General features: G+C 44.1%; 1 protein-coding gene and 1 pseudogene across 1 annotated transcript; one reads left to right on the top strand and one right to left on the bottom strand.

Moving 5' to 3' along the window:
• Positions 1-15,052: 15,052 nt before the first annotated feature.
• LOC119179730 (uncharacterized) lies at positions 15,053-39,711 on the top strand. The gene is made up of 3 exons (XM_037430851.2): positions 15,053-15,632; positions 23,665-24,210; positions 38,047-39,711. The coding sequence occupies exons 2-3, from the start codon at positions 23,687-23,689 to the stop codon at positions 39,524-39,526; spliced, it is 2,004 nt and encodes a 667-aa protein (XP_037286748.2). The 5' UTR covers positions 15,053-15,632; positions 23,665-23,686; the 3' UTR covers positions 39,527-39,711.
• An 18,533-nt stretch (positions 39,712-58,244) lies between these two features.
• On the bottom strand, positions 58,245-59,402 carry LOC142767910 (uncharacterized; annotated as a pseudogene).
• Positions 59,403-72,089: the final 12,687 nt, after the last annotated feature.

The raw sequence follows: 72,089 nt of genomic DNA, 5'->3' as shown, positions 1-72,089 counted from the left end.
CTCGGATGTGCACAGAGAGCAGCAGCACGTCTAACGAGTGCGATTGCCGCGGAAGAAGACATTGTGCGGGTTAATGGCACAACAACACGTTGACGGTGAGCACACCGTGCATAAATCGAAGTGGGGTATATGCGACTGTGAAAACGCTCAAGCTGGGTGATCGTGACTTGCCGGTTTCGGCGTTCGTGGCGCCGTTGGAGAACTCCGTGCGGGGAGTGATTTACGATGCTTATGATGGATGCCCGTTGGAAGAAGTTCGGGCGGGATTCCTGAAGAAGAATGAGGGCATAGACATTCTGGACGCGAGACCTCTGAGAAAGTCAAAGGCGATTCAGATTACGTTGGGGGAAAACGCATACCTCGGCAGATTACTTACTGGAACTGTCTGTGCGTTGTGATCCCGTACAGAAATTTAGTCGAGACCTGTTACAACTGCAGACGAAATGGACATTGAGCGGACGTTTGCTATCGTCTAAAGAACAACCTATGTCACCGTTGCGGGAAAGACCATCCTGCCCCGCCAGAAGGAGAGCCATCTACGTGCACGCCGGACTGCATCGTGTGCCATGGTGCGCATCACACACGGAGCCGGAACTGCAAGTTTCACCCGGCTTGCAAGCCACCGACAGGCCGGCAGCAGAGCATCGAAAGAGAGAGCGAAGCTGGCAACGATAAGCGGTCCTCGAGGTCCACGGAGCGGTCACCGAGGGGTAAAGAAGGCACAAGCGAAAGCAGGGACCGGTCGAGTTCCTTCCCGCCATTGCCAGGGCGCGGGGGCGGCCAAGATGGTGGACGAGCATCCAGTACCAACAGCTGCGCGCGCGACACCAACAAAAAGGTGAGCTTGTCAAGCATAGCCTCCCAGAACGAAACCGCTCGAGAGAGGGAGTTAGCAGCGCTGGTTCAGCGACAGGGAGACTTGATTAAAAGAATGGAAAACAGAATTGCAGAGATGGAACGCGCACTTAGAAACGACCAGCGGCTGGGGACACAGGCACTAGCAGTGCAAGGCCTACAGAAAGCGACGCAAGAGGCGTCTGCGCACGTAGAGGAGAGTGCAGCTATGGAAGTGGTGAATCGGGAGACAGTGAAGAGACCACTGCCGGGGGATGAGGTAGCTAACGCAAAACGATTACCCGAAACGTCCCCAGTAGACATGCCACAGCCTGTTTTTAAGGTCATTAGTCTTAAATCAGATGTAACAACACTTGCGGATAAATTAGGCAAACAAGGGAAAAGACAGGATAGGTTGGAGGCTCGAGTCGAAAAGATCGAAGCCAGATTAGACACAATAGAGAAGCGTCCCGGCATGCTTTCCACTGAATTTAGGGATTCCCAAACCCAGTCAAGGGCATGTTTCAGCAGATTCATACTCAATTGAAGGCAAGACTGCCTCCCGTGGGTGGCCAAGTGCCATTAGTCAATTTGTTGCCTCATCATGGCGCCTCGACAGCAAATTGAGGTTTGGCAGTGGAACTGCAGGGGCTTTCGCCAAAAGCAGGGTAACCTGCAGTTACACGTACAAATTCTGGACAGTAAACCAGACATAATAGCCTTACAGGAGGCTAGTGGTTCCGTAAAATTACCTGGATTTAAGGCATTTACAGCGCCAGGAATTGATTCAAGGCGCGTATCACGCGTCTTCACAGCCGTGCTAGTCCATCGCAACATCACTGCCATTCAGCATTCCATAGATAGCAGCAGGGAAGACTATGTCCTGCTAGAGATTTTGCCTAAACAGAAGTATGAGAAGAGTCTGTTTTTACCTAATGTGTATAGTTCTCCAAAAGATAAAGAATTGGGCTTGCCACAACTCCCGGGATCTGCGATGGACGCTGTTAAAGAATCCACAAGATCATACAAGGATAGGCAAAAGCATAGCATGGATACCTCCCCAGACCTTATGTTTTTTAGAGGCATCAGTAATGCAAAGTGGATTAACACGGGACAAGCCCTAGGAAGTTATCACTTTATTCTTTCCACGACGTTTAGCGCTGCGAAGCATAAAGACAAAGTGAGGGGGCATAGAATTACAGATTAGGACAGATTTAGGAAAAACAGAGCAGACACTGTGAACGGGAAAGTTAATGACCTGGATGCATGGGTACAGACGCTCAAGGAGGATGTAAATATTACCACGGTAGAAGTGCCAGTCGAGCAGGAGGAGTTTACCGCTGACTCGAGACTATTACACATGTGAGAAGCGCACGTGAGTCTCTTGAGAAGGTGGTAGAAGCAAAAACATAATGGCATCCTTCGCAGAAGGACTGCCAAGTTAGAACGCAAAATCGAAAATTATACAATTGAGTTGCAAGCCAAGCAGTGGGGCCAGATTTGTGTTCGCGTGAATGGACAGTTAGAATGCAAAAAGACATGGCAGCTGTTAAGGGATATTTTGGATCCGGCAGCAACGAAATCGGCGCAACGGGCACAAATGACTCGGTTAATGCATCAATATGAAGGCACAATTGGAGAGTTTATTCAGGAACTCCGGAATCGGTACATAACTGATGGAGTAGACGGTTGCTTACCACACTACTTAGGGTTGTAAAACTCAGACCTAGATGAAGAGTTCACAATTGCGGAGGTGGAGTTTGCCATGGGGCGGCTGCGTACTACGTCGGCCGCAGGTCCGGATGGAGTTACTAATAAAATGCTGAGAAACCTAGATTTCAAATCGGTCGGGGCGATCACTGACTTGATAAATGAGTATTGGGTGGCAAGGGAGATCCCAGCACAATGGAAGCATGCTAGGATTATATTTATTCTGAAGCCAGGCAAGAAACTCTGCTTGGAAAGCCTGCGCCCCATATCGCTGACATCATGCGTGGGCAAATTGATGAAGCACGTGGTTCTCAACAGGCTTCAGAATTATGCAGAGGACAAGGCCATCTTTCCCCCAACTATGATAGGTTTCAGGGCCAATTTGTCCACACAGGATGTCATGATACAGTTAAAACATGATGTAGTCGATGCCGGGCATGGCACGGGCACCAAAGCTGTATTGGGGCTTGACCTGAATAAAGTTTTCGACAATGTTTCGCATGAGGCAATATTGAATAACCTATCGGAAATCGGCCCAGGGGTCAGGACATTTCGCTACATCAGATCATTCTTGGAGGACCGAACTGCAGAAATTTCAATAGGAGATATCAAATTGGACTCATTCGCGTTGGGAGGCAAAGAGACGCCGCAGGGTTAAGTTTTGTCACCGTTCCTGTTTAACATCGCCTTAATCAAAATACCGCCGAGGCTGGAGGAGATACCGGGACTCAAACACACATTTTATGCAGATGATATTACTGTATGAGTAACCAGGGGTAGTGACGCGCATCTGGAAGAAACACTACAACAGGCAGTTAATATTGTCGAAGAGTTGGCAGGGGAGGCGGGACTTTCATGCTCTCAGCCCAAGTCCGAGCACTTTGTGGTTCGGGACAAAGCCAGAGGGCTACATGCAAGACACTATATTCCGCCACCGCCGTTAGAGGTAAAGGTAGGGGGTAGGCCGGTAGCTGAAGCTCAAATGATTAGAATTCTTGGCCTATATCTGCAAACTAACAGGAAGAATAGGGTGGCCCTTGATAAACTTTAGACCACGGTCAATGCTACTGTCAGGCTAATCAGAAGAATCGCTAACCGCAAGAGCGGGGTTGAGAAAAAAGAACTCTGTAAGCTGGTACAGGCGTTTTTGCTCAGCAGGATTACCTTAGCGACACCTTATATAAAGTTGGATGCCGCAGAAAAAGGTAAGGTCGAGGCTATAATCCGGCAAGCTTACAAGGCAGCGTTTGGGTTGCCTAACAACGCGCCTACAGAAAGGCTGTTAAAACTAGGGGTACACAACACCCTGGATGAATTATGGGAGGCGCATATGGTGATGCAGCACGCTAGGCTTTCGACAACTGAAGCGGGCAGGATCATATTGGAAAGGATTGGCATTGGAGCAGAGGCTTCCACTGGGGACACTAAATTTCAGGTGCGGCGAGAGTTACATAAGGCCCTGTACATAAAACATTTGCCCAAAAATATGCATCTGATTCACCATACGCAGCGTAGGCAGGCAAGAGCCAGAGCTTTACACGTTGAGTACGGCGAGTACAAAGCGGCAGTCTATACAGATGTTGCGGAATACAAGGACAAAGACGCTTTTGTGATTGTGGTGGTGAACAGGCGGGGGCGCTTGGTCACCTCTGGATCGGTCAAAACCCGCTCCTCGGAAACTGTAGAGGAAGCGGCAATAGCGCTAGCTATACCTAATTCGCAGTCAAATTTGATTTTCAGTGATTCAAAGACAGCCATCCGAAATCTGGGGAGGGGCAGAATATCAGCGACCGCCGCACGATTTCTGCATGGGGCCACGGGACGAGAATTTAGAGAAATAGAAATTGTCTGGGTACCAGCACACTCTGGGAACCCTGGGAACGAGGTGGCTCACCTGAATGCTCGAAGTTTCGTCTGCCGGGTAGGTGAGCCGCCAGTTCCGGGGAGGTCCGCGAGAGATGGGCTGGTGTCCTTTCATGACATAACGAATCATTATAAACTAGAGCGGAGGTTTTATCCGCTCCCGCACAAGCGGTTGACTAAGGCGCAGGAATGCGTCTGGAGAAAACTGCAGACGCGATCTTTTCCCAACCCTCACGTGTTGAACAAAATGTACCCGGAGGAGATTAAGCCGCAATGCAAATGGTGTCAGGCTGTGGCAACATATGATCACATACTTTGGGAATGTAGCATAGTGCCGCCGCCGGTGGATGTTATGCGTGATCCCTCTCTTGAGCACTGGGAGGCCGTGTTGACCAGCTCAGACCAAGTCGTCCAGTTAAGGGTCGTGGAGTGGGCCACACAGGTCGCCGCCAACCTTGGGTTGATGGCCATCTAACACGGAATCATCCTCTGTTGCTTTCTGACGAAATAACTTTTTCCATCCATCGAGCACAGTGTGAATGGCGAAATTGTCCGCATTGAAATGGGTAGGCCCATAGGTGTGCATGCCGTTAGGAGGGGGTGGTGCAAAGATTTATTGCAGGGCGCCTCCTTCTTATTAAATCAGTGTATAAGGCTGATTTTACGCTCCCGTTTTAGATGACTAAAAGAGTGCCCAGCTGCTTAGTCAATGTATAGAACAGATATAACGCCCCACTTCCAAGTGGCCAGCCCCCTTTTCGCCCCTCAAGCGGGCGCCTATGGTTAGGCCTTTCGGAGAAGGTCTTCGCATTTGTGGACGCCCTTGAAATCACTTCTTCAAAGAGGTTTAGCTACAACGAGTTTCACTGTTACAGCTGGAAGAGCTTGTTTCCTGCCTGAAAAAAAAAGTCACTCTGGACTGCGCACAACATAGTCCGAGCCTCACCAATCAAGTAATCAAGTTTTTTTTTCTGCTCACACATTTGCCTTTTTACACTAAGGTACTCCACAAGGAGCGAGCATCTTCCCATGAAAAGAGGAAGTACCTGAAGGTCAGGCGCATCAATTACGCTTGCAGCCCAATGTTCTGTGGGGCGTTTGTGAACTATGAAGCTTTTTGTTTTCTTGTGGATAAAAAAGAACGCGCGACCAATTATTAAAATTGCACTGTTGTAAACAGATAGTGAGTCACTACTCAGAAATGCGTTGGATGACCTGTGTGCAGAAAATAAAAAAACGTGTTCATCCAGATATCGCTCGCAATTCTCCTCTCTGAGTATGACGTTACGAATGATGGGGCTTTCTTTACAGATTAGTGCGTGAGGAATTCATGGTTCGCCGTGGAAGGTGTTGCAAGCAATGGCTCACAATTGATTTCATTATTCCACTTTTCTACCACTTCACATCGGCAAAATGTTTCAGTGCCTTCACGCGCTCGCTTTCGGCATCCTGTCGACCTGACGATATTTCAGTTCAGTCGTGCACCCGCGTAGGCATCCTGTTTTCTGGAATCTAATTAACATATTTTGTTGGTCACCACTTGGGGCCATGCACGAGCAAAAAATTATATTTTAAAGGTTTACCATTGCCCGCGCGCGTGGTGGATTCCCTTCTCTGCATAGCGCATCGCTGCCTTGGGTGACGCACAAACGAGTGCCAGTACCATCTGGCGGTTTTCTTCCAAGGTGTTACGTGCTTGCCGGTGCGTTCATCACACTTCCCTATTCTAGCTACTGTAGTGCCGCCTTCGGTGTGAATGAGCCATTACTTCAAACGTTTTTCCCAACAATCCGTGGGTGATTCAGCCTGCAAAATATTTGCGGGTGCCACTAAAATTCTATCTTCACAGTGAGCTGTACTTGCGGTGGCAAGCTACTGAAATGCTTGAAAAAGTGGATAAAGCTAGAGGATGAGACTTTTCGATTTTCACGCGGCACACTAGATGCAATGTTTTCTTTGCCTCTAACCTCTGGTACACATTACTTGTTTTGCATTTTTCACATATCAACGTGCAGAAGCGGCGCCGTGTGTTTGCAGTATTTGCAGGAGGATTATTAAGGGAATGTTCAAGTCGCACTAATTTTTTGCTGTGTTTTGTTCAGTGGTCTCAGTATGTCATGTTAGTTTTTAAGACAGGTCGTTAGTCGTTGTATGTTTCTGAGAGACACAAGAGGCTCTTTTCTACGAGCATTCAGCTGAGGCTTCGAAGAGTCCTACCTTCACTTGTTGTCACCTCGGACTATGTGCGTGGGGCGCTTCATGGTTATTTAGAAGTGGTTAGTGAATCCAATTTTTATTGGCACGTTTTTCTTGCGATTATCTAGCAGGAATGAAAAAAATGGTTGTATATCTTCTCAACTTTGTTTTGACGGTACCACTTTACAGGCGTTTCTATTCTGGTGCACGTGGTCAAAATGGGCTGGCCCGAGTGAAAAAAAAAATGTCTGTGCTTTCTAGTTCAAAATCATTTTTATTTAAGCTTCATACAGAGACTCTTGATGTTATAACGTGGTTGCAAGAACGGGGATTGTTTATAACATGGGGAACGCACTTTTTTCTTTGTCGTAAATCTGAAACCATCGAACATGTCTTCCTAAATTAGTGAAAAGGGGTGGTCTTCTGGGACATTCTGCAGAAAACTATAAATATATTTACCGATGGATGCCTACGGGATCTGGTTTTTACCAGTTATTGAAGCAGACGATGTGGCACGTTATAATACTGTTGCGTCGCTCGGCCTTCACAATATTGGAAAAAGTACATGCCAGTCCGCCATACCGACATTAATACACTGCCCATTCGTGAATTTTTGCACCAACTTATCAAGAAGTTTTTTGCAGAGTTAAAAATGAAAGAAATTTATGTAGCACGGGGCAAAAAAACGAACACAGGAAAGAACAGACTGAGAAGACAGAGCGCTACTATCAACAACATGTTTATTTTCGACCTCTAAGCTGCTTTTAAGCCATAATCGTCAGGCGACCAAGCAGATAAGCACGTGTAATTCAAATACATGCACGACAATGCCATCTACCTACAAGAAAAAACGATAAATAGGACAACAAAAACCTCACAGATAAAATCACGTATCACTGCGTACGCAGGAACGCCAGTTCCTTGGGTGACAAGGCAATTGAAGGCTTGCTAATACATACATCTCCAAGAGCATCAATAAGTTCGGCTTCTATGATCAACCGAGTCATCTCATCCTTATGCCGACCAACAATGATTGTATTCTTGTATTCTAGAACAAAGGCCGGCAGCCACACGCGTGAATGTGAAGAGCGAGAAAACCTTTTGGCGGCAGTTTAATTCGCCTTGTATTTGTGTTCTCTCAATCGCTGATTCACACACCTACTGGATTGGCCGACATATTTTTTCCCACATGTGAACAGAATAAGATAAATGACAAACGAAATGCACTCCACAAATTTGTGTGTATGTCTTTTTGTGCACAACACCCTTTCCCCACGTGACGGATTCGTCAGCACACACAATTTCCCAAGCTTATCACGTACTCAAAATAGCACCCTAATATTGTCCCGAAGAGCTACTTTCTTAAGATTATGTGACAGCGGGTGAACATATAGAATTACGGCCGTGCGTCTTGATTTTGCCGGTGAATCGACATGAACATTAAATTGGCTTGACCTTACACAAATCCTTTTCAACTCTTTTTCCGCAACTGAAACTAAAACATGATCTGGATAGCCCGATCCTTGCAAACGTGCGATCTGATTGTGGAAACTGTGCTTCACAAGGTGCGCACATGTCTTTTTCAATGCGTTTTTGAGGCAAGTCGTTGCGATGGCTCTCTTGGTTAGTTTGGAATGACCGGAATGAAATAGGAGTAAAGCTTTCTGAGCACGCGGGTCATAACACCAGCATAGCAGGTTGTCAGAACACTGAACACTTAAATCTAAAAACCTTTACTCCCATTTCACTCCGGTCATTTCGAACTAACCAAGAGAGCCATCGCGACGACTTGCCTCAAAAACGCATTGAACAAGTCATGTGCGCACCTTGTGAAGCAGAGTTTCCACAATCAGATCGCACGTTTGCAAGGATCGGGCTATCCGGATCATGTTTCAGTTTCAGTTGCGGAAAAAGAGATGAAAAGGATTCGTGCAAGGTCAAACCAATCTAATGTTCATGTCGATTCACCGGAAAAATCAAGACGTACGGCCGTAATTTCATATGTTCACCAGCTGTCACATAATCTTAAGAAAGAAGCACTTTGGGACAATATTAGGGTGCTATTTTCATTACGTGATAAACTTGGGAAATTGTGTGTGCTGACGAATCCGTCACGAGGGGAAAAGGTGTTGTGCACAAAAAGGCATACACACAAATTTGTGGAGTGCATTTCGTTCGTCATTTATCTTATTCTGTTCACATGTGGGAAAAAATATGTCAGCCAAACCAGTAGGTGTGTGAATGAGCGATTGGGAGAACACAATTACAAGGCAAACAAACTGCCGCCAGAAGGTTTTCTTGCTCTTCACATTCACGCATGTGGCTGCCGGCCTTTGTTCCAGAATACAATCATTGTTGGTCGGCATAAGGATGAGATGACTCGGTTGATCATAGAAGCCGAACTTATTGATGCTCTTGGAGATGTATGTATTAGCAAGCCTTCAATTGCCTTGTCACCCAAGGAACTGGCGTTCCTGCGTACGCAGTGATACGTGATTTTATCTGCGAGGTTTTTTGTTGTCCTATTTATCGTTTTTTCTTGTAGGTAGATGGCATTGTCGTGCATGTATCTGAATTACACGTGCTTATCTGCTTGGTCGCCTGACGATTATGGCTTAAAAGCAGCTTAGAGGTCGAAAATAAACATGTTGTTGATAGTAGCGCTCTGTCTTCTCAGTCTGTTCTTTCCTGTGTTCCTTTTTTCGCCTCGCGCTACATAAATTTCTTCAAATGTTTCACCAACAAGCCCACATCGCCACTCTTGTTGGTTAAAATGAAAGACCTAATATCAGAGTGGCTCGAGCATCTTGAGCCACTTTTTTGTATAAAAAAATTCTAGTCACTATGTAATCATTCTGCTCGTTACCTCTGTATGTACTGTTTATGCAGCGTATTATTATTGTATGATGTGGGAAAGGAAGTAATAAAGAAAGAAAAAAGCGCCAGCAGCTACCTGTGGTGGGTGTGAGTCTTGTATTATTATGTGAACGTTGTGTGTATATTTGTGTACTGTAACCAATATTGTGTGCTTTGAAGTTACTTGAATTAAAGTTAGGCTTGCGCATGGTAGGGCTGCTGACATGATTTTTTTTGAATGAATGTGAAAGTTTACTCCCATACTGACCTGAAAAAGTTTCCCGATGGGTATGAATAAAAACTCCTCTAAATTCATCGAAAAACTCCTTCCTGTGGGAGAGTAAATTTTTACTCCCTCTGGACAGCCTTTTTAAAACCCTCGTCGGGCCCCAACATGGTGGTCTAGTGGCCAAGGTACTCGGTTGCTGACCCGAATGTCGCAGGACTGAATCCCAGATGTGACGGCTGCATTTCTGATGGAGGCGGATATGTTGTGGACACGTGCGCTCATATATGGCTGCACGTTAAAGAACCCAGCGTGGTTGAAATTTCTGGAGCCCTCCACTACGGCGTCTTTCATAATCATATTGTGATTTTGGGACATTAAACCTCACGTATATATCAATCATTTAAACCCCCATCGGGGCATGTGCTAGAAGACAAGTCCTTTATTATCATGTCAAAATATTTCTGATTGCAGTAAATTTGAACGTTCTAAGTAGAAATTGATGCTCGCGTGCTTGAAGTCACGGCTGCGATGTGATCAAAGATGTCACTCAGAGAGCAGCCAATGGGGTGCGTACTTAGATCCGACGCCGAGAACGACGTAACGGATAGTACAGGCAATGAAGACCACTTGTGACAATGATTCTGAACAGTTTTTTGCTTCTCCTAGCGATGTACAGCTTTCACTGTAAAAAACAATGTTTCGCTTCCTATTAAGATGCTGCAAACTTCATTTGGGTGCAGACATTGCGTGGGACACTCCGCGCCCCAAGGCTAGTCCCGCGTAGGGACAGCCAAGCCGAGCTTGGCAACTCGTTAGCGGGCACTCTGTGCGGCCTTGGTTTGGTCGTCGAGTTCGGGGCTGCGCAAAAGCGCTGCCCTCCTGTCCTCGCTGAAGAAATTTTTAGAGGCTTGAGCTCCATATGGTCTAGAGCAGTCCATCCCTCCGGCGTAGCCAGAACAACATATCCACTGACAGACAGACAGACAGACAGACAGACAGACAGACAGACAGACAGACAGACAGACAGACAGACAGACCAACGGATGGACGGATGGACGCATCGCCCCACTCATCATCGTTCACTCCGTGGATATGCTGTGATTTTTTTAAGTTAATTGACTTGCTACGACTAGTGTTAACAAATAGGTTGATTTCATGAAAGGTGTTCTTTCTTCTCTGTCACGTACTTCAGCAATGAGTTTTATGTAATGAAATCAAGTTAAAACAAATAAGGGGACATAACGGAAGGTTGTCAGGTTGAGATGCTCAAAGGAAAAAAAAAACCTACTGCTGAAATCAAAGTTACCACGAAACTTAATTAGCTGGCTATGGAATGCCGTTTTAATACACACACCGTCGTGTGCAAGTGTACTGACGCGCAGTTGTAATTCTATTTAAAAGAACAATATTTACAATCGAAGCTTGACAAAAGTTTCTATTATTGCATTCGTCACCGCATGAAGTGCACTGCTTTGTTCAGTTGATTCTTGATATCATTTTGTTTCGTCCTGCTCCAGGCAACTGAAACTCTAATCATTGTACCAAAATATTTAAACTTGCAGCATCAGGGTTCATCATATTGACCTTTCACATACGTTAGGAGGTGCATTGACGCAATCAACTTAAACGCGCGAATACTGACGAAACCGCATCCACGTGAAACGAAATAAACGTCTTGTATCATAGTACCTGTTAGTCACGTATTTAAAAATACCTCCTAATATATTGAGCTGTAACTGCTGATTGTTCGAGCGGCTGAATTACTTCACTCTCCCAATGTTTCTCGAGCGACGTCAATAGTTGCGTGCCCGATGCATTCGATAAGGCGCGGCCTACTACGTTGTACGGCTCCGCCTCACGACAATGACGCGCTGGGATGTGTCCAATCGTGTACAAGGAGGATAACGAAACGGACTGAAAACAAGCGCCACAGAAACGCAGCTTCCCTTAACACACGTCACGACCTTCAAAGCTGCGATGGTAGTGGCCGTGGAGAGGATCGTATAATGCATAAACAACACCAAGTAAAGAATAAAAAAAGAAGAATTCTGTATCTGAGCAGGAACTGCAGCGGTAATTGTTGGGACTCCAAACGCTCGAAGTGGGGGTCTAGAATTAAATGAATGAGTTGGCAGCATGGCTTCGCATATGTAGTGAGCGACCGGAAACCGGTTGGCCCACGTCGCGGGAAAAACGTCGACTAGTGTAGATGGGACTGAGGAGCATTGCACGCGGGAAAGCGTTTGTTGCGTGCCGCTGAATCGAGCGTGTCTGGGAAGGCCCCGAGAGTGGCACACGCTGGGACCAACGCCGTTTAAATGTGCGCAGTGGGGAAGTCGTTGGGCGGGTTCACTTTGCGGGCCAAGATTGCGCGTGCTCCAGAAGATAATGCCTTTCCGGTAGCATAGAATAGGCAGCGTTGCTGAGTTACCCTAGTTTCTAGCACGTGTTTGACACAACGGCCGAGTGGACGATGACCTTGTCGTGTGAAAGGTGGTTTGCCCTTGTAGTCGTTCTCGGAGTGCCTAAGAGAAGCGATTTGTAAACAGAGCAAGTGTGTTGTAAGGTGCCACCTAGCAAGGAGTAGACTTGTCGGTCTCTTTCGGACTCCTAGCTTACAGACAAGTGTGCATAGATGAGCAGTTGTGGCTTAATCAGACTTGTACACGCTACAGAAATTGAAGAACCAATCTCAAAACAGTTGCATGTTATTGGATGTTATTGTTTACTTGTGACGCATTACCTAAAATTTTGATATTTGTATGCTGCTTAAAACTGCATTGAGTGTATATGCCGATATGAATGTAAGGCAAAAAAAAAACAACTTGTCATCCACGTACTCTGACAGCACAAAACATGCCTGGTTGACTTTTTCAAGTCCAAGTCTCCCGGTCGACGCATGTTTTGTGATCTAGTGTGCACATTTTAGTGACTCAATCGCTTTTATTTTCGATTTTTTTTAAGATGGTTAATACAAAACTCTTAGAGATGTTCACTCATTCGCGTTGTGGTTCTTTCAGTATTACAGTTATTGCAAGTAAATTCATTTTGAATCTACGTAAAAGTTTCATTATGCCGCTTTTCAAACATTTCGTTTAACACTATTTAACATGATAACCGTGTTATAAGTTTCTACTGCGCTCTGAATATCACTTGTGTAATAAGTTTACATTGTGTGCAAGATGACAGCATCTGTACTGCATGTTATTTTGTGCGAACTGTAGCACTCAGTTATTTAGTGTTACTTATTCTAGTCCGGTAAAAGCCCATTGAGGTTGAAAGCATCACTGCGTAAGTACATGAATAAACGTAGTAAAAGATTCAGAGCAAAATAGCCCACCAGTTTTTTATCGTCAAGTGCACAAGGTGATATTACACAAAATGAGTGACGTGCAATGTCGAGGGAATGGAATGACTTGGAGAAATTATTCGAAAAAAAAATGATTGATTGATATGTTTGGTTTAACGTACCAAAACCACTATATGATCATGAGAGACGCTGTAGTGGAGGCCTCCGAAAATTTTCACTACTTGGGGCTCTTCATTAAAACCTGAATCCAAATCTGAGCACCCAGGCCTACAGCATTTTCGCCTCCATCAAAAATGCAGCCACCGCAGCCGGGATTCTATCCCGTGACCTGCGGGTCAGCAGCAGAGTACCTTATCCGCTAGACCACCGCGGTGGGGCAGCAGAAAAAAAATGTGTTCATTAATATTATTTAAGGTGAGTAGGTTAAAACAAGATAGCTGAAATTTTCGTGAATGTGGAATTGGGAAAAAAGCTGTAAAAGACAACCAGTCTGCACAGAACGCTTCTGCAGCATGTAGGCGAAAAATATTTCAAAAGTCAATAACGCCTACGATAGCTGCTGAACGATTTGAACGTCAGATTTCCTGTTACTGGAAGCTCAACAACAACATTAGCATTGTAAAGTGGTGTTCAATACTTTTGAGGTAATCTTCAGGATCTAGAGAATACATTTTTTGTTTATTTTTAGTCTGGTAGCAGCCACTTTTAGGCATGCCATTTTTTCGAAAATCAAGCCTGTACATTCGATTCCGTCGTAAATTTCAGCACGACTACCGTCGTAGTCGTGTTGAAATCTGAACAACAATTATTTGCACATTTTAGTATTACAATGCAAACACAGCTGGCTCGTGGCTGTTTCAATACTTCATAACTGTAAACGACCTAAGAATAACAATCAGCGTTGGAATTTTACGCGTTGAAATCGTGGTATGAATATTACGAATGCAATAGTGGATGGCTACCACAATTTGGACCACATTGGGTTTCTGAAACATGCACCTACATCTCAGCACACGCGGCTCAAACATTCTCAATTCCATCAATGAATGAATACCACAACCGGCGTTATCCCTATAAAAAGCTAGCCTGTTTGTTTAACATATAAAATGTGCTTCGAAGTGTCGGTAATATTGCGAATGTTGTGTTCGGATCGTTGTTTTATTTATTTATTTATTTATTTATTTATTTTTTTTATTTATTCCTCAAAGGTCCCATAGGGACATTACATGAGGGGTGGGCATAACACGGCACTTGAAAGAAGGGTAACAACAAGGTAACGGCAACAGACTATGTACAGAAGTTATGGCGGCACTTCTATATAAGGGGTGCGGCACAATACTAGAAAGGAGGGTTACAATACCGTAGCGACAGCAACAGAATGGGTACATTAATTATGGGGGCACTACAATGGCGTGCTTGAAACGAGATTGGTCCATGATGGTAGCAACTTACATCTCACATATCTTATACATCTCACATATCTGATGAACAAAACTTTCTACTAGTGCATCACTTGTCTCTTACAGCAGATTAAGTGTCCCGCAATGTCACAAGACAAACTGGGAGCATGACGGCTATTGAGATGGTCGTCATCGCGACGTTCATGTTGATCAGTTTTTCCTTGCGCGTCCTGGATGTCGATGGAAGATTGTGTAATAACACGAAAATAAATACATTTATATCTTCAGATTTCAAGTTAGGACTGTTACAAGGGACAAAAGTGTCCATGAAGTAAACTTTTCTACAGCTTTTGTTTTCCAAGAAAGGACCTGAGCCCGAAAGAACGCTGACACAAAATAAAGGAAGGGAAAGGGAGTTGCTCGGCTGCATGCTGACAATGCTTGACTTTTTTGTGTTACGTTCACATACCCTCTATTTCGTGCACAAGTTGCTTCATTCGTTTCACACTCTTTTGGTATCTCATTTTTCATGAGCGCTGCACGCAACTGCTGAGGTCAGACGCTGCCTTCAACTTCCCGGAGAAGCGACACCCTCGCCCGTCCGGAGACGTCGAATCGGGCGCGTGTGTGCCGGAGCCGGACGTTGGAGGGTACAGCGCGGCGAGAGTTCGCAGGCCCTGTGGTGGGGGCTTGGCGCAACGACGCCACTTGTGTCTGCGCCACACTTCAGGAGTTCTTCGTGCGCCTCCCTCGCGGGCGCACACCTACGTGTACAGTTTGGCCTTTCAAGGCACAGAAAGTGTGAAAACTGTGGTGTTTTGACTCAGCAACAGCGTCTTAGTCGTCGTATGGCACTCCGGAATGCCATCTGCTAATCAAGACAGGCTTCTTGCCCCGCACGTTGACTGAGTTATCTCATGCCTTTGCGGAGGTTCCGGTGAAAGTGTCGTGTTCTGGTGTGACAGTGCGAAGACCAAAAAAGAGGAGTGCTGACCGCCAAACCAGTGGTGCGAAGAAATTAGCGGCATTCCGTGACAGTTGCGGTCGTCAGAATAACGGAGAAAAATATTTCTTGAAACAGTACGGTAAAGTCACCAAAGACCACTGTGGATTTGTGAAAAAAAAAAAACGTTAATGGTGTTTTTCTTCACGACGGGAAAAAATGTAGGGACAAAGCGGCAGAAGTGAAAAGTTCAACGGCGTTTGGAAAGCTTATTCCGCAATGCATGAATCGGTAAGTAGCATTTTTATGCAAAGCAGCATGGTACTGGTAAGCGTTCTAACTTGTCCGCCAAACACTAATTTGTTCACGCAGTATGAATTCATGAATTTCATCATGGTAGTTGATACCACAACATCAATGACATAATAAACGAACGATTGGACTGATTCGTTAATTCGTCCAATCGGGTCCTAATACTATTTCGAACTCTTTTGAACGGTGATTGCGAGACAGCGTATATAAAAGTAGCAAATTCGAAATTTTCCGTTCATTGTAAGATACTGTAGTAATTCATATGAGAGCACAGAGGAGCCTCCAGGTTACCGTGACAAAACCCTGCTGTAAGAGTCTACGCTATCCGCTCCTTCCCTCTTTCCCTTTCCCCATACCTCCCTCACTTTTTTTTCAAATGCTTTGCTACTCTATACAGCAAAAACATCCTCTGCTTGATACTGCTTGCACATACCACTGTATGAGGCGTATAGATTATATTATACAAGGCTATGCAATGCGGTGCCGTCTACCAACCTTTCTCTGTCCCACCTCCTTGCTGTACTGTATACCATGCATGGCTATGCTGAGCTGCTTGGTACATAAACACAATGTTTTTCGTGTTTCTTCATAGGAGTTTGCCAAGTGCATTGAGAAACAGCGGAGTATTCTGTGTATCGAGATAGGGCGATGTCGTAATCTAACCTGTTTCGCTGCTGTCGCCATAAATAGATGCAGGTTAATATACAACACTCTCCCATAATTCCCGTTAAGAGATGCGATTTGTGTTGCGATGGCGACAATTTCGCCCAGCTTCAAAGAAGACATTGTCTCAGCTAGGTCAATCGTAGCGCTTGCCGCATTCTTAATAGAACAGAACGTTAAACGAACGCCATCATATCCCAAATAACATATCTAAGCAAAGCGTGCTTCTTCCTCTATAGCTATGTGGGACGAGGGCACAAGGCCTACCAGATTGAGGGAGCAAAAATTATTGTGAGGGCCCACTCCCAAGGCTGGGCCCTCACATGTAATGTGTAATTTGGCCATCAGAATATTCGATACTGGGTTCTAGGCTTTTAACTTGCTGTTTACAGATGTCCCTGAATGGTGTTCTTAAAATGAGGTACGCTGTACGGGTTACACGTGGCATTGATGGCTACGTCACGACAAGGTCCCGAAAGTAGAAAATAACAAAAACTTATAAAGTAAAAGAATCAGCCATAATGCATTGTGTGCTTCAATTGTGCACGCAGCTCATATACCTCATACGACTCCATACGGATAAATACCATTAAAGTTTTTTCGGTGCATATAATGATATTCAGGTCCCAGCAATGGTGGGAAAATTTTATGCACGAGCCTGAGGCGAAAATGCTTCAGGCCCATACACGCATATTAAGGTAAACTTTGATAAACAGCAGTTGATTAAAACTTCCTGAGCCTTCTATTAGGCGTTTCTCATAACCATGTCGCGCTTTGGAGACGCTAAACGCAATTGAATATTATCAAGGCATTCAGACATTGCCTGTTTTTCAACATCTGCAAACACACAGTGTGGGCATTACGCTTATTGTCATGTTCACAGCTTTCAAAATGTCAAATAATTGAGTGACTTCTGTGCATCAGCCTACTGTTACAAAATATGTGAAATGCGTCCCATCATTTAATACAAGATACAGCGCAATGCGAGTTCATTTTGTTTTTGGCAAGCTGTGCACGACTTCAAACTTTCGTAAAGTTATAAAAAGCTTGTCAGTGCATCAGCAAGTTGCAGTACGTTGCAAAATAAAGAAAAACTCATAAAATAGTAAAAGCACAATATGTAGCTGTTCAAGTAAACAAACACACAATGTGTGAAAAGCGGCAACGGCCCGCGAAATAAAATGTACTTTGGTAATTTACATGGAAGATGGTGGGCTCGGGAGGGAATACGTGTGGCTCCGCTGCCGCAGGCGGGCCAATACACCTAGGATGCGCTGTCAAACATGGCGAAAGCAGCGATTGTAAATTACAAAGCTTCATATAAATTCTGCAGGTACTAGGTGCATAAACCACTTTTTAGGCTGACTCATTATTCCTTTTCTAGGTTGATACACTGAGAACTGACGGCGAAAATTATTACCTATCAACATTTTTCTTTCTATTTGTGCGACTGCTGATACTGCTGTAGTGATTTCTGAAAACAAAAACCAGTACATTTTTCTGCAAATGAATGCTGCATAGAGACATAATGGAAAATTATATTTCGAGCCTAAAACGTTGATTGATATGATATGTGAGGTTTAACGTCCCAAAACCACCAAATGATTATGAGGAACGCCATAGTGGAGGGCTCCGGAAATTTCGACCACCTGAGGTTCTAAACGTGCACCCAAATCTGAGCACACGGGCCTACAGCAATTCCGCCTCCATCGAAAATGCAGCCGCCGCAGCCGGGATTTGATCCCGTGACCTGCGAGTCAGCAGCCGAGTGCCTTAGCCGCTATTCCACCGCGGCGGGGCAATTCTAGAGCAGAGTGGAGAGAGTCTAAAACGTCATAGCGGAGATGCACTCATGTATTTTCTTTTGCAATAGTGACGGTCCTGCTTAAATTATAATATATCATTTCATTTAGGTCTTCTGATTTCTTGCCAACAGCTTTAGTTTGCAGTTGACTAATTTGTTATGTTGATAATTACTTTCATGAGGGCGGATAACTCCCCGGCTGACTTCACTTGTATTTTCTTTCGGGGGGGATAGTGGGTGGAATAATCAAAAAGTATTCCCGGTATAGGAGTTCGAACTACTTCTGTATGCGTATTCGTTAACGCGATATTCTTAGGGAGCTCGCTTTTTAAAAATTTCAGCGTCGGCGTTGGTGTCGCCGTCATTGGTTGTTAGCCAAACACCATCATCTTGTGTGTGACCGAAAAATCAAGAGGGAAACGAAATGAACAGTAAAAAATTCTGGGTCTGGGTGAGGTATGAGCCCGGGTCGTTAGCGGGGAGAGCGTGTGCACTACTACAGAGCCACGCATCTGATTGAAAACACTGTGAAAATAAGTTTCTCTGCTTGGAAATTCAGTGAAAGCAATTTGCATGCATTACAAACACACGCGTTTTGCGTGCATGTTTCACAATGAAACATGTACCATCACGGAAATACTCCATTGTATAAGCGTACGTTGCGGTCAGTCGTCCGAACGCTACTATCAACACATCATGGTTTAAAGCAGCGCAAGCACTACAAAAGGCACACATGTTACTGCACCCTCCCCTTTATTGCTACATTTTGAGCGCATAGCAAGCTTGTAAATAGTCCACGCGACAATTTCCTGCAGTTCAAAGCATGCTACCCATTACGAAAAATGCAGCCGTATGTGAAAGCTTCACTGACACAAGCCATTTTTAACTGAGTAGACACAAGAGACAGGATATCGCTATGGCGTTCAGCTCTCAAAGGGGCACTCCACTAGTCAACCTCCTGTACTTTATTCGTGGATTATGTAGACAGAAGTACATACAGAATAATTCATCAGAAACGACAGTGATAGCGGCACGAAGTCTGCAGTCATTCGACTTCGAATGTTCTTCAAAATACAAAAAAAAATGCCTACCCTCAACTCGACATTTGCAGGGTCACTTGACCACCACTCGTTCGCCAGTGACGTCGAAAAGTTGCTTCATTGAAATAAGCTTGTACCGCCTATGTAGATGAAGCTCGCACCACATTGTTGCTTATTTTTTTAAACTAACGTTGACCTTGTGGCCAGTGTACTACAAACATGGTGCCTGGCGCCTGGCTGGCCAGAACGTGAGCGGGAGCTGTGTCGGAGTAAGGTATTTTCTGCTCTTTTATTACAACAACCAGAATCACTTCCTCTTCTTATTCTGAGAAAAGAACTCGTGGAACGACCAGGACAGTGAACTAGTGTTTACTCATCACGCGTCGATTGGCGAGCCACCCGACGAACAACAATGGTGCACTGCAACCCTTCAACAGCGCAAGTGCGGAAAAAGCTCGGAAACTCCTAAACGCAAGAATAGTGAAGAAAGAGAAAGATGTCTTTCCTATGAATATCCCACCCGCAAATTCAGCGGTGAAAAATTCAGCGGTGAATTGGCAGCCAACGTCTTTGTCGTGCTTTGTATAGTCGCAGTAGTCTTTTTTTGTTGTGGCTGCGTCTGTTCAGGGTTCAATAAAGAGCACAGAGAAGAAAAGCGAGGCAGATTAGTAACCTTAGTTTTCATTCTACACCACGATCCCGTCTAACATTGCATTTATCCAATCATAAGGCGGTAACCTTCAGGCGTCCTTTCCGCCCGTAAAGTTCTGATGTGCGTCATTACGTAGTGATGCGGTCGGCAGCGATGTAGCGATTTTAGTGCGTGAATAAAATACTAAATCATAATATATTAGAAATTACACCTAAGCTGCAATCACATCCAGTTATCAGAACACAGAACCAAAAATAAAAAGAGCTGCTTCAATAGTGTTGGAGGGCCCCTTTAAAGGCGAAGCTTAAGAGTCTCTAAATTCTTTTTTACGTAGGGACGAGCTGAGGAAGTAGTGCATAGTCGAAGTCGTGAACCAAACGACGACGTATCTTTTGGTTTCCGTCTGTTGTAGAAAACTACACCATCAAAAAAACTACAGAAAATTGGTGGATCCGAAGTACAATTGATGATAAGTGGAGCGTGAGTGAGTAAGGTTGATATGTCAGTTTAAATTCAGCAAAATGTCACAAGGCAGACGTAAATAACGCCGTACATGACTTTTATGTTAGGGTCTGTCGCTTCTGTTCGCCATGTAGTCATGCCTTACCATTACAGTTTCGCAACATGCCATGTGAACAAAACCACCGCAAGAGCTGCAGCACCATGAACTAGAAATCATGACATTTATGACATACATATCGTGATTTCCATTTTATGACTAACCACTTATGCTCGTCATACAGTCTTATTTTGCCATACGACTTTTTGTATAGATACCATTATCGAAACGCCCACGAGAGGTAAAAGCCGCAGGTGGCTGGATGGATAGATAGATAGATAGATAGATAGATAGATAGATAGATAGATAGATAGATAGATAGATAGATAGATAGATAGATAGATAGATAGATAGATAGATAGATAGAGTTGAATTCACCGAAGTTCGCTAAAAAGTGCTTCGCATTTAGAGCTTGCGTTTCATGTTTGTGTATTCACTAGAGACTCTATACGTGCGTCCATTGAAAGTTATTATATTTACCAGCAGGCCGTAAAATGTGACAACGCGCGCTATATCGGAAGCCATCAGACTATGCGCTCGTTAACAATTAGGAGTTAACTATACAACAAATCTTTTTATTTATATTCTAGACGCTGAAACGACACGCCTCTTGTCCAAAAGGCAATACGTGCTTTTTCTCAAATGAGATTCGAGAGATGCGCATTATATATGGTGTGTAATCTTTCCACCTAAGAGCAAGGTCAATCATTGCCGCGAGTATGTGCGATACAAGTGGGAACTCTGCTTCCACGTGAGATAGGTGTCCGGCGATGGTTAGCTGTGTGCCACTATAGAGGAAATGCTTTTACAGGTTGCGAACTTTTTCGTTCATGTTTTCGTTCAGCCTTTTTTCATATTTGAGTATTTACACGCCTGCCGTCTTTTATCATGAAGAATTAAGCTTGCAAATATTTGCACGAAACACTAGTTTTCAGTTTTGTGACCTTTTTATGGCTTACTCAGTGTAATGCAGGGTAGGTGTTATTTGCTTGTTCAGAAGCCACTGATGGTTCGCGAAGTACTCGAATAGGTTTGCTAACGGCTATACTAGATAAGTATTCAGTGCACTTGGGTCTGCTTCAATCGGTATTAGCAGACGCAAGTGCAGTGCTGGTGGTTGCTTCTGGTTCTGAGCCAGCAGGCCTACGAAGTCGCAGCACTTTCACCACTCACTAGCGACAAGAAACAAAGAACAGGAACTCGAGGTAAACGGCTGACTACTTGACCACACCTGCCACGGACTCCTGCGCTCTCTTCTTCTGTCGCGACCTAATTACGACAACACTATCTACAAGCCTTCTCTCCCATACATGCACAATACGGACAAACATTGCTCAAGTAACATCACTACTTCTGTGAACATCGCCTAAATGAAACATTCATCAAAAGCATTATCTGTATCATCAGCGCGTAAAACAGATAAGGTCTAGCACACACTTTTAGAGGAATAAAATGGATGGCAAATGGATAGAATTCACTGAGCATTGTATGTCCCCTAGTGGAAATAATAATACTGTAACGACACTGTAAAATAGCGCAAAAACACGTGGCCACAGCAAAAAGGCGACACAGGCAAGCAACTGGCCAGAAAGCAGTCAAGTATGTGAAGTCACCAACTGAATGAAAGACAGCTTGTGAACCAAAGAAGACAAAATTTTCTGAGATCCCTTATCAGCTGACTATCACATTGTCTAAAAATACTGGCAATAAATACAATGTGAATTAATATGTTCCGTGAGAGGAAAACTTATCCGGGTGTGACCGTGGTTGAGTGTGCGTACAACAAAGAAAAAATGAAGTTTCTTAGAAAATGTTACATGCGCCAAACTTAGGTTGTAGAATGCAACAAGAAATGCATATCATTTGCCAGTGTGATGCGGTCGCACATACGTGAGAAGGTTGGGACGGTGAAAAAATGTTCATCTTTGTGAACACCTTTCACAGACCAGCAGCGACCTGTTCTTTCATGCACAGATTGGAAATTTACCTCCTGTTTTCATGACAATACCGTAAGAATTCAAAACTGTAATCAAACAGTGAGAGAGGGAGCTGCCTTAGCTAGCATAGCATAGCAACTTTAGGTGATAATAGCATACGCCAATCATCTTTCACCCTGTCGTATAAGGATCCAGGATTTCTGGCGTTAGGGCTCTAAAATGACAAAGTGAAGGTGCTGATTATTATTTTATATTTTTTCTTTTGTTGGACAGGGTCATCAGACATGACCAGTTGTTTTCTTGTATATGCGTTCTATTTCCAAAAAAAAAAACCAACAGCAATTGAAAGTATAACCACCGTGCCCTCTTTTCTCTGTGACCATGTGTTTTTGCCTTGTTATACAATGCATTACGAAGTAGCTCTGCTGTCTGTACAACTGCAAATGTGTTGCAAAGTCTGCTGTAGTTACCGGTCACACAAAAGTTACTGCAATTGTTGCACAGTCTTCATTTGCAAAAACAGCGTGATTTTCAGACACAGCGAAGTAACAACTAAAATGCTTATTCGCGTTCATCTCTACATGTGAGTACGTTTCGTGCGTTGTTTGTGCGTGAAAACGCGGGGCACATTTCGATCTGATTTCTATTCTGTGCGTGACCTTCTAATTTTTTGCTCTGGTGTTCATTGCTTTCCGTTGTGGCAAAGCTGTGACTTTTTATTCACTTATTCTGTACTCTGAGAAAGCAAATACTGGCTTTTTATAACGTATTTATTCGACTGACTGTTCTGAAAGACCTTACCATGTTAACTAAAAGCACGAGAACCATGCTAACACTGAATTGTAGATTCTCCTCAGGCCTGGATTCCCTCAGGGTAACTTTGCAATTTTATACAGGCGATCACTTACGGAGTACTTCGTTAAGAAGCTTCGATTAGGTAACAATTTTATCAGCTTAGAAGTCCTTTAAAATATAATAAATTTCACTTGAAGCAAGTAAAACTTCCATGCATCATAAAAGAGGGTGATGATGGAGTGGTACTTTGAGGAACAATCAGGCGAACAATGTAGCACTCGACTATCGTGAAGGGCAGCATCAACGTGTGTGCGATATACAGTCAATTGTGGTGCGAGATTTCGTGCCTTTACCCTAATGTTCTGTTATTTCTAAAGTAGAATTAGTTATTTCCCAGAGCTTCAACGTTTTCTTATGTACTACGGAAAAAGTGTTTATTGTATTCCTTCTTCACACATTTGCTAATGAAGAACAAAAAGATGATTATACGCAATGACCGAGAGCAACGCAATTGACAATAGAAGTGAGTTGCTTTGTATTCAGATTCGCTTTCTCTTTCAGATGACGGAAACTTTCAAGGACCATGGCACATAGAGACACAATGAAGGATACTTCAATCTACATCGTCTGGTTTGTCTTGGTCAATGCAGCGCTGTCGGCCGTGTCTGCCGACTTCGAAGCAAGCGAGGAATCTTGCAACATAACGTTGCCATGGACAGTGTTGAGAAAGGCCTACGAGGATGTCACAGACTCTATTTTTGGCACTCTAATGCAATGCCCGCAAAACCTACACGGATGCTCAGATGATCTCATCAGCTGTATTCCAGCCACGTACACAGCCACATGTTCATGCGCACCGAACTGCCGGTTATACAGGGACTGCTGCTGGAACGTCCCTTACCGGGAGCTGGCGGAGGATGAGCTTCCGAATAGTTCGTGTGTTGAAGTGCAGATAGGATCTTCGTGGAAGAAGTTCATCTATATGGTGACCGGATGTCCACGGGCGTGGTCCGATGACGTAGTGCGCGGCAAGTGCGAAATGGCGGACACGTTTAACGACACATTCTACTTCATTCCTGCGACAAGCATGGCGCACGTCACTTACAGGCAAGTATTACTGCGTCCTTTTCTTAGCCACAACTGGTTGCTTACACCTGCTGTTTCGTGTCAAAATATTAATGACATGTTTACGCAGTACGTTTACGGATAAAATTTCACGAATAACACTGGCCGCGTGATTGGCTCATGACTGAAATGCCGTCAAAGGAATGCAGATCCTTTGTTCGTCTGAGGCTTCTGATGTAATCATGGTTCTCATGGTAACTAATACCATAGTGCGTAATAAACTGTCAGACAAAAGACAAGAAAGGGGGGGGGGTACAAAAACTAGCATTAACTTCCAACAAAGTGTATTTCAAAGAGCGTACATAGATTATCAAGGAATACAAAAAAACTGACAAAACATTTTTGAAACACACAATTGCCATGCGCTACAATCTACAGACTTAGGAAGTTCCGCCGTTGTGGTCTATTGGCTTACGTACTTGGCTGCTGATCCGCAGATCGCGTTATCGACTACCGGCGTCGGCGGCTGCATTTTTGATGGAGGCGAAAATGCTCTAAGCACGTGTGCTCAGATTTAGGTGCACGTTAAAGATCCCTAGGTAATCGAAATAGCGGAGTCATCTACTACGGCATCTCTCATAATCATGTGGTGGTTTTGGGACGTTAAACCCACATATGAATCAATACACTTTTAGACATTTTTGACAAGGCCCAAGAAAGAGAGTGCTGACGCAGTTCAGCCCTCCCTTTGTCGCAATGTTTTTTGGCACTGCATTGCAACAAGTGTAGTTGCAAACAACTTTTTTATGATATCGTGACTGGTGGTAAAAACAGAAATCAAATCACGCTGGAGATTATCGAAGGCAAAGAGGAGTTAAATATTAGGGCTGAACTACATCAGCATTTTCTTTCTCTCTCTCTCTCGGCATTTGCGAAAAAACAAATGTGTTTTGTATTGTACACTTTCGCACATGGCAATTCTGGGCTTCAAATTCGTTTTGTCTGTTCGCATTTCGCGAGTTTACATACGTATGCTCTTCGAAATAACTTTTGGTAGAAGTCAGCGCTAGTCTTGGTTTATTCCCTTGTCCTGTGTCTCACAGTTTATAGGCGCTACGCTATTGGTTACGCATTACAAACACGCCCGACTTTATACTCTTCTCATGACACACATAAGGTTGCAATAAAAATAAAGATAACAGTGGTAGAGAACCAAAGTCTAGGTATAAATATATATAAAATGACAACGTAGTGTACTGACACCAATATGTGTTTCGATTCTACGCACCGAAATCACCTTATTAATATGAGGAACTTTGTAGTAAAGAATTGTGAAATTTTCGACCTTCCGATGTTACTGAACGTGCACCTAAATCTAAGTGCCTGAGCCTATAGCGTGTCGCCTTCATTGGAATGCGGTCATCGCAGCCTGAGTTTCTTTCACGATGTAATACAACACCGATATTTAAACAAAGAAACCGCAGAAAACTTCCTAAGTGATTGCGCAGTTTTTAATTGGTTGAGAGCTTTTTCTGAGGGATTCCGTCACATTGTAATTTGAGGGGTGTGCATGCACTTCACAATTTCAAATAGCATATCAAATAGTGTTCCATTTTTTTCTGTATCCTCTAGAGAGCCAGAGTAAATTCAAGGTCATAGCTTCTAGTTGAGGTTTTCGAAATGCTTTTTCTGAGTTCAAAGGTGAAAAGTGTCTCGTAGTTTTCTAATTAATGGTTTTAGTTGGCCACACAACGTTGTCCATTATATTGGACACTCGTGTGTCCAATATAACTCTAGGAGGACTTTTTTGAGGAACAAAGAATCGGGCATATCTGAGACCAGCGAGTGGAAAAGACGTTTTGCAGGACAGATATTCTATTTTTCGGCTTCCAAACGACGAATAGTATTATTATTAGTAATTTTAGCATCACACAGCTTCTTGTGCAAAACTTTCAGCGTCTGCGTCATTGATTGTGAGTGAAAACTCTTGCTGTTCATGACCTGAAAAACGAGAAAAGTGTGAATAAACTAACTATTAAATTTTTTGGCTCAAGTGAGCATTGTACTCGGGCCATTTGCGCGGTAAGCAGGTGTTATACCACATTAAAAAACAAAAAGCACCAAGCGTCTGCTTAGATACACAGTGAAAAGAGCTTACTTAGCTTCGAAATAACCTTGATGATTTTCAAACACACGACTCCTGTATGCAGGCTTTACATTACAACATGTTATATCAAAGTAATATTGCTAGGTAAGAGCTTACATCGCCAGCAAGTATTAGAACAGGAAATTTTTACTACATCCTGGTAAGTAGCTGACCTCCTACTACAAAGACACACAAAGTACGACACATAATCCCTTAAGGGGGCAGACTGGTCTTTGGGACCAAAAAAGTGACAAAAAATTCATTTTTAAAGTTGACATATTTGATTTCTACAAGTATTTTTATATCTCTCTGCAACTTTTCACGCACCAGGAAGCAGTAATTTTTTTTGTAATGTCATTGTAACTGTCCAGATGCTTGGTGCTGTTATGAAGAACCTGCAAAAAAAGGGGGAACCGACTTTGAGGCTTGTTTATCATTTGCCAGCACCTGTGTCTAAAGCTCTACTACCAATTTATGAGCGTCTTTATGAGGATTGCAGAACATGCACACCATGATTGTTGCTTTTTGAAGAAACTGTGTGCTTTCAGTGTTTTTTTTTTTCATTTTTCTCAAAAAAAGTAAATTTGGGACTATTCCATTTTGAGGCCTCAATATCTATACACCTAGGGAAGGTAAAACAATAATTCTTTTTGGAGTGGAAACCTGTATGTGTGTAGAATGCAAGTATGGGAGCCGATTTTAGAGCACATGCCTTTTTAAATAATTACTAATCAAAATGGTGACCTAATTTCAACTGCTTTTGAATATGAATAGCTCATTTTGCTGTAAGATAAACAATAAAGGCCTAAAACAAAAAACTCTTCCATACTTTTACTCTATAGTCATTAGTCTATGTTGGCATATCCCAAATATCACTTCTAATTAAGCACTTTTTTTCTATGGCGGCCTTAAACAATAGGGGGTGAACTTAAGTTATCGCAGGAACAAGGTGAGTTAGAGGAAAACTAATTTAATGTTTGAAATCAGGAGAAAAAACTGCATAACCCTGTGCAGTTTCATCAAGATCACTGAAGAAATAAACAAAAAATGTCTAAGACCAGTCTGCCCCCTTAAAGGCTCCCTGTAACACTTTACGACAATATTATTAGGCACAGAATCATCTGCAGCAATTATTCATGAGACAAATGAAACAAGAATGTTGGAGTCTGTGCGCGGTAAGTCAAAATATGAGTCTTCGAAGATCAAAACTCGAGCAGACGACGACAAGAAATGTTCTCTTTCGCATTTCATTCGCCTGCTGACCTCAAAGACCACTTCCAGTCATAGCGGGCATCTCATAAAAGCCTGTCGAAATGTCACAATACCTCGCTACCACTCTCTATAACGGCGTCTTTAGAATGGTTACAACGAACCACATGCGTCGGGTAGCGGACGCTCCCACGGTCACATAATGTAAGATAATACACACATACACTTTGGGGGGGCCACTTGTCGGCTGGCATGCAAGGGGAGTTCTACGAAAACACTGGCGTTTGCCGCATGTCGCATTCTTGGCTCGCTAAAACGCGGTGTGAGGGGGGGGGGATGTTCGCCACTTTGGATTTGCGGCACACGTATAATCAACTTCCACTGGATGACGAGAAACGAACAATGGCTGTGTTGAACACACATAAGGCGCTGTTTGCATACAACCGCCTTACTTTCGGCATCGCATCTGCTCCGGCTTTGTTGCAGCGGTGCCTATAATTCATTCTGCATGGCCTGCCTCGCGTCAAATTGTACTTCGATCACCTCTCCATAGCGGAAAAGCACAACGACGACTTCACTCTGCAGCGAGTCTCTGAGCGGCTACGGGACAATGGACTGAGGTTGAACCTTGACAAATGCTGATTCCGCGTAAAGCAAGTGTCGTTCTTGGGCCACAAGATCAACGCAAAAGGTCTCCACCACCCCAAAAATATGGAAGCCATCACCGTTGCACCAAGACCAGAGATGGTGAGCCAGCTGAAATCAATTTTGGAATTGATCACATAATACGCCAAGTTTTTGCCTATCGTTGTCACCACGTTAGATCCACTCTATTGGCTGCTGGTTAAAGCAGTACGATCATATTGGAGAGCCGAGCACGATGGAGCCTTCAAGGCAGCTAAGGGCGCTATGGTGGTAGCGGAACTTCTCGTACACTATGACCCCGAATATCTGTTGCGGCTTGAATGCGATGCATCACCGAGTGTGGTCGGCGCGGTGCTGTCACACCGAATTGGGAACCAAGATTATGCCATATCTTTCTGCTCGAGAACTTTGTTAGCTGCTGAGCGAAATTACTTGCAGTTAAAAAAGAAGCATTGGCCTTGGTGTTCAGCGTTACCAAGTTTCAAAATTACTTGTTGGCAAAGCATCTTACTCTGGTTCCAGATCCCAAGCCCCTGACGCGACTGTTTCTTCCGGGGAGGCCAATTCCGCAATAGCAGCAGCGAGAATACAATGGTGGGCATTGCTACTCTCGGCTCAAATAATATGACCTCTAATACTGCCACGGGCAGCTAAATGCTAACGTAGACGCTCTCAGTCGCCTACCATTGCCGTGCTTGGAGTATCGAAGAGGGCAGGAACCTATGAAAAGCGTGCTATACACACAGGGCCTAACTTTTATGGCTCTTTGCGCTCAGGAAGTAATAGATATGAGCCAAATGGCCGATAAGCTTCATAAAATTGGGGTATGGATGACGCGTGGCTGGCCAAGGCGCTTATCTGCAGTACAGCAAAACCTTCTTCCGTACTTTTTCGCCGTGACGAGCTCACAGCTAGACAGAATTCGATTTACCGGGGCCTTTAAGTAGTGTTGCCCGAGGTGACGTGACAGGGCTTGCTGAGGGAACTGCACGAGTCACCCCAGGATCAGCGTGATGAAGCACACAGTGTGTGAACTTTTTCGGTTCCCGGCTTAGACAGGGACATTCAACGGTTAGTTCAAAGTTGCCCTCAGTGCATACAATGCTGGCACATGCCTGCCGCAGAAGTTCCGACTCCTTGGCCGGTGAGCAACAAACCATGGTACAGGTTAGACATGGATTTTGCGGGCCCCATCAATGGCTTTCAAGTTTTTGTGTAGTTGGAAGCGGAGACCGAATAGATCGAGGCCATAACTTTGAATAGCGCCACAGTGAACACCACCATACACGTACTCAAAGCGATTTTTGCACGTTTTGGCCTCCCCCACTGATTGGTATCAGATAACAGACCACAGTTTTCAAGTGTAACCAGGTGAATTTTCTTGCAGGATAGCCACGTGAAACATGTAAGAACAGCCCCGTACTATCCGCAGTCAAATGGTTTGGCGAAACGTGCCATGCGGACCATAAAAAATGGCTTCAAAAGAATTTGACAAGTACGTTACAAGAACGAGTGATTGAGTTCTTAACACATTACAGAAAAACCCGTTTGGAAGGAGGAAAATTGCCAGCAGAACTGCTGTTGGGCTTTTGTGCCCGACCCAGGCTGACTGCCTCACTTACAGACGAAAAGTTGGCCCAAAATTATGGGGCCAGCGATCTTGCGCAAGCAAAACCAAAAGCCCAGTCGCGGTTCCAACCCCGAAGACATGTCTGGTCAGAGATGAATGCCGGCGACACTAGTGTCCACGACAGGAGCACGCATAGTTACGGTAGAAACACTGAAGGGACCATAGCGGCGCCACGTAGATGAACTATGGCCTTGGCTGGACTTGTAGTCATCACTTAGCAAGCAGAGCTAAGTTCACGACGAAGCTCAAGGTTCCCCTAAACAGGCAGATGCGCCTTAGAATACGGGCGTACGAGAAGTCTACTCTCAAGCTGAAGACCAACAATCACTACGACGTTCGACTCGCCAGTGGAAACCACCGGATCGTCTCGCTTACTCAAAATTATGGGGGCAGGAGATGCAGTGCTCTAAAGCACACGTACCGATGTATAACAAGGAGAGTGCTGTTTACACGTGTCGTGCTCTTGCTTATCATGAAGAGTCATGTGGCATTTTCTGTAAAGTATTTAGCCCTTAACACCGAGCAATAAACGTTCCTTTCGTTCTGCCTGTTCTGCCGACTACGTTCCGTTACTTCAACTCTGAATTCGAGAAATTAGAACTTTAGCAACGATACATGTCGCCTGGTGAAGCTCCGTCTGAAACACAACGGCTCGTTCCTCCACTTGCGAAGAGAATTGCTGGTATACCGTTCCCCGCAGGCCCAGTATCTTACTTTGCGCGCGAAACGTCTTTCGTTTTTGCTTGCACCCCTGAGGAAGACTGGTTGATTCTGTTGCGTTGTGATCCCATACCACAAACGGGTATTAACGCGAAGGAATTGATGTCAGCCGGAAAATTCTAGTGACTCGCATGAGAATGCCAGAAACAGACAACCGACAGGCATAGATGGCGCACGGTATCAGCGTAAGTGAACTTGTGTTGCATGCGCTGGAAGATCGCGTCGGAGTTCGTGTCGAAGTTCGCGCGTTCAGGGAAGTCGATTCGGGTATGGTGCACTATGCTCTGAACGAGACCAGAGCTTGTTCCTTCATTACAAGTAAACCGATCACTCGAGATTTTGTGTGATACGAGGCTGCTCCTGTTAGCGCCAGCGTAAGCGCTGCAAACAGGATTGGGCGTATTAGTTAGAACAGTATATGCTTGACGTTTGAAGTTTATTTTATTTCTTTCTGATACAGAAAGAGGAGTAAGAGCTAAAGGCCGTATTTCCTGACAGAGGCTCCTACTCCCATGCGCATTCGGCATGCGTGTACATGTTTGCATGGGATGCGTGTATACAAACAATAGAGCAACCAGAAAAATCAAAACATGCATGTACATAATTGTCACTGCAAATAAAGCATTACAGGTAGACATCATACATGAAAACTCTTCATGAAACAAACATATCATACAGACACTCCAAGAATATATACCTGTATGCATTAAATTGTGAACTTTCGAATTGTAGCACAAACTGTATATGCGGTACACGTAGAAACTTAGATCTATTTTATTGATAAGTTATCGTGGAATGTAACAGAAAGTTTTTTATAATTTCTTAAAGCGGGGTGCATGAAAATCTATATGATGTTAAACAATGTTCAATAGCCGGGGTACTTGATACTCAAGGTCCTGACGCCCGTAGTTAGTTCGCATAAGTGGTGACATTCTCGTTTGGTGGCGTAATTGATATCGAGGGGGAGAAACGGGCAGGCTACTAACATAGAGCCTGCGCTTTTTTGTGCAAAAGTAATCTATAATAGTAGATTTGATTTGCTCTGATTAACGAGTGTTTCTCAAAAAGACTGTGTGTGGGTAAATCTCGCGGTCTACCGTGATAGTTTTCAAAATTTCGCATTGCCCTTTTTGCAGTTTTAATAATTTCTTGTAATTTTTGCAGTTGTTGTTCCCCATATTAATGCACAATAGCTAAGTTTTGAGTGAAAGAGGGTGTAGTACATTGCCTTCTTTAGTGTTAGTGGTATAAGACTACTAATTTTTTACATAGAGCCTAATACTTTACTGAGGTCGCTGCTGAGTTTATTGATATGATTGTCCCAAGAGAGGTTTTCTTGAAACCATACCCCCAAAAACTTTTGCGTTGTTACCTGCTCTATCTGCTCTCCTTTAAATGAAACAGTAATCTTGACAAGCATTGCCTTATTTATTGGTTTAAATATTATATACTTAGTTTTGCTGACACATATTTGAAGTTTGTGTAACTTCAGCCAATCAGATAATGAACTGAATAATCATTAATTTCTGTTTAATCTGTTGTAGGGATGAATTTCAAAAGAAAATATTAGTGTCATCCGCACACATGACTATGTTCGGTGTAGGTGAAATGCTTGGGAGGTCATTGATGTATATGGTAAATAATACCGGGCCAAGTATGGATTCCTGCGGTTCGCCAGTCTGTACTCTAAGATATGGAGAGGTCACCTGATTAAGTGAAACATACTGAAAACGATCCGTTAAGTAGCTTCGCATGAGATCTAATGTTCTACCGCGTATCCCATAGCTATGAAGTTTAGATAACAGTATTTCATGATTCACACCGTCGAATGCTTCACGGAGGTCAAGGAATAAACCGACCGTGTGTAAACGATTTTCAATGTTTTCTAGTATTTGATGATTTATTTTGAGGAGTGCATTCTCATATGATTTATTTTTCCGAAATCCATACTGAGATGTACTAATTGTAGCATAGTTATTAAAAGAACCTTCCAGTCGTGAAATTATAACAGCCTCAAAAGTTCTGAGAAGAGTGGTAGTATTGAAATAGGTCGCCAATTGTTTACAGAATTGTCTGCACCCCTTTTGTGAATTGGAGAGACACGGGCTATTTTACGTTTGCTTGGAAAAACTCCGCAATCGAACATTCTATTGATAATATGCGCTAGGACTGTAGATATGATATCCGATACATACTTTATGGGAGATGCCATTATACCATCAAAACCTGCAGCTGCATTGCATTTAAAACTACTGATTACCTTTTCAACTTCACCTGCAGTCGTAGAAAATAATACAAAAGAATTTGGCACAGATTTTTTCGTTACAGCGAGTCTAATATGCTCGGGATTTTCAAAGGAATTGCTGTTACAGCATTCAATAAAGTGAGTATTTAGGGCACTGGCAGCTTCACCATCTGTAAGAGCACCATTTACCCAGGATATTCTTACGTTTTCACAAGTTGCATTCGCTGCAGACAACTTCTTAATTTCTCGCCGAATTTTTCTTGGATTCGTATATATATACGCGAGAAAACCCTTACGTAATATTTTTCCTTCGCTTTTCTTAGCTCTGAATTTACTTGTTTACGATATGTCTTAAATTCAGCTAATTGATTAATATTGCGTGTTTTAATGAACGTGTGGTACATTTGATTTTTTCTTTTAATTTTTGTGAGAAGTGCAGCATTAACCCATGGTTTCCTAATTTTTTTAGTTCGTTTTGTAACACTATGTGGCAGAAAGGCTTTATCGTAACCAGCAATCATAATATTAAAAAATGAATTATATGCCTTATTTAGGTCACTTTCAAGCAGTTCAGATTGTCAGCTTATTTCGCTAATAAGTGAGCGAAATAGGGCTATAGTGGTTTCATCATTGAGACGATAGGAAAAGGTGCTACGCTTGAATTTCTTGAAGCAGGGCAGAAAACAGAAAATTGGAAGATGATCACTTATGTCGACGGACATGACACCAGCAGTCACAGTAGGAGCATGTACATTAGTGATACAAACATCCACCAGGGTGGCACTAGAAGCGGTCACTCTTGTTGGCAGGGTTATCTTATTCGAGCATGCGTAAGAGTACATCAACTGCTTATATTCTCTAGTTGTTGCATTTTCGGCCATCATATCTATGTTCGTATCACCTAGTACAGCAGAAAACAGAAAATTGGAAGATGATCACTTATGTCGATGGACATGACACCATCAGTCACAGTAGGAGCATGTACATTAGTGATACAAACATCCACCATGGTGGCACTAGAAGCGGTCACTCGTGTTGGCAGGGTTATCTTATTCGAGCATGCGTAAGAGTACATCAACTGCTTATATTCTCTAGTTGTTGCATTTTCGGCCATCATATCTATGTTCGTATCACCTAGTACGGCGAACATTTTGCCTATTTCGCTGAGGTAAGATACAAGTTTATCCATATAGAAAAAGAAACCCTTTTTGTTTCCGCAAGGTGGCCTGTAGAGTACTGAAAGTGTTACTGTTTTACGACCAATAGTGAGGCATTCAATGTTTTGATTATTCAGCGAGAAATCCGAAATTATCTCCGAATTCAGATAATTTCGTACATAGACAGCCAAGCCGCCACCCCGAGAGTAGGTGTGGTTTAGTCCGTGATATCTGTAGTTATCAAGCCGGAAGGCATAATCCTTATCAGAAAGCCACGTTTCAGTAAAAAGAAGCACATAGAGATTGGTTTTGATCTGTTGAAGCAACTCTTCAACTTTATCTTGCTTATTTTTTAAACTTTGGGCGTTTGAATGAAGGACTGAAATTTGTTTTTCAAGCGCGGCAGATATATTTCTAAAGGAAATGTAATCATGATAAAGGCATTTATCAATTGAAGCCATAACTACACTGAAAAAGTAAAAACATGCTTTGAGTGATTAAGATTAGGCAACCATCTTGCTGATGTCATCAATGCTAAAAATATGCAGAACAGGGGACGTTTCAATACGTCTGGTCATTACTTTCCCTCCAGTGGTCCACACGTATTTCCAACCAACCTCATTTCTCTTTTGTTTCGCAGCACTCAGTAACTGTTTGCCTTGCCTTGTCAAGTGCTCATTGATGGACACTGGACGATTTTCATCAAAACGAAGTATTCTGGTATCAATTGTTTTCTTTCATGCTTTAGCAAGGAAACCGTTACTCTTGATGCGGCGCACAAATTGAACAATTATGTTATGTTCATTATGATTAGCTGTTGGAACTTTGTGGCACATATCAATGTCAGACTCTTGTACTTCTTCTGCAACTAGTTCGGCAATCTTTTTATTGATAGCTATCGGCTCTTCATCAACAGGAACACTCTTGATTTCTAAGTTATTGAAGCGTTGGTACGTTTCTAGCTCCTCAAGGTTTCGTGCCAACTTAGCATTTTGCACTTTAAGTTCTTTGTTTTCTGTTAAAACGGCATGTATCACTTCTCTTAAGACTTCAAGGTCTTTAATTTCCTGTTTGAGCTCTTTCAGTTTTACTAGACTCTCTTTTATTTCCTTCAATTCATCAATTGTCTCAGCACGCAGTTCGTCCACAGCATTTCTGACATAGCGATATTCCACTAGCGTAAAAAACAGAGAAGGTACAAATGCAGTTTGATGCAGTCCGGCAGCAGTGTATAGAGTGTAGGAAATCGAACGTTAAGTACTTACCTGCAAAAGCAGATAGTGTTAGTTGTGTGCTTAAGATGCACTTCTGCCGAACTGCAAGTCCTGTCGTCGATCCGTCGCCTTTTAAAGCCAGCAGTGTTGTTCTCCTGCCCTGTTGTGGTAGAGAAGGCGCACAGGAACCACGTGAGTGTTCGATGAGAGCGTTGCAAGGCCTAAACGAAGTGGTTCCGCAGTCTTGCAGCTATTACCGTGTCCTGTTCCACGTGCGTGCCGAATTCAGCGATGAAGCGATCTTCGGCTGCAAAAGCAGATAGCGTTAGTTGTATGCTTAAGATGCACTGCTGCCGAACTGCAAGTCTGGTCGTCGATCCGTTGACTTTTAAAGCCAGCAGTGTTGTCCTCCTGCCCTTTTGTGGTAGAGAAGGCGCACAGGAACCACGTGAGTGTTCGACGAGAGCGTTGCAAGGCCGAAACGAAGTGGTTCCGAAGTCTTGCAGCTATCACCGTGTCCTGTTCCACGTGCGTGACAAATCCAGCGATGAAGCGATCGTCAGCTGCAAAAGCAGATAGCGTTAGTTGTGTGCTTAAGATGCACTGCTGCCGAACTGCATGCATACATGACATATCTATCCTGCGCCCTTAAATATTCTGTACAGTTCTGAATCTGTTGACGTAAGGGGAAATGACGGCTGCACGTTTGCAAACAACGGGAGACACCTTGCCGGAACGCTATATTGCTTCAGGGAGCAGAACGAAAAAATGAGAATATTGCGCGTTTTTGCACCGATTTACGTTTTCTAGCGTATATACGCAGCGGACAAGCTAGCTATATAAAAGTAGGCACAGTATAGCTCCAGGTAAATTTTTGATTGATATGATGTCAACATCTATCAAAAACACTTAACTTGCCCTCGCAGATTGCACCATAAAACCTCTTTATTTGAAATATTTTATTTCCATCAAAAGTCACAGTGCAAATCTAATGCCAACCAAAGTTGCGACAAAGTCTTCGCGAAAAATAACATGGGCAATATTGTGTTGCCAACGTGCAGCGTAGCTTACAAAAAAGTATTTATTGCGTGCATATTTTGGTGCGCGCAATAAAGTAAAAAACATGATTTACAAAAGCGATCAGTCGATGTGACTAGGCCTGCATAAAATATGGCACTTAACATTGAAAAAAGTCTTTCAATAGGCATGCAATCACTAACATTGACAGTAAGAAAATCTCTCGGCATAAAAAAGAACACGAAATGAAAATATAGGTTCACAAAAAAAAAACATACCGCGTGTAACTCCCATTCCACGTTGTAAAGTGCAGTCGTTCTTGACTTGTGAAGTTCATTTCAACCCGACGAATACTACGGCGTCTACGCTTAACAGAGGTTAAGAATTAATGATGTCTTCTGCAATAGACTGAGTCGTCGTAATGATGTGGTTTCGAAGATTAGCCAATTCAATGGTGTGATGAGAGGCCGATGCTCCAAATGGTCACTGTACTTGTCGTTTACTGTATTTTACTTCCAATACTTCATGTTTACTTACTTTTGTCACATGCATACACATTGGGCGCGGTGGGAGCATGATTGATATGTGGTGTTTAACGTCCCGAAATCACCATATGATTATGAGAGATGCGTAGAGAAGGGCTTCGGTAATTTCGACCACCTGGGGTTCTTTAACATGCACCCAAATCGGAGCACTCTGGTTTACAGCATTTCCGCCTCCACCGGAAATGCAGCTGCGGCAAACGGGATTCGATACTGCGAGGGGGGGGGGGAGTCTCATTATATATATATATATATATATACATGTACAAAATCTGCTCAAACTGCCGCCGATGTCTCCTCACAGAGCATTGCTGATGCCTGTGCCCCCCTAACTCTTGTCCCGTTAGGTTGCTGTCAACACCCCCCCCCCCCCCTCCCCGAAAAACACTTCTGGCTACACCCCTGATTTCAATGACACAAGGACCAACCATGTTTTTAAACAATTGGTGCCGACAGGAAATACTCAAAGTGACGAAACACTGTAACTTTTTTAACTGTTTTACAAGAGAGTATACACCCTCACCCCTCACCTTTTCGAGGGACTATGAATACAATATTGCTCACTAGATAAAGCGGTTTCACTCAAAAAATTTCTTTACAATAGGTTATATTTTAATAATATCACTAACATTATTATGATTATTGTTGTTGTTATTAATATATTATTTAAAACTGCAATTACACTAAGCTCAACATGTCGCTAATCCACAATAAAATTAGTCATGGCACAGTACGCATTACAGCTGAATTCAGAGGCAGAAAAGGAATTCTTGTACGCGTTCACATGGCTAGCGACTGGCAAAAACGTCAAGTTGGAGGAAAGAAAAACTGTTTTGTCTGTTTTATTAAAAGCGGCATGCTTTATTAAAAGCTGCAAGCTGGTGACAAAGTGCCATCTAGAATAATATAATCTCTGCTGTATTTGAATGTAGGTCCTTAATTGCTGAACTATCTCAAGGCTGATACATGCCAGCTCACCATAGTTTGCATAATTGTGCTAGGAGTTACCGGTAATAGTAACCGTGATTCTTTCCTAAGGATTTGGAATATGGAGTTTTAGAGCTGTTTCAGAAGCGTTTGCTTAGGTATTCAAAAACTATTCGAATAGTATTTTTCTCGTATTCGTATTCGATAAGATGTAATGACTTGTCGGTTATTACTAGAAGCGATTCAAGGGTCAACTATTTGTAAATTCGTTCATTATATTTCGAATACTAATTTACTGGAGTTTTGAGTCTAATCATTGGTCTATCCGACCGTACTAACCTGGGTATTATATATAAACAAACTTGGTCTATTCGTTGTCATGCTGCATTAACAATGTTTACGTTTTGATTTTTTTCTATGTTGCAGGAACGGCTTTTGCGCCCTCTGCAATGGCGAAATTGAGAACGCAACTTTCTGGAACGCTACCAGCTCTGGGGCTGCAGACCGCGTTCGCGTAGTACTTCCAGATGTCGTAGAAAACGAACCTTCTTTCCACTTAAGGCCCTGCAGTGAATATGCACCCAATGACAATTGTACTCAAGCTGTACCCGGATGGGCATCTCGTAGATGCAAGGCATATTACGCTCCAGTTCAGGACGCCGAAGACCCCCTCGGTGAAGTGTATCGAAACGTGTACTGTGCTATCTGCAACGGTGCGAACATCTCTGCGTTAACGTGCAGTCCAGCTCAGCACCTCAGCAACGTTAGTGTGATCAGCAGGAAGACCAATCTCCTGCCTGCGGCCGGTGGCCCACCCAACCTTGCCGCACTGTTCAAGCCCGTTGTGAGGACGGCTAGTTGTTACGTGGAACACAACAGCCACTGCTACATCAAGAGTGCACCCACATTCTACAGTGCGAGGAGCCGGATGGGATTTGAAATTATGCTTAACGAAACAAACGCGTCGTCACCAGAAACACCAAGACGTGAGCTGACGGGCCACTACAAGATACACAACTACATTACCGTCGTATCCATGTCACTCTCTATATTCTGCCTCGTATTGAAAATCGTAGTGTTCTGCTTCTACAGAGAAGCACGCAGCTTCTCATCTAAGTGCACGCTATGTCTGTCCGTCACTCTGCTCCTCACTCAACTATTATTCCTGCTCACAAGCTGCCTACCTCTTCCCGGTGTGGTCTGCGCGAGTACAGCTGTTCTGATTCATTACGGCTTCATCTGCACGTTCCTTTGGACGACTGTGTTGTCGTTCGACATATGGAGAAGCGTTACGGCCATGAAGTTATCATCTATGCGTGAGAAGACCTTGGCGGCGTACGGCATGTTTGCTTGGGGCGTCCCTACCGTGCTCGTTCTCGCTGCCGTGGCAGTGCAAGTTGTAGCACCATGGTCAGAATTCTCTCCCAGCTACGGCAGCCCCACATGCTGGATCGGCACGTTCTGGGGCCTCACCATGTACTTTCTCATTCCCATGGCGACGCTTCTGCTGCTGTGCATGTTCTTTTACTTCTCCTCCGTGTTCTACATTCGCAGCACATCTTCCGCGGCGTGCACTTCGAGCGATGACGCGGATCTGAGGGGCGACAGAGGAAGTAGAGTTCGACAGCAAAGATACCATGCGGCGCTATTTGGTCGCCTCGCTCTCATCATGGGCGCCGCCTGGGCGGTCGCATTTCTCGGGACATTCATGCCTTACGAGGAAATTGACTCGGTGGTTAATGCACTCGTGGGATTGCAAGGGGCGTACTTATTTTTTGCGTTCAAGGACTACCGCTACTTGTGCTCGTCAATGTCGACAAAATTGAAGTCAATGCCTCTGTATAGCAGCAGCCACAGGACTTCGAGCACGGACGTCTCGTTGAAAAAAACCCGCCTCTCCAGGTAGATGTGGGGTAAAAACATTTGTGCTTCGGATCACTGCTGATGTGCTTCTCACAGCTGTTCCACCATGTATACACAGCTACGTTGGTGTTCTTGTAAACTACATACGAGCTGCATTAGGGATTTCTCATTCTTCTACTCAATGCTTCTGTAAATTAAACGACATACAGTGCTTATGTGTTGAAACAAGCTGAATGTAAAAGTTAGTGTGAGTGTTGTGCTGGAGTACTGCTCCTATTCACGCAGAAACAAGTTATTTTTCACAAATCTGCGCGCGGATTTTTGCGTGCGGCCGATTGCAAATTGAAGCAACGTTGAACTAGTTGAGTTCTCAGTTCAACCTTTAGGTAGAAAATGCCGCACTTAAGAGTGCAACATATCAGTGACTAAAATATTGTGAATATTACTTTCATATCCCCTTCAGGCGCGAATTAAATCTGGCAACGTGAAAATTTTTTTTGTTCATAATTTCAATACTTAAGCCTTTTAAAGTAAGAAACTCGAAACAAATGCAAAATATGTTTATTGCTTCAATTTTTGCTCAGCGTCCACATTTGTGGACATTGCGCCTCAAAGCAGTAATATTAGTGAAAAGCGACAAAGAAGAAAACACGCTTTCCATTTAAATTCAAAATAACTTCTTTCAAAGTAATGTTGAGAGAAGTTACCAGAAAAAGTCTATTTAGTGTGAAAGAGGTAGAAGCAGTCATTCTGCGATGTCAGGCAAAGAAAAATGTCACACTTCCTGCAGCGGACGCGGCTTTTGGATGAGCATCCATCCCTCCGGCAGCGTTGTGCGTTGGGTATGTTCATTTGCTGTGGCCAGTGCTGGATGCCGTCATAGCGAAGAGTGCTCACTGGCAGGGGTGACGCATTGGGTGCCTTCCTTTTCATCACCTGAGGGTTCTCACTGCTTGGTCGCCCACGCTTTTTCTGGGGCTGTTGACGCTCAGCTGATGAAGATGATGATGATGACTCTTGATAGTCTGGCGCACACCCACAAAGGGGGATCGGCCAAGAACCGGGCGGCAGGATCTTAACTAAAAGGCTAATGGTTTTTCAAACAAAACGTAATTTTGTGTTCTCTTCATTCTCTTCCTCCTTTTCGTCGTCCGAAATGTCTCCATCGGAAACATCTCCATTGGCTATTTTTTAAGGACGTCTTCTGCTGTTTCACCGTCGACTTTTTGTCGTCTCGATGCATGATCTTGAACTCCTGGTGACAAAAATTATTAACATAAACATCATTTGATGCTGCCGGAAGTGAAACACAGAGAAATAGCAGCCTTTCAACAAAGGACGCACTGAAGCGCACTGTCCACGTTCGTGGACGCGAAATTTAGCTGAACCTTTCTGTCATTACAAATGATTTCCTATTGCCAAAATATTGTTAAAAGGCATGCGGGATATCTTAGTTATTACTGACAAATGCAAAATTTCACGCCAGCTAAAAAGGTACGAAGTAAACGATAAAAACATCAGAGCCACTTACGCGTCCCGACATAGAAAGTGGAGGCGTTCATTTTGACTTTTGTTTACGATGTTATTTTGAACCAGGTGCAAGAGATGGCGCCACGCGTCCTTGCAGCAAGATGCAGAGGTTGCGGGAGCATTGTTTGCGCGCGAGATTCAAGACCCATTTTCGAAACACCTAGGTGTGAACTTGGCGTCCACAAATGTGGACGTTGCGCCTGAAGGGGATATGGGTAAAACAACGACTGGGATAATCAGAGAGGTTAAATAGCCCGAGGCAGCGTCAAAACATTGGTGGAAGTGTCATGACCCTGGTTTCTTTAAATTTACACACATAACAAAGTGCCAAATTGAAAAAGATGACAGAGACAGAGTGTAAGGTTTTGTTTAGTTTGTATAGTTTATGGTTTTGCGCATTGTTAAATGTGTTCAAATCAACCAACTAGGGAAGTAAGCAACTACTTTTCAATCGGTTTACTGCATAATATATATATATATATATATATATATATATATATATATATATATATATATATTACACATGCAATTTATCTTGACAGTGCGTTCATCTACTAGAATATATTTCCCATTTGACTGATCTACCTTGATGTCAACAATCTACCTTTATTCTGTGACCAGACACTAAATTACTTAGAGGAACATTATAGAGAAAACCAATTTTTTCCATAATATTTTAAAACGCTTTCAGAATATCTAATCACTAGGCCCAGCACCGTAAGATGGGTGGCAAGCTATAGAACGATAAAAAATAATTTGGGTAGTTTTCGCACTATTTGCCATGACAACTTCAATTAAGATAACGTGGACTGAAACGTACGTTGCTTCTAAGCTGTAAAAAAGAAGTACAATATTCTTTGAGGAACCAGAGAGATAAATATTGATTTTTCAGGAAACTTGTTTTGGCCAATGCTGATAACTTACGAAAAAACGCTACCACAGGTGCTTGTTTTGTTTCATATTTAGGGTATCGTTTAATTGCACGCTGCCTTGTTCAAAGCACGGCCACATATTTGCGCACCACCCCAATATTCCTTGAGTTCAAGAATGCTTGGGTTCCATTAGTGCTGGCACCCTGGCATTTATTCTTTGAATTCTCCGCTCAACGCTGACAAAGTGACGTTTTTTGTGACGCTCGAGCGTTAAAATTTCCAACGTGTGTTCTCATAATTTGTGGATAGATGCAAAGTGTCAATCAAATATGGCATATACCCGCTTACCAGCGGCACATACTCACCCGTGTGTATGCGCCACTGTCTGGCGGGAAGTGTTTGACGACGTACGCTACAGAAATGTTACAGTAATCATGTTTTGACTAGCGCATTATATTCGTCAAACCACCTTACCCTCCCACGCAAACTTTGGTTCACGCTAAGTTAAGGGGTTGATCACGAGAGTGCCCAAACTTAGGTGGCTAGATAGATAAATAGATATGATCAAAGCCACCGAAGTTCGCTAAGAAATGCTTCGCGTATAAAAAGTAGACGCTAATATATTAACTACACCTTGATTATTGGAGCCAACCAGACAGCTGAGTTTCCCAAACCCGATTATGTTGGTATGTATGTCTCAGATTTATCCACATTCAGAAAATTACTTCTCGACCCGCTCCTTTTATTTTATTTTTTGAAGTAACTTGATGATGATATTAGTAGCGGACATTACTACTATGGCTAGAAAACACAACGACGTGAACTACGCATAGCAATTGAAAGAGAAAGCAAGCCAATTACGAAACGAAATGTGAAAAAAATGAAAAAAATGAAGTGTACCCATAAACATCAATAAAAACAGAAAAATGAAGAAGAGAATGTGAAAGAAAAGAAGGAGGATGTATGGAGAAAACTGACAACAGAGAAAGAGAGAGCAAAAACTTCGTTATTTATGTATATACAGGAAGTAGGAGGGAAATGGCCCGGTGCTGGCCATCTCTCAGACACACTAGGTGGGCTCCTCGTTACAGGAATCCATTGGCAGCCAACGCGACTCGACTTCGGTTGACCAGGACCTTCTGGCTCGCCAGATCAGAACAGCTGAGCAGGGCTGCCACCCAGTGCTCCTAAGTGGGGTTTGGTTTTGGGGTGAGGTGCGGAGTTGACTGGTATGCCCACACCATGTGGAAGATGTCAGAGGACTTCTCCGCACAGTGCGGCCATTTCCCTGTACACGCAGGATCAAGATATTTGAAAAATGCCGGGCACAGCAGTGTTTTGGTCTAAAGGTGAAGGAGTAACCCCCGAATGCAGAGATGTTACTTGACTCGTACTTGACTTGTTCTTGACTCATGACAGTCTTGCCGCTTCCCATAAATTGTTTTCGAGCTTGCGGACAAGTTGAAGGTGACTTGGCTCGGTCGAAGTCAGGACAAGTTTCAAGTAATCTGCGGGGCTAGCTTGAAAGCGGCTTCATGGGTTATTCCAACATGGCCACTTCTCGAATGGACTTCGCGCGGAGGGTGGCCGCTTTTGAGTTTTCGTGCCTCACCAAAAGTGTAGCATTTTCTGAGGCGCACAGCCTGCCGAGGATTCCATGACCCGCTTTACGTGACCGAGGAAATTCGATGTAGTTGTACGACGAGAAGCAATTTCACGCTCGGTACAGATTTACGAAGAATGCCGTGCGGCAGCTGCCCACTATGTTGTCGCTCCATGAAAGTGGCGACAATCGAAGACAACCTGTGCCTCCAGTGTTACAGCTACTGATGGCTCTCAGCTTTTATGACACTGGGAGTTTCCGCACAGTCACCGGAAAGCTCGTGCGCATTTTTAAGTCGACAGTGTGCCGTGCAATCGGAAACGTTACGCTACTCATCGCAAAGCACCTGCACGTGATATTGGTGCGCTTTGCGCAGCCGCAATTTTATGTGGGACTTTTATGAATGGTCGGGACTTATGTGGACGTAAGTTATGCAGGACTTTTTTGAAGTGGCTGAGCTCTCTGGAGTTACACGATGTGTCGATTGCACACAAGTGCGTAATAATAGGCGCGGTATTGACGACGCCAAAGTATTCCGTAACCGCAAAGGCTAATTATGTTTTTCTAAAGCACGACGACAATTTTCGTCTCTTTTGGTACAAAATTGACTCGGCGCTGTGTCTGTGTGCCTCATCTATCCTTTCGTCCTGTCTAGGTTGCTCTTTCTCGCTCAGAAAGGCAGACTCGCTCGCTGGATGTCGTGCCAGCCGGTTGTGTCCCCGCGATCTCCGACGACAGCGCCGCTCCGGCCGACTGGGCTCACCCTACGCCATCTCCTGACGCCGACAAAAGCTCTCGCCGAGTGGTGCCCTGTCCTCAGACTCCAGCGACCATGTCCATCTTTCCTAACTCCTCTTTACTTCTGTCACTCCCTCTCCCTGCACCTCGCTCTCTCTTTCCTCTCTCTATATATACCTTTTAGTACTATCCTTTTGCTCCCTCTTTACCCCCGTTCCTTGTGAGCTCCTGCTGAGGTCTTGTCTTGTCGTGTCACCTAGATGATCTTGGCTAATACCCACAAAGGGGATTGGCCACACTACCTTTTAATAGAAATTTTTGACACAACGCTTGCTAAAAAAGAGAGAAACGAGATAAGAACAATAATAATGCTTCTTTTAAAAAAGTGAAAAGTGCAGAATAATTCGATAAACTAGAAGTTATAAAACAAATTAGCAAAGATGAAGAAATAGATAATGAATTGAATATATCAGAGTGCAAACACTTGTTATTTCCCTGGCGCAGTGAACTGACTAATTCATGGATGATGGTAGTTGTCATCACGAAATTTCGTTGCCGCGTCACCTCCCTCAATTTTTACTTGCATAGATCAGGCATATTGAATTCCCCTATATGCATTTACTGTAATCAAGAGGAAACGATCAGTCATTTTTTATTACATTGTCGCCGTTTCGATTTATTCAGGCAAAGCATACTAGCACCACCTCTTCAAAGACTGGGCTTGCAACTATCACAACCTGATCTTCTTTCATTTGGAGCCTCTACACTGGGTTTCAGCCACAGGGATGTTTTATTCGCCGTTCAAGAATACATCACTGCGACTAAACGATTTTCTTGCTAAATTGCTGTCTCACTATTTTTCTTCCTTTTTTTTCTGCAAACTTGATATCGGTATTTCAAATCAAAATTAAGTTACAAAAAATTGTAGGAATGACGCAATGCTGAAAGTTTAGGGCAAATTCACCTTATAATCGGCCAATCCCCTTCTTTGGGTACGAGCCATTTGCACAGGGAAACAACAACAACAACATATCTGGCAGTACCACTAGCAGCGTATCCTTCTGGTTGCTTGAATGAATTTGTGTAGCGTCGATACAACAGAACTGCGGCCCGCACCCAACAGCTTGGCTCGAAACAACAAAAGAATGTATGTATTAGGTGCTAATCCGAGCACACCAATAGGTCTCTCAAGAATTATTCGGCGCAGTGAGACGAAGCAACGGCATGTAAGAAGAAAGCGATCCGTTCTTTCCGGTTCATTGCAAACTGCACATAGGTTAGTTATTGAAAATCCTGATTTGAGGAGATAAAAAATTCACCAAGGAACTCTACAGTAAACGCTGGTGAGGGTAACCTCACACTGACAAGAAAAGCATTTTGCGGTGTTCTATGTGAATTGTAAGTGTCTAAATTCTTCAAATTGTGGGAGCGATGTGTCGTTAACTTTTGAGATTACCAGCCGTTTGAATCGTTCGGCAGTAATAAAAGAAAACTATGGAGCTATTAGCACCATGGGAAATTTTGAAGATGTCGAAGTGAGCGAGTCAGCAGTTCATTAGGTGCAATTCCAGCATGCCCTGGCCCCAAAAGAAACCGAACATCGAATAGGCTATGTGGTACGAGAGACCAAATTATCCTGAGAAGAGGAGACTGCTTCGCGGACGTTAAATGTTTACTAACAAACAAAGAATCCGATATAACAATAGCATTTGATTGCTGAAAACTTAGTTATCCAAGAGCCAATGTGATAGCCAGGAATTCTGCGAGATAATTTGGTGTGAAGTCAGGCAATCGGAGCGCAAAATACCAATTTATCTAATGAAAAAATACCTACTCCAGCCTTCTGAAGATTTTGCGTTGCATCTGTCAAATTTACTACGTAATTGGGAAAATGACTAAGACGGTCTTGAAGGAGGCCCTCCAGGAGAGGCTTTGGAAGTAACTTGGCGTGTTTTTAAAAATGTTATCGGAAATTAGGTCAACTCGCACCGAGCATGGGGTTTGGGGAATTAAAGGCTGGAGGGAAACGTGATTATTTGATAAGAGAGACTTGACAAAAAGACTTGAGGTCTTTGATAACGGCACCACGGGTGCTTAAAAATGAAACTACATATTTTATGGAAACTGTCTGTGAACAAGAGAAGGGCGCATCATAGAGTTTTTAAAATCATTGCACGGTGCGCTGTCAAAGTCCTGCATAGGTGGAATGATTTGAGCTTTCAAATAAAGCACGCTATTCGCAACACACCCAGGTAGCCCAAGACACAGCCGCAGAGCTTGCCTTTCTAAAAATTTAAGAGGTCTTAATTTGCACTCAGCACTTCTGAAACACAGAATGCAATCAAACTCCATAATTGGGCGTACGCCAAGTTTGTATGTCATGAATTTATATGACATAATGATGATTTGTGCGGTTTACCGTCCCAAAACCACCATATGATTATGACAGACACCATAGTGGAGGTGTCCGAAAATTTCGACCACGTGGGGTTCTTCAACGTGTACCAAATCTTAGTACATGGACTTACAACATTGCCGCCTTCATCGGAAATGCAGCCGCCACAGCGGGGATTTGATCCCGTGACCTGGGGGGCAGCAACCGAGTACTTTAGCAACTAGACCACCGTGGCGGGGCGAATTCTTATTGCAAAACCGGCGTAGCAATCCTAAGGCGCTTTCTGCTTTACAGGTGTTTGATGCTATTTGTTGCTGCCAATTGAAATTATCCACGTAAACAATGCCACGATAATTTTGTGCTGTTACTTGTGGAATCGGATCATTTCGATAATGCAGTGAAAGAAAAGCCGTAACAGATAGAGGAAATACAAGCAGAGCACATTTGCTAACATTAGGAGAAAAAGACAGCCGGCCAAACCATACCTCAAGCTCACTCAAATACGACTGTAAGATTTGATACAAAGTAGTGATATCTCGGGATGACGAGAAAAAGGCAATGTCATCGGCGTAAACGTAAAGATAAACATTTTTATGAACGGGAATAAATGATAATAAGATGATAAAAAAAGAGGTGACAGAGCTGATCCTTGCGGAACACCTCTTGTTTGCTTATATGAGGCACAAGTAATTCATTCGTGGAAACAAAAGAATTGTCTCTCAAAGAGACACTCCTGAACCCAAGATATACTGTACTTGGGCACATCACAGTACACTGATCTTAAAATCAATGTACTGTGTTCCACACTGTCGTAGGCTTTTGCAATATTTAATGTGACTAGTGCAGAAAGCTCACCAGATACTTTTACAAGACGAATTCGGCTTTCCAAATCAACACGAGCTGACCATAGAGGGCACCCCTATCTAACTCCTACTTGCCTTGGCGAAAAGATGCCCTGACGAGCGATGAAATTACTGAGCCTGTTATGAAAAAAATTTTGAATTATTTTAACGAAGTTTGAAGTAAGCAAAATCGGCGGACTGTTGACCAAGACATATCCGAGGCTTTGACTTTTTTGCAGCAACACAACTTTAGCATATTTTTCATGCAATTAGAATTCATGTGGGCGGTAAAGAGCAGTTAACAATATTCAAAAGCTCATCTGGATGGGCATAAAATGTCAATTTATTCATAAAGTTTGTAATCTGTTGCAGACCGCAAGTCGCTTTATTTACAGTTAGTATGACATCTGCCAGTTCCGTCATAGTGACTTCCCGAAAGTCCAAGGTTGAGCTTTTGAATGTCATAGATCTCAAGCATGACGAAGTGAAACGTGCTTCAAGTCCTTTCGCGATGCCCTCTAACAAATCGTTTGCCTCGTTATGAAAAAAAAACACTGAATGCAAATATGCTGGTACCTGTGTCAATTTTTTGTTTTGTAGAAACCTGTACAGGGCGGATCTTCTATCAGGTTTTGATAAACGCGAATGTAAGTCATTTTTGTGTCCATCTTTAGCCATAGTGACTGTACGCTTAAACAGCGCCACGTGGAATTTATAGTCAACCCAATTTTTCGGAGTATGATTGTGGCGTAAACGTTTCCAAGCAGCTTTACGTCACCTATACGCAACCGTATTATCTTATTCCACCAAGCCGAATTTGCGGTGTGCTGCCAGAGTCACTTAGACACGCTACTATTGAAGAAGCTCGTTGCTGTCCGACACCTCCTTTCATTGACGAAAGCACTGAATTTAAAACAGTTTTATAAATATTATAGTTGATGAATCGTTGTTTCCGGTTACCAGGAATGACGTGTGGTAGCATTATTTTATAGGTAATTGGTACGTGATCACTACTTGTTCCATAATCAAACGTTCCCTATCGGAAAAATTGCCATGGTGGATACTGGAAAACATGGTGGGCGTAGTGGAAATAATAGTGGGCATGATGGAAATAATAGTGGGCATGGTGGAAATTATGATGGCTATGGTGGGACGTAGTGGAAAATATGGTGGTTATGCCGGGACATACTGGGTGGTATGGTGTACAGAAGATGGGTAAAGTGGAAATGATGGTGGAAAGCAGAGGCTAGATAGTGGGCAATAATGGGACACTCTGCCCACCATTGCGATAATGCTGGGAAGCCTTAAGCACATGGTGGGTGGTGCTTATTATGGTGGGCTACATGGTGTACCAAGCTGAGAAACTTTTCCCACCATTGCGATAATGCTGGGAAGCACTAAGCTGATGATGGGTGCTGCTTGTTATGGTGGGCCACATGGTGTGCCAGGCTGAGAAACTCTGCCCACCATTGCGATAATGCTGGGAAGCAGTAAGCAGATGATGGGTGGGCTTATATTGGCGGGCAATTTATATAGTCTACCGAGCTCGGATCTGTACACTACATGTTCTACCACCATGATTTCCACCAAAGGTTAGGCCTACCGACCAAGCCCGTACTATTGTGTTATCCGTGCTTCCGGGTTTCAGAATACACGATTTCGACGATTAAGTATGAAAATTAATACAGCACAGCCATGACATCAATTAACCTAAATGAACCATTTTTCATTGTGTATGGTGTCCGCTCAGGAAGCAACAAACATCGATGCGACGCGATTAAAGCACTCCCAGAGAACGTAATTAAGTGTCTTCTCACCGACAGCCGCCGGTCGCACTCGCCGGCACTTCTCTAGTTTTTGTACGAGAACTCAGACGTGGCAATTCGTATGCTTGGTGAACCAATATGATAGCGTAATGTTTCCGGTACACTGCATTCGTTTTGGCCAAGCCGTTATGTAGTTGTTGCTTTAGCGAAAGAGCTACAGCATTGCGCTGGAGCGACCACCCTCTACATTGCGCGAAAAGCATCCCAATACTCAATGAAATAAATTAGGCGGGCGTATCTATGGAATGAGCCTAGAAGCGTCATAAAGCGTGAGCAGATGTCGCCCTTTAGAACGAGCGCGAAACGGATATTAAACTTGGCAGACCCCGCCGGTAAACTGTTGCTGCTCCCCCGTCCACTTGGTTTTTTTTCTTAAAGATGTGAACTATCAAAAAAATAGCACTAGTGCCATTAACATAGTGGCAATCGTTACAGGCCGCAGTTGCTTGTGTTTAATAAATGTGCAATTTTCAGTAGCACGTCTAGATCTTGTCTATGTTGTGTACACGACAAACATAACTTAAGTTGAATTGTAAGTTTGTATGTCAACTAAGTATTTAACACTCAATGGACACCATGTTGGTGTGGCGCAGTGGTTAGCGTCGTCGAATGGAAATCCGCAAGTTGCAGGTTCGATCCTTCGTGGCGCCTTGTTTTTTTTTTACGGGACGGGTGTTTTTTTATACTGTTTTTATAGAATTCTTTTTCATTTTTTGTGGCAGCTCGTCACGGTGATTCTGACCTCATTTCGCGCTCAAGTGTTGCCGGCACTGCAGCACCCACCATACCCACCATGCGCCATGGTGGGCGTTTCCCACCATTCACCCACTACACTAATCCACTATAATGGTGGGTCGTGGTTTACACCATGCCCACCATTCGTTTTTTTCCGATAGGTTTTCCCACGATTAAATTATAAACTGGCCACACAAAAAGTGAGGTCTAATGTTCATGAGCTTATCCCTCGTAGAAAGGTAACTTGTCCAGAGCTACGACAACAAAAATTATTATCCTGCAACCACTTCCGAAATCGTTTGCCACAGCCATCTGTTTTAAACACCCAAGAAGTGTGATGTGACCTAAAATCCCCTGCCAATAAAATTGAATTTGAACAAGAAGTCTTGATGGCACAATCCAGGTGCTCTGTGCGTCTTACTCCATTTGAAAAGTACGCATGAATCACTGTATTCCTGTCGGAGTCAGGTAACAAACGATCTATTTTTAACAGTTCACAATCTGGACAGTATTTCAGAAGTTACAGTAACATGACAATACACATTTGAAGATATTAGGGCCAAGAATAAACCTCCTCTACCTGGCCGATCCAGCCTAAAAGTTCGAAAAATATTCAGAGTAAATGTTTGGGTTAGAAGAAGGCAAGACCCTTAAAGCAAAATTATATTAGAATTTGCTTGCTGTAAAAAATATATGAGATATGTGTAAGCGAAAGGCCCCACCGCGATGTTCTAGTGGCCAAGGTACTCGGCTGCTGAACCGCAGGTAGCAGGTTCGAATCCCGGCGGTGGCGGCTGCATTTCAGTTGGAGGCGGAAATGTAGGCTCATGTGCTCAGATTTGGGTGCGCGTTAAAGAACCCCAGGTGGTCGAAATTTCCGGAGCCCTACACTACGATATCTCTCATAAGCATATGGTGGCTTTAGGACGTTTAAACTCACATATCAATCATCATCATGTGTAAGCGGAAGATACGGAAGGACAATTTCACTGGAGAACTTTTACGGGCGCTATGATGGACCTAATGTAGTTGACTCAACGGCAGAACGCAAAACGTCCTGCTCTTTGTTGCTATTAGTAGTACTTTTTCTTTAAGTTTTGACTTTGGTGAACTGGTTGGAGACAATGGAGCACTGAGTCATTTATGAATGATATTACCAAGCCTTATGTCACCAAATGACCCAATGGGCCCAGCAGGGGTCGGCGACTGAGAGCTGACGAGCGTTTCTGGGGGAACATCTTGTTCACACCAATTGTTTTGTTCATTGTCGAGGTGCCAAGCTTCACCCTGGACCGTGACAGTGTGTGCAGCAAAAGAGGGAATAAGGCTGTTTAACCCGGGTCGAGCATCTTGGTCAGACCTTCAGCAAAGGTGTTGAAAAGGCTTTCCATAATAATCGACATGGCGTTATCTATCGCTGCCGACACTGCGGAAGCGACCGTCACTTCAATGGACCCATACTGGCGTGATGTAGCAGCAGCGCGTACCCCACTTCATGCTCTGTAATGAATGATTTTGCCTCAGACCGAGAACAATGGCATTTCTCCACTATATCCAGAACTTGTGTTTCACGTTCTCGAGCAGGGCAGCTATTGCCCATGGCTGTGTGTGCTCCATCACATAGGCAAAACCTGCAGTTGTCTACCTGAAATTTGATGCGACATGTGCCCAACCGTAATTCGCACACCTCAACGAGGACCTGCAAGCATTAGCGCTATGTCCAATTCGCCAGCAGTAATGGTATTGCCGTGGACGAGGCGTCAATGCCTCTACACGGAATAGATAAGGCCAGGCTTGAGCTCAGAGGGGCGTGTGAAGCCGGCAAAGGTAACGATGATGCTTTCAGTAAGAACTCGCGTATCACCTACAAGTCTGGTGCATCTGTAGACAGTGTTATGTCTGCGAGTCTACAACAAACGTGCATGCCTCTGAAAAAGACAATCTGTGTCAAGGCCAGCACGCAAGTTCGCCTTACGCGAACAACTCAACGGCGTCAACACGTGGCAGCGCCGATCTGTCGCGCACGCACAGCGAGCCACCTCAGCACACGAGCCCGTTGCAGCAATAGGCGCCTTCCAGTCTGGCGAGTCTTACGCAATGCATGGCGGTGTCACTCGTCCTTGGCTGCAACGGCGCGCATTGACTCCGGATTCGATGAGAATGACGCGGCACAGCGGTGACCCCATTCGAGGATTCTGAGCTCACGGCCCGCGGCACTTCTGGTTGGACATTAAGTTCCTCAAAGAATCCACCCGTTGCATATAAAAAAAGCCCTGTGGCGCGTCGCGAGCAGTAGACCTATGTGTCAGAGAAGAGAGCTCGGCTCTTCGAGTCTCGAAACTGTCGGCCCCAGTGCCGAATTTGCAACGCCTCCCTTTTTATGCTCTGCATAAATCTTGTTTAACTCACCGTCGCCTCGTCCGCTCGTCTATCAGCTCTGCGCAGAAGCAGTCGCGAGCCGAGAAACCTACACTACTAAACGGCTGGTGACCGTGTCGGCGAAGATCAGAGCAGTGGCAGCTTCGGGACCGTGTTGGCGTCACCGTCTTTCGTAACAGTGGTGGCAGCGGCGAGATTCGTGGCGCCGATCGTAACGTCGTCGGAGGCACGCTTTGTAACAACAGATATCACGCCAGCCGGATAGACTATCTTTAAGAACGCTTCAGGACTAATGTTATTTGAAACACCACAAAAATCGCCCTTCACGCAAGCAAAATGAGGGGGAATAAAAGCACGAACAGTAATGAATTCAATCTTGTGTTGGCCAGTAAGTCCTTTAAGCATTGTATATTTGAAAACCTGCATAGTATGCCAGTCTTGCCGAAATGCCTCACCTTCGAGATGTCCAGAAAATGCCCGGTTTTGTAGCGAAGCTCTTTTTGAAACACCTCCGTTTCACTCAACCGAATGGCTCCACTATCAGTGGGCACAAGCACGACAGGCAAACTGATTACGCTGTTCTTGAGAAAACACTCCAGTGGCACCGATGCAGCAGGGCGACTGGCCAACCAGGGCGAGTCCTAGCTGGGACTGGAGGCTGGCATTGATGGATCCTGAAAAAAATAGCAAAAAGAAATTCTACTGCGAATAATAAATCAAAGGTGATAAGCGTGGCCAATCGCCTCTCATAGGACGTGCAATCGAGAGCTCAAATCCAGCAGCCCGTCCCCTGATTTTCTTGGAACGATGATGATGATGATGATCCTTGATACACTGGCGCAAACCCACAAAGGAGGATCGGCCAAGAACCGGGCGGCAGGATCTTAAGTAAAAGGCTTATGGTTTTTCAAACACAACGTAATTTTGGACTGAAAAAAGTATATAGCAAGAAAAGCCCAAAATCTAGAAAGGAATATATCTGAGCAGAAAGCGATGCAGGCTATGAGATGCGATTTGAGACAGAGGTAATGGTGGGTCTAAAGGTCTAAAGCGAATGATATATATATATATATATATATATATATATATATATATATATATATATATATATATATATATATATATATATATATATATTTATATATATATATACACGTACCTTGAGGACGTCGGTTTCTTCTTCCTCTGATGCAGTCAATCAAGGGGCTCACTTTTCTCTCCTTTTCTCTTTAAAAATCACATAAAAAAGCATCACTTGCAGCACAACACTACAAACTCTTTCACACACACAAATAAAGAGGTGCCGCTATCCCGGAATTCCTGATCATGTGCCTCCCCCTTCACCATCATGCAGAGGGACCTTTCTGCACCTCGCCAGACAAATTAGTGAGAGCAATGTCCTGACCTCCGATTTTTCTCCTGTTTACCAAGCTCAACAAAAGGATACGAATCACTTTTTTTGCCTAGAACTAGATTTCTTTATTTTTATTATATAACTGTGATCTATCCCGCTACAAGCATTTCTACAGGCGAACAAAAAGGCGAATACCATGAAAATCACGTTATCTCGTGAGACAGGTCAGCACAAATACACGCCATGGCGTTTGATTGAAAAAAAAAACGACAGAAGAACCCAACACGATCCTTGATTTGCGTCCAAACAAGCAAGCGTAAAAAACGCGCCGCATTTGCGTGACCCCTAAAATTAGCAGGCAACGGGCGCTTTACAGAAGCAACACTGCACATCGCGGCAGCGGCAGGCACCACGTGTTGCTCGTTAGCCGTAAAAAGGCAAAAATATGCTTGTGGCCTTTTTATTGTTATTTTAATGCGTATTATTTATACGTGTTTTTGAAGCTCGTTCTTGACTTGGCCAAGCAAGACAGCCTGAGAATTTATGCAACGCGAAGGCTAACTTGGGCGTTTTGAAGTCTGGTCTTTGCTTCGCGCCGACACATTTAGGTCAAGTCGAAGGCGCGAGACAAGTAACATCTCTGCAATTGGGGGTAAGCGTTTTTCTGGCTTTGTAAGGCCCTTACAGAGTGTATGATAAATTGCGTTGACGAATTGATACAATTAAGTAATTTCTCGAAATGTTAAGGCCGGATTAGCTTCGGGATCCATTCCGGAAAGGTTCCAAGGCGTTACCGGGAGAGTGAGCGCGCGGGCAGCGGCATCTGCAGTTTCGTCGCCTTCGAGGCCCGAGTGAGCTGGAGCCCATATGATGCTACGGGACGCGGGGGCTTCAACGTAATTACTATTTTGTCAGATGCGGTAGGCAAGGTAAGGGACGTGCCCGCGTTATATATTTCTGCAGTCCCCTCTCGAGTCCGTAACGATGACGCGCGATTTCTGGACTGCGGCAGCTAGCGCGATGGCGACTTTCTCCACACGTTTTATGTCCTCTGCTCTGAATGTGAAACCATTCACCACGATGTTTTGGTGAACAACTGCAACCGTGTACCACTCCCCATGGTGAGGACCGAAGGCATGCACGTAAAATATGCCTTGTTTGTTATCATAGCGCAACGCACATGCCATTGTGGTCGTCACGTGTCATGTTGGCCGGACGAGGGTGCACGTGCAGGGCTTATCTCCAGAATTCTGGGATGCGTACGCGCTCTTCCGTCTCTGTTGGCTAGTGAATGTGTAGTAGGGCTAATAGGCGGTGACTCGATGGAGTGTTTGAAAATGCCGTGTATTGGTTAATCAAGTGTGCCTCCCGGAGCTCTGCGAAAGTGTTTACCACCTCCAGGCCCACAGGACGCTGGTTGGAGGTGGTTATTGGAAAATCGAGGGCACGCTTGTACCTCTTTCTGACAATCAAGGGCATTCTCGTCAAACTTGCGCAGGTGGAGGTAAAGAGCCGAGTAGAGGACTCGACTGGTACAAATGCATGCACCAGCCGCACAGCATCTTTGCAACGTAACTTACCCGCGCTTGTTGGAAACCCGGCGAACCATACGGCCCACCTGGTCCCCCACCTTACGCAGGTTTGTCAGCTGTATCGACTCGGCGAAGTTTGAGGATAATCAGAGTACTTTGATCTCATCGTGTTCTGGGATGGGTCCGCTTCGTAAGAAGAGTTCAATTTTCGTAGTGCACTTTGCCGAGGGGCGTATGTGCACAAATTCTGATTTGGTCGGGAAGCACTGAAGGTCGCAGCAGTGGGCGTAGGTGCCCACGATCTCCGCTGCTTGCTGCAGGTTGGCTTCTATGTCCCCTATCAAGCAGTGTTCAGCCCACATGGTAATATCGTAGGCATACAGCGCCTGCTGTATGCCTTGAACAATATACAGCTGAGCCGGGAGGTTCATCATAGCCAGACTTAACAATAGGAGTGAGAGGACCGCACCCTGTGGGGTGCCTTTCGTACCTAATTGATAGGGGCTGTGTTCTTCATCTTATATTCGGGTGTATGACTGTCGGTCAGAGAGGAATTGTCGAATGTATTGAAACATGTTGTGTCCACAGTTGGTTTGGGAAAGGTGCTTCAGCATTATGTCATGTGCGACATTGTCAAAGGCCCCCTTCAAATCAAGGGCGAGTACTGCCTTGTCATTAGGAGGGCATTCGACAGGATTTAGAATTTCGTGATGTAGTTGAAGCAGCACATCCTGTGCGGACCTCTGCGGGCAAGCGATCTAGCACCATAGTCTTCATCAGCTTTCCTGCGCAAAACGTGAGAGAGATAGGGCGAAGGTTGTCCGTGTTTATGGCTTTGCTGCTTTCGGAATGAAAGTGATCAGGGCAGTCTTCCATTCGATTGGAAGGGTTGTTTCACCAAGCCATATTGAGTTTATTTACCCGAGGAGTGCTTCGTAGGCCGGGTCGGGAAGGTTGGCAAGTAATTTCACTGTTACTTTGTGTTTCGCTGGCGCCGTTCCTCGCTTCATTTTAGTCAGGGCCACCTTCAGGTCATGAAGCTAGAACGGTTGATCCAACTCCGCGTTCTCCTGCTTACGAGTACGCTGTTCCTTGGGAGTCATGTCGAACACATAGGTTTTGATCGCGTAGTTTGCATGCTAATTTTGAGGTGTCTCCTTCGAAGGCATGGATTGTCCGTTGGAGATGTTTTTGTCTCTCGGCTCTGGTTTGGATCGGTTCAATCAAGCCGCGAAAGAGACGCCAAGCGTTCGCGCTGGACATTTGTCTTGCAGGCGTGTTGCATCGGTCTACCCAATTCGTGCCCGCGAGCTGGGCCGCGTATTCAGCCGCTTATTGAGTGAGCTCGGCAATGCACATTTTTACTTTCCGATAGTGTGTTTGGTAGTGCCATCTGGGGACGAGCCAGTGCTGCGCCTCCCAGATGTGAAGGGGTGATTCTCCACCCCCCCCCTGGCGTAGCCTCCGAGAGTCGAACTTCAGTTTCTGTCGAACGAAGGCGTGAGACCAATACTTGTGACAATGCGTGGTAACCGGTTTCGCGAATAGGGACCAGATTAGTGTAGGTTTTCCAAAACTTTGTCCAGTCGGGTATGCGGGCTTGGGCATAGGTTCTTGCCATTGGTTTGGTTGTGACGGTGGTGTTGAGTATGCGATGCTCACTGCTTAGAGTTTGCTCCATGTATGCCCTGTCTGCATGTCTAATGTTTTTGGTGAAGGTAAGGTCCGGACACGTGTTCCGAGTCACGGAGTTGCCTACCCTCGTCGGATGTGCAGAGTAAGGGTGAAGAGTGAAGCCCAGTGTGGAAGCAAGCTTGCGCCCACGCTTCTTTTCACGCACATATCTCCCGAATGTGGTACGAGCGTTGAATTCACAGACGATTACCAGAGATCCCTGCCGGCAGCCTTCCGGGCACGACTAAGGAGCGCTGCAAAATTTACCTTTTATACCTGGGGGAACAATATATGTTAAGTACGTGGAGTGGTGCATCTTGTTTCTTGAGCGGAAGAAGTTTCACTATCACGTAGGAATACCCAGTTTGAAGTTCTATATGGACAGGGTTAGCTGTACAATTTTCATTCACACAGACGCAGGAAGAAAGGTCTTTCTAGAAAGTAATGTAATTTCTAGAAGTGGCGCCACTCTCTGGCTCCTGGAGGGCAACTACCGCCGGAAGTGAGTCAAGGGTTGATAGAAAAAGTCGGAGATGCGTCCGCTTCGTGCGGGACCAAAAGCGTTGACAATTCCACTGAACAATATTAGAAGAGGCGGCCGAAGTGGTTTTCGGGAAGCGCCTGACCTAAGAACTGCTCTCCATGGGGAGTTAGGCTGAGGTGAGATTGCTGAGGCGCTGCTCCGGAGCCAACATTCACAGAGAAAGAGGGATCCTCAACACCGGAGAACAAGCAGCTGTCATCTACATCTATCTCAATGTTGCGTCTAGAAGCTTTAACTGAGCGGCCAGATACGTCCTTGTAGGGACCGCCAATCCAGTGCGAGGGGTGCGAGGAATGCGAAATTTGCTGGGCAAGAAACATATTGGGGATCGCCTCCTGCAATTTAGACATGGCGGTGACCATTACTGATATTTTGTTTTCTGCAATGGCGATTCGGGCGTCTATGGTTCGGATACGGGCCTCGAAACACGCCTGGAATGCGGTGCTCGCGCTTATTGCCGCCTCTGGGGCCACGAGCTCACTTTTCATTACCTCATTCACAGGGCAGGAGAGGGAAGAAGGAAGCAGGTTGATTTTAGATTCTAACTGCATAATTTTCTTTAGTAGCATCTAGTTGTGTGCCCTTAGTGCTACTATTTATTTTTGTTCTGCACTCCGCGCCAGTGTACAGTGATTGGGAAGGAAGGCATGACAGGCAGCACCACCCGGACCGCTCACCTGTTTCTCATTTTTAACGACCTTGACCAAGGCCCCAGTCTTGCCGTGCGCCTCCGTCGCTCATTTCTCGGGGTCATCGAGTGGTTTAGACTCCATTGACGGACGCAATCGAGCACCCCCAAAAGCTGGTACTGGCTTTTCAGTTTTTGAGTTGTCCTGGTGAGGATGGTTGCTGGGTAACCCATGATGGCGGCTTCTCTTCTTGGGTGGCGGTTTCTTTTCGCTGCCTTTTGGGGAGGTCATTTTCGGTGTTCGGAATTTCGCCGCACATTCGCGAGAGTTATTGGCATGGGTGCCACCACACATGGAAAATCAGGGAACACACACGTGAAGGGTCCGCACTCCCTCCAATAGCGGAGCATGGAGTCCGCAGAGTACACTTGTGTTAGGCTGCATATTTGGGCATGCATTCGTGCGATGCCCGACGACTCCACACTGGCTGCAGGGCAGGATAGTTTTTTGGTAGTTTTGCACGGAGATGACCGTACCGTCATAGTGAACGTAACCAGGCATCACCTTATCCGCGACGGTGATGCGTGCCTTGTTGGATGTTCCGAATTTTCGGATTTCCACAGTGGTGCCGGCACGCCAGCAGACTCCGTGTTCAAGCGTTTCCGTGGTGTCTGTGTTACGGACCACGATCACTTCATGGCAGATGTTACCGCTGTGTTGTCTTAGGTAACCCTGGAGTGGTACTGACCCTTTCTTCGAATTCACTGCAAAGTCCCTGATGAGCAGGTCCGGCGCCTCGATGTCCGGGGCATGCACGATAATAATGTTTTGGTCTCGCGATGGCAGCACAGAGATTCCGCGCGCCCGCTCCAGTCAGAGTTTTGCCGAGATGGCCGTGCCGTAGTCGGTTCCCGTAATGACGTCGAGAAGAGAAACGCGTTCTCTGGGTTTGATTACTGTAACATAGTCTTCGGGAGCAGGTTTCAAAATTGGACGCGGCTTCCAGTTCGTGGATGTCTTGCCCTTGCGTACCGTGGCGTGCGTCGTGGGAGCGTTCGTGATGTCAACTGAAGAACCGGCGGCCACAGTGACATCAGACGCCTTCGTCTTGGCTTCGTTCTGGTAGCGGCCTTCTACCGCTTGAATCAAGGCTTGGCTTCAAATTTTCGGAGAAATCATCAAGCTTGGGTCACTGTTGGTGGGGACAAAGGTCCACGCCATCGCCTCGGGGTCATATCCGCGCAGTTGAAGCGCCGAATCAGGCATGTTTTACCCAAAGGGCATAATGCACTGAGCCGAGCGCCGGCGACGCTAACCACTGCGCCTCTGTGGTCGTTATACAAACGGCCGTAAACTTGGAAGAAAACAGCCCACCTGGACGAAGTGGGTATCCAGTTGTGCCGCTTGGTGTTCAGGATCGCACGATGCGGGTTTTGTCCGGGTATGATGATCAAGGCTTCGTCCCCGCCGAACATTGGCGAGCCGATACACTGCACGTTCGCTCACTGACAAGAAACAAAAAGGCTGGCCAGCTCTGCTCATCCTTCACGCTTTATACCACTAGGGCGAAATCGCTTTAACTTTTTATTAAACATTTTTCCTCTAGAAAAAAAGTGTTAACATTTTCTCTGGTAAACTAAGCTTGGCGACGTCATGTTAAAATTCTAAAGTTGCTTCAAATTTCTAATTCACAAAATTTTAGGGATAGATGGGCATTGGTGCGGCTGGCCCTACTCCTGTAACACTTGCTTCTTAAGGGCCTGTTCCAATACTCAACGTAGACAGCTTAATAGACAGCTGAATGGACGGCGGCTATCTTATGTCAGATTCGAAATTTCGTTTAGCCGGCAAAATAGACAGCTTCCAGAGTACGGCACTGTACACAAATATGATGCAGGCTTTTTTGCTGTCCAAACAAGATAACGGCTTAGCAAGCTGCTCGTAAAGCTCGGATATCAACCGACTTGTCGTCTGCATTGAAGCATGCAGACGTTTCTATAGGCGCTAATAGCGAATAATGTTAAACATTTTAGATTTTGACATGGAAAAGACTGAAAAATAAACGTTACGCGTGTTTATCTTATCTTTCTTTTTTCGAGTTGAGGTGGCGTTTGTAGTTATAAAATAAGAAAACAGCTATCTCAACCTACAGAGATACAACGCAGGCTTCTACAGGGATGTCCTTTGTCACCTTTGTTATTTATGCTGCATCTACAAGGACTAGAAGCCAGATTAGAGGAGAGTCCACTCGGCTTTAGCCTCTCTTTTGCCAAGCAAGCAAAACGCGTTGAACTTTAATTACCAGAATTGATGTATGCAGTTGATATAGTATTGATAGCCAAGAACAAAGGAGGTCTGCAGGGATATGTATACATCTGTGGTAATGAGGGAGAAAGGTTAAATTTGAATTTCAGCAGAGAAAATTAACAATCATGATTTTGAATGATAACTAAGGCAGTGAGAATAAGATACATGAAGTCAGGCTAGAAATAGTGGATAAAAACAAATATTTGGGCGTATGGGTAAATAACAGGGCGGAGTAACTAAGGGAGCACGAAAGATACGTAATAATTAATGGCACCAGGAATGCAGCTGTAATAAAAAATAGGGCACTGTTGAACCACAATACCAATGACGTTGTGAGAAGGATTTGGAAATGTGTCATGTTCCCGGGCTTGACGTTCGGCAATGCGGTGTTGTGCATAGAGTCAGACGTTCAAGCAAACTTGGAATTTAAACAACGTTGCATAGGTAGACTTGCTTTGGGAGCACATGGGAACACCCCAAGTCAGGGGGTACGTAGTGACATGGAATGCACATCCTTTGAATTCAGGAAAGCTATGAGCGTGATAAAATTTGAGAAGCGGTTGAGGAAATTGGGAGAGAAGCGTTGGGCTACTTTTCAGCTAGTTGTACATGAAGGATTTTGATACTACATAGAGGAGCCAAACTCGAAAATTATCAGGCACGTATTTAGAAAACAGCAGAAGACCAAGCCAAAATAAAACATATCAGTTAAAAAAGGTGAAGGAAATAGAGAGGAACTTATGGAAGAGTGGAATACTTACAAAATCATCACTGGAGACCTCCCAAACTTTCAAGCAGGAAATTGCAGAAAACAAGATCCACGAAAATTCTCGGGGCAATTCTCTGCTGTTCGAGGCCAGGACGGGAGTATAGCGAATCAAGACGTACAGAGCCACATACGGAGGCACAGACACCGTATGTACGCACGTGTGGACTGTAGGTGGAAAGGGCTGAACATATGATAATGTTCTGTAAAGGGCTCCACCCTATGGCTTAACATAAAGGCACAATTATTTTCAAAGCATTAGGGTTTTGAAACAGTGAAAGCATTATAGACTTTAAACAGGTAGTAATAACCAGGAAGAGGCTAAGTGATCGGTGACAACAATCAAGGCGCGAAAAAAATTCAATCAAACACATAACGATAATATTTAACATTGTGGACGGACGGACGAACGGATGAATAGATGGATTGATTGATGGATGGAATGATGGATGGATGGATGAATAATTGGCTGGACAGATGAATGGATGGATGGAAGGATGGACGAATGGACGTACGGACGGATGGATGGACGGATGGACTGGTGAAGCGATAGATGGATGGGTGAATGGATGCCAGCCAGTCGTCCAGACGTGTTCCATTTTCAGGCAACGTAGGCTCATTGCAACAGCAACATAGGCTGTCTTCTAAGCTGTTTGCATAGACTGTCTACGATGCTGTCTCAGAATCGCAACACAGCTTAAAAGCTTCTGAAGATGTGATGACGATACCTATGAGTATGGTGTGCCTGGGATGACTGGCCCCTAAACACTACACACCTACAGGCCGATGATTGGCGAAAATGGCTGTGTTCCGTGCTTGAAACATTATGTTCTCTTCTTAGAGGCAAGCTTACCCTCTCTTTTGTGCACATTTAGAATAATAACGGTATTCTTGGTTCATTGTATGGTAAACTAAGCAAAACTTCTTCCACTAGCAATTTAAGACACAAATTTTATAATTATTGTGACTACATACGCAACTATTGCCAATCATTTGCCTTTATACTCACTAAATGATCTTCTGTAACAACATTTAGAAAGTATAAATCTAACAAGCATTCTATATTCATACATCGGGCAATAGGGTGGAAAATCTGGAATTGACACATTAACCGTTACCTTTAACAGGTCATTCGCTTTAAATCTTCCTGATTTCTTGCCAATAATTTTGGCGAAATTTTAGCGTTAAATATAGCATTAAGAAAGATCTGCCTACCAACATCAAGTGTGTCCATTGTTAAAGAATCCTTATTTTTCAGCTCAGCACTCAATTTTTACAGTGATTCACAATTATCAAGTACATTCCATTTTCCAGTCACCTCTCATATAACTTTAATCAGATTCATCTCGGTTCCGGAACACAATGGGATAAAAATTGATGAAATGGCGGAAACTCTGTTGACAGCCGCTCTCAGTGGTCCGATACTTTCAATTATTTGCACACACTAACTCATAGTACGTGGCAAACTTGGGAGACATGTTTTAATCCATGACTTTGGTGCAAGATTATGCACTCACCTTAACTAATATATACACCTTTTGTTCTCTTGGTGTAGGAATATCTGGTCAACACGTAAATAGAAAGTTGTATTTTTTTACAAAATACTGCTTTCGAGTTCCAAACTAAATAATCATATGCGTATATAAAGAGAGCTGCTCTGGCTTCTTCCCCTTTTTGTTCATTTTGTAACAACAATGAAACAACCGAGCTATATTTTTATTGTGTAGCCGCTTATGTTTACTGAGATAAAACATTCCTAAAGCTGTTTAATTAGGATTACATTGGATTTTCGTTATTTCTAATATTCTCTCCTTGGAAGCCTCTTCATTAGGTCGTTGTCACCGGCATAGCTATTCGCCTGTAGAAATATTTCTAATGGAATAAGAACGCTCTAGTCATAACTTTGTCGATTAGTAAAAATATTTTTTTCCGATAGCCCTTTTATAATGCATTCGATATACATGCATTAGGTAATACCTTCTATATAATTATTCCTTTCTTAGTGAATCCCCCAGAGTGGATGGGAGCCGTACTTATCATCAACATCACTGTTATTATTATCATCACAACTCTGTGCCACAATCCATGATATCACGGTGAAAAAATGCCAACGTATCGTTCTATCACTTCCTGAAGGATGCAGGTGACGCGCGACGAAGAACGGTGCAAATCAGAAACTTACGCATTGGGAATAAGGTGACGAACGCAACGGTAGATTGTTCTAATCAATTCACTCGCAATGACTAATTCTCCTCAGTGAGGGCACATTTATGCAGCATTTGTGCATTGTTATCAATATTCGGGCTTTTATAAGCGCAGAGTATAGTTTCGTTTATACAAGCAAGTTAGCGAATGTGTTGCGTAACTTGTGTAAGTGTATGTTTCGCAATGTGGAAATATATGAACGCACAAGGTAGAAGGAAAGTTGTAGGCCTCTACCTATTATCAAATTAAGCTGCTGTAATAATTCCCCTCGAAGATTTCCTGAGGCCCCGCCGCGGTGGTTCAGTGACTAAGGTACTCGGCGTCTGACCCGCAGGTCGCGAGATCGATGCCCGGCTGCGGCGGCAACATTTTCAATGGAGGCGGAAATGTTGTTGACCCGCGTGTTCAGATTTGATTGCACGTTAAAGAACCCCTGGTGGACGAAATTTCCGCAGCCCTTCACTACAGCGTCTCTCATAATCATGTTAGTTTTGGGACTTTAACCCCCACATATTCAATCAATCTTTAATCAGATTTCTGAGTTTGCATGGGTGTATATCCAGGCACACAAACGTGCGCGTGATGGTCGCACGTGCGTAGCATCCTTGTATATACAGCGTATATGGATGTCCTACACTCTGTAGCGTGTGTGATGTGCGTGCATTAATATTCTCAGAATAATAACTATACTGCCAACATGAGCAAAGGAGTGTTTGGGAGCACATCGCCTTATTTAGTACAAACATAGTAACACGGATCGGCGAACGAAAATAAAGAAGCACTCCTGTCACAAACGAAACTATGGTTTGCCTTATCCCAAGATACATTGGAACAGACATAGTTACATTCTGTGATCAAGTGAATGGCATCCGTATTCAGCATTTTCCGAGAAACGCAACTCAGTGGGATACATGCGATTGCCCGTGTGAGTCACACCGTAGTTATTTTGAAAACTGATAAGGACTTGGCTGTAGCCGTGTAGCAACGCAGTGCAAAAGTGCTAGTATCTTTTAGAGAGGCGTGCCGCACATGAGCAGTTGCCTTCTTGAACCTCGTACTCACCAGACAAGTTCTTCAACTTTAAATTATTCTGACGTGGTTCACCAAAGCGGCTCGATGTTTGCGCGCCTAGCGCACCTCTTTTCGGTGTATCACAAGTGAAATTCTTCATGCCAAAAAGCTTTTAATGGGGGGCTAGTTCGTAGTACATAATTCAAAAATGTATAACTGCGCGAAAGACCGCACACCAGACACGAAGTAGAAAGGACGATCGCAGACCAGCAACTGGTTCATTGAGATACACACCCACCTTATGAAAGAAACTAAGAGCGTGCGCAGTGACAATGATGGGCTCCCAAGCCTCCTATCTACTAAAGAAGACATGACGCTGTTTCCTTGAACAATACACAGATGTGCCGCTGACGTACTTATGAGGCCCGTGTCAAGCTATCCAAGAGGCCTCCCTAATTCATCTTGCTCTTTGGCATTTGGTTCGCCCTATCATCTTGGTGGTACGAAATATGACTTTGAATCCCTGCGCCAGTGCGCCACAATCAGCTGGTAGGTGCTTTCCACTCCTGTCTTCTAATAAATCAGCGTGCTACATCAAGTGCTTGTTAAAAGACCTTCCAATATGCCCCACATCAACCATTCTACAGGTCAGGGGATTCCATTGACAACTTCAGTTGTACAGGGTACATAGGCATGTCTATGCTTAACATCACATCGTCCATTGTTAACTCTGCTCGCGCTGAACACGGCATAGAAATGCGATAACTTGGCACCGAAAAAACAACATCTATCTCATAACATCACGCCACAATTTTAAAGCCATGATTGATTGATTTGTGGGGTTTAACGTCCCGAAACCACGATATGATTATGAGAGACGCCGTAGTGGAGGGCTCCGGAAATTTCGACCACCTGGGGTTCCTTAACGTGCACCCAAATCTGCATTTTTTTTAAATGCCATGTGACACCTTGAGAATATAGGGCGTCATTTGAAACTTCCGCATTGAAATCTCTTTTTTGATCCAATTCCTTCATTTTTTTTCTATTACCATCAGCGGCCGTGGTACAGTGGCATATGACCATCCATACTGAATCGGCTACAGCCTGAAGCAGCGTTTGCCAGAAACTTGAAATTAGAAGACGACCCACTTGTGAAGTGAAACTATGTTTTACTTTGTGGTGACATGACTTGGTTAAAGATGACCTTAGCGATGACACCGCCATGACGCTCTTCACAAACTTCGAGTGAGAGGAATCAAGGGCAGTATGGCCTTGTACTTGCGTGGTGAGCACGACCAGCACAAGTGTTTGCTGTCTTTGAAAAACAACATTAAGTCTAAAAACTGAAGAGATGCATTGTCAGTTAATTCAAAAGTCAAATTAAATATAGTTGCTGTAGATTAAGAAAGTTTGGATACTGATTTGGAAAGGGCAGCGCAATGTTATGGAGAAAAAAGACCGAGAGGCAAAGAGTGATAGTAACTACAAAACTTTGGGACATTAACTCTTCAATCAATATAAATCTTCTATCAAATCAAATGGGTGAATTAAAGTAGTATGTATGAATTGTCCATGACCACTTCGAAGTTTTGGAAAGGCGGCCACTAATAATCACCGAGGATATGATGAGTTCTGGCAAATTTAGCTGGAGGAACCAAAACTGACGCACCACAAAGCGCCTCTACCATTTACTTCGACAACGCCCTCAAACACGTCATTGTTTCCTCGCCATTATCAACAGAAAAACTAGACACTTCGCTTAGAAGTCGCTCATTCACTTTACCCTATTCTTCTCCTCCAATGCATGGAAAACAGTGTCGGCTTTAAGGGCGTTGCAAAAGGGAAAGGTACAGGCGCCGTTTCGTGCGTTGGCTTCAAATTCGCCAACTAGATTGGCCAGATTTCATCCCTTTCCAATTATTAGCAGTAGCCGCCTTTGAAAAATTTCAAAGCAACTATAAACCATACGTTGGAAGTACTTTAATTTCCCCATTGGACTCGATCAGCTACTTCCACTTGTCAAAAAGTAGTATTGTTAATTTAAGTAATTACTGCCTTGAGCCGTAATTTAATTTGCACATGTGAAGATGTTTTGTGCCAAAGTAGAGCCAAAGCCTAAGGTTTATAAAAGATATTGGATATATTTCTCGAAGCGCCTGTATAATGTCCATGCATTCGTAGCGTGCGCAGTGTGTATGCATTTATGTGCTTTGAATATCAACGACTGCCAACAAAATTAAGCTAGTGTTTGGAAGCACACGACCTTATCCACTGGAACCTAAAAACATCGGTCTCGAACGACATGACGAAAACACTGCTATGACAATCGAAAGTACGATTTGTTTTATGTCAATATAGGGCAAATGCTGGTCCAGGCACAGCTCTGTTCTGTAATCATGTGAACGATATGTGTATTCAGGTTTTGAGTGCACGATGGAAATCAGCGGTATACACGCAATCGGCAGCAGGAGTGTCAACGTGTAATTACCTCTAAACTGTTAAAGACTTCCCCGTAGCAGTGTTGCAACGCAGCGCAAATGTGCTAGCGTCTTTTGGAGAGGCTGGCTACACATGAGCAATTTGCTTTCAACCTCGAGTTCGCTAGGCTGGTTTTTCAAATTGAAGTAATTGTGATGCAGTTCGCCGAAGAGGCTCTATAGATGTCTGCATGTACAGCGCCACCAATTCCACTGTTTCACGAGATAAGTCCTTTATGCCAATGATAATGAGGTGATCTCACTCTACAATCAAGAAACTTCACCACAACTCAAAACGGAACTGCCGTATTAACCCTAGTAGGCACAGTCATTCTTGTTTTTCGACCAGTTTTGCCAGAACACAGAGTGTTTTTCGCAGTTTCGAGTTGGGAACCACCTTGAAAGGATCCTCGTGGGGAATCGAATAATAAAAACGACGATGATAATGATGAGTCGGGCTTCATGGCGGAAAGACCACTGATGGCCAAAGAGCGTTATAGCATGATGTGGTATGTGAACAATGATGATGTTAAGTAGCTGTATAGAGGCCTGAAACTCTGCGCAATAACGTGCGTGAATCAAATAGTATTTAAAATCATCAGATCAACATGAGTCAGCACAACCAAAATGAGTGCCGGAAGGTGGTGCAAGTAACACTGTAACAATAATCATGTAGCACGAATGCCTCATCGTTTCCCTTGAGACCCAGGGCTTTGAGACCGATGCTTTCTCTAAAGTAGGTTTCTATAAAGATCAGCCTATTTTGAGAGGCCGTGCAATGAATTATCAGTACAGTTGACATTCAAAGTAGTATGGACATGTATCAAAAGCTCCAAACGGTACTCGTAGTCTAATAAAAAGTTCTTTACCTAAAACATTAAAAAGAAATAAATCCGGAGATTGTAAGTTAGTAGGAAATGTTTTCTTCTACATGGCTCTAGTGCTGCGCATTATAGGAAGGTACGCTACATTGCTAGTGGTTCACCACATCTATGGCATGTAGGCGGGTCAGCCATGGACAAAGATGTATGTGAGTACTGTAAGCGTGTCCTATTCTTCTACAGAGTTTGACATCTGCACGACGTGTTTTCGATGTTGGTGGCCAGATGCCTAACTATGGGTTCATCAAGTGCTGCTTATTTTGTTTTTGACGGTCCCACAGATGTTGTCAGTGTGACTTCAGTGTGTTTCTCAGAAAGGGCATCAGGTCTAGTGCAGGGATCTCCTTGGATATGTCAGAGTACTCTGTATGGATAGATGTGGCTAGCTGGTCAGCCAGTTCATTGCTCTCGGTATCTCGATGCCCAGACATCCAGTATGTCACAACGTTTTGCTAGGGGGCATAGCAGTGAATGTAGCAGCAATAATACGAAACATTTTTGAAGTTTTCATTGCGTTTACAGTGCCTAAAGAGTCTGTGTATGTAGCTGCCTGAGGTATGTTTCTTTGTTTACTGTGCTCAACAACCACTAATATCGCGAAGGCTTCTGCTATGAATATGCTTTCACTTGAGTGCAAGCATATCAAATTCTCTCAAAGGGGTGGACCGAGCACTGCGTACGATATGCCATCGTGAGAGTTTGATGAATCTGTAAAGAATCTAGGATAACAAAATCTGTGCTGCAGTTCAAGAAAGTGTGTGCGTATATGTTCAACAGGCGCATGCTTCGTTTACGCGATTTCTCAAAGTTTACAACTCTGTTCACGGACTTTTTCAAAGCTGTAACGTTTCATTTATCAACAGGTGCGTATCTGAAGAAACTCAATCATGTTACGTTGCATAGTATGAGCCAAGCTTATTTATTTAAAGCCATCCCGAAGAGCTTGCAAACAACGCCAGTTTAGCGCTCATAACCAATGACGTCGACATCGAAATTTCTGCGAAATGGTCGCTATAGGGCTGTCGCTTTGAAGATCATGTGTGTCGCCTTTTTCATGAAACAGCCGCATAGATAATGCTTTTACAGAAGTGATAACATTCCTTTTGCCGACTTCAAGCTGCGTAAGTTGTTTCTACCAGCTCACAAAACGTTTCACACTATTGCCTCTACCAAAGAATAAAGAATGCAGTTTAATTTTTGAAAAGGCAATAGGCCTCGCTGCTACCATCACGACTTGCAGGTATTTCGGTGTGAATCATATCTTTCTGCGGTCTCAGTCAAAACCGATTAGCTTGCAGTGTAGTTGTATGTATGGTTTTTGCAAATCGCCATTCATCTATCTCATATATGCAGGTATGGCTGATTTCTGAGAAGAACGTGAAAGCAGGTTTTATGAAAATGCCAGGCGCGTGCGGAAGATGCAGCACAGTCACAGCGAAAGCTAGAAGAGCTGCCTTTCAGAGCCTTTTCTTAACACGCACCGAGTAACTGCTTCAAGCACACTTGCTTGATGCCCACTACAGCGTTAATAATAAAAAATTTAAGGTAGTAGGCCGGATTTTGCTGTTCTATTTTTCGTCATTCATCTGAGAAGCGAAGTATCCGCAAAACCATTGTGAGCAATTTCGTTCCGAATGTTCATGCAGTGGTTGACGACGATGAGGAATTATGCCAGAAGTGAGAATGGGGCACAGTTGATGGCTGAATAAAAACAAGCTTTTTTATTGGGTTGGAGCTATCGACGTCCCCCTCGTATACGCTATTCGCGTTGTGCGACGTCTGTTTCGTCGTTCGTTGTTTTAAATTCTTTAAAAATTATAATAATGCGAATGTTTTCCCAACATCTAGCTGCCTAAGGCAAGTTTGCCAACAACTACAAAGCGTGGGTGTGGCTCAGTGGTAGAAGGCTGGCACCCAGCAGACCCGGGCTCGAGCCCCACTGTGTCACCGGTACTAAGTTCTTTTTCAAATTTCGTGCGATACGGTTACGGACACCGGTGGCGGTGGCGGCAGCGGACAACTACGGCGGTACGCGGGCCTCGTGTTTAGATCTAATAGCAGCTTTCGCTGTAAAATATACCGCTAGTGATATGTAATGCTGAAGGAATAAAATGTGGAGCGCGATGAATGACATCTGAATTTTGCTCCATGGTTCTCTTAACGCAAAGGCGACCGTATTGAGTGACAAACGATAAAATAAAATGCTTGCAAACAGACACGTGTGTTTAACTCATGAGCAAGGTGATTACATAGATGAGAAAACAATTGGCCCGAATTGACATGTTACACTGTAAATGTCGTCGAAAGACATTAAGCTTGTGCCGGGAAAGAGTGAGCAAAACGTTTATTTGATGTTCTGCGCAAGAAAATTGGTGAATGGTATTCTGAAGGCACCGCGTTAAAGTGCCTGCCTCGAGCGTGTCCGGAGGCGAATAAGCGCATGTAGGCAAGTTAGACACAAGCGCCATCTGGCAGCTAACTTTGAAAACGAAGGCGCGCGACCGTGGAGAAAGATGCGCGCCGCTCTTGGAGGTGAGAAGGTGTGGAATGCAAAGCGATGGGCAGTTGCCACCATTGTGTCGTCAAAGCAAGGCCTTGGAAACACCTTCTTGAGCATCGCGTTGCACTGGCAGCGCAGCGCGATAAACACTACAATCCTTCGAATCACTTGTGAGTGCCTCTTTTCATACAAATGCAGACATACAAAAGATAGACATTTTGTTATGGCACCTCCGATAAGCGCAATATTTGCTTTTTTATTGACAACCGTACAAATATTAACGCTAAACCTTGAGCATTATTAGTGGGTGCTGCAGATGGGGTTGGCCGTTTAATGCCGTTTGAGGTATCGTTAGGGCGGACAAGCAGACAAATGAAATGTACAGACAGACAAACCAAAGTTTTTCCGCCGAAGGTCCCCAAGAAAGACTATCGTATTTAAAAAAAGAACTAAGTGAAGAAGAGTCAAGTGCTGGCCGCAAGTTAGGGGTAGATGCCGTGCGTTTAATAACCCTTACTTATGGGAACCGTATTATTGCGTCACAGTGGCCGACAAAAAAGGAAAGCTTTATTAGAAATATAAAGAGAAATAAAAAAATTGTAGATGGCAAGAAAGTAGAACAGCGGAAGAGGCAGAAATAGAAATAGACAAAGAAAACAATCCACAGCGAGGGAGTGGAAATTTGAGGCGAGGGTGGAAAAGAGCGAAATGATGAGGGGAGGGAAAACCTTGTACACTCCATTATGTCAGAGCTGGAAACGGAAGTGAGTGTGAGAAGGAGAGATGAGAGAGAAATGAGAAGTCCCCAAGGATCGGTGTTTCAAGTCTTCGCAGCACAACACCGCGAAAACCTTACTGCTCCAAATTTTAGAGCGCAGCATTTAGGTGCCCCCGATGGTGATAGGAAGACGGACGCCACTGTATTCCAAAAAAGTGCCCTTTTCGGTGATTCTTTCTATGACCTTCTTGGCGTTCAGGGGACCAGCTTTGTCGTTAAAAAAATAAAAAAATGCCTTTGATGACTTTTAATTTCAATCCAGACCCTCTGCGCGAGGGTCAAGTATTCCCCGACAGAGTTACAACTGGTGCCCCAAATTCATGAGCAAAAATACCATATACATGTGTCTGCACACAATTGCACAATGCGCACAATGTGCGCTCAATTTCGCGCAGCCTATACGTTCGATTATTCAGCCCGGCGTGACACGACTGCACGTTCGATTGCAACCGAATAAGCCGCCGCGCCACTGAAATCACCCAAGGCCTACGACAGCTGCGGCGGCTACAAAACCAGGCTGCCAAGGTTAGGGGCGCATCGTTTCGCCTGACAAGCTTATAGTGTGGAATGCTCACAGGATGATGCTGATTAAATTAAATAAACACTTTTTACGTGTTTATGTTGCGATCCGTGCTTACGTTGACACCGTATCCCCAAAAGTTAATAAATCTATTGTAGCGTGGCATAAGAGTAATACAGAAATCACTCACCGCACAGTTCTCATTGCTCAACACTTGTGTGGTATCATTGCTAACACCGCTTGCAAAGAGCTCAGTGATAGATCTTCATCCCCATGAGCCATATGCAGCTTCAACAATGGGCACGTAGTACCTTCCAGATGCGTAGCGAATATCTTGCTTGCCGCCAGAGAGATTATTTATTTCTTCATTTATTTTACCGTGAGGGTTTTCACATTACGGAGGGGAAGGGCATGTTACATGTCAAAAATGGGAAACAACACTGATAAATTGATGACCTAGTGAGTGTCGCTGATGATAAGTAGGGTTTAACATCCCAAAACTACCATA

Source organism: Rhipicephalus microplus, chromosome 7, assembly GCF_043290135.1.
Source record: "Rhipicephalus microplus isolate Deutch F79 chromosome 7, USDA_Rmic, whole genome shotgun sequence".
In the NCBI taxonomy this organism is placed as follows: domain Eukaryota; kingdom Metazoa; phylum Arthropoda; class Arachnida; order Ixodida; family Ixodidae; genus Rhipicephalus; species Rhipicephalus microplus.
Note: the sequence above shows the minus strand (reverse complement) of the source record. Positions and strands in the feature narration are given on the sequence as shown.

Excerpts from the sequence above, each read along its gene's own strand:
- LOC119179730 (XM_037430851.2), top strand. The coding sequence starts at position 23,687 with ATGGCACATAGAGACACAATGAAGGATACTTCAATCTACATCGTCTGG. Across the intron at positions 24,211-38,046 it reads ATGGCGCACGTCACTTACAG|GAACGGCTTTTGCGCCCTCT; the intron begins GCAAGTATTACT and ends TCTATGTTGCAG.